Source organism: Solanum pennellii, chromosome 12, assembly GCF_001406875.1.
Source record: "Solanum pennellii chromosome 12, SPENNV200".
Lineage (NCBI taxonomy): Eukaryota > Viridiplantae > Streptophyta > Magnoliopsida > Solanales > Solanaceae > Solanum > Solanum pennellii.
The window spans coordinates 13,801,303-13,859,347 of NC_028648.1; the positions used below are offsets into that span (position 1 = coordinate 13,801,303).

The 58,045-nt window shown below is 34.0% G+C and overlaps 4 protein-coding genes, 1 long non-coding RNA gene and 1 pseudogene across 12 annotated transcripts; 2 read left to right on the top strand and 4 right to left on the bottom strand.

Moving 5' to 3' along the window:
* Positions 1 to 7,961: 7,961 nt before the first annotated feature.
* LOC107006681 (probable leucine-rich repeat receptor-like protein kinase At5g49770) lies at positions 7,962 to 9,557 on the bottom strand. The gene is made up of 7 exons (XM_027913736.1): positions 9,512 to 9,557; positions 9,332 to 9,403; positions 9,171 to 9,239; positions 8,956 to 9,030; positions 8,713 to 8,784; positions 8,442 to 8,547; positions 7,962 to 8,276 (listed from the first exon to the last, which is right to left on the bottom strand). Exons 2-6 carry the CDS (start codon positions 9,340 to 9,342, stop codon positions 8,469 to 8,471), a joined length of 306 nt encoding a protein of 101 aa, XP_027769537.1. The 5' UTR covers positions 9,343 to 9,403; positions 9,512 to 9,557; the 3' UTR covers positions 7,962 to 8,276; positions 8,442 to 8,468.
* Positions 9,558 to 10,074: 517 nt separating this feature from the next.
* On the bottom strand, positions 10,075 to 13,917 carry LOC114075166 (annotated as a pseudogene).
* Positions 13,918 to 18,707: 4,790 nt separating this feature from the next.
* On the bottom strand, positions 18,708 to 19,100 carry LOC107006115 (uncharacterized mitochondrial protein AtMg00820-like). The gene has a single exon (XM_015204751.1). The coding sequence runs from the start codon at positions 19,098 to 19,100 to the stop codon at positions 18,708 to 18,710; it is 393 nt and encodes a 130-aa protein (XP_015060237.1).
* A 687-nt stretch (positions 19,101 to 19,787) lies between these two features.
* Positions 19,788 to 20,276, top strand: LOC107006116 (uncharacterized mitochondrial protein AtMg00810-like). The gene has a single exon (XM_015204752.1). The coding sequence runs from the start codon at positions 19,788 to 19,790 to the stop codon at positions 20,274 to 20,276; it is 489 nt and encodes a 162-aa protein (XP_015060238.1).
* Positions 20,277 to 24,328: 4,052 nt separating this feature from the next.
* Positions 24,329 to 31,361, top strand: LOC107007465. Of its 7 annotated transcripts, none has more exons than XR_001455098.2 (5): positions 24,329 to 27,961; positions 28,068 to 28,169; positions 28,409 to 28,984; positions 29,665 to 29,805; positions 30,645 to 31,361. It is a non-coding gene; the product is annotated as an uncharacterized LOC107007465 (long non-coding RNA). The 7 variants fall into 7 exon arrangements; XR_001455096.2 differs by lacking the exon at positions 28,068 to 28,169 and adding an exon at positions 29,489 to 29,606 and having other exon boundaries at positions 29,736 to 29,805; XR_001455100.2 differs by lacking the exon at positions 28,068 to 28,169 and adding an exon at positions 29,498 to 29,606 and having other exon boundaries at positions 29,736 to 29,805.
* Positions 31,362 to 32,808: 1,447 nt separating this feature from the next.
* Positions 32,809 to 43,070, bottom strand: LOC107007350 (arginine/serine-rich coiled-coil protein 2). Of its 2 annotated transcripts, none has more exons than XM_015205939.2 (7): positions 42,912 to 43,070; positions 42,567 to 42,709; positions 39,803 to 40,609; positions 39,581 to 39,709; positions 33,821 to 33,915; positions 33,334 to 33,402; positions 32,809 to 33,212 (listed from the first exon to the last, which is right to left on the bottom strand). In XM_015205939.2, the coding sequence occupies exons 2-7, from the start codon at positions 42,697 to 42,699 to the stop codon at positions 32,826 to 32,828; spliced, it is 1,620 nt and encodes a 539-aa protein (XP_015061425.1). In that variant the 5' UTR covers positions 42,700 to 42,709; positions 42,912 to 43,070; the 3' UTR covers positions 32,809 to 32,825. The 2 variants fall into 2 exon arrangements, with proteins under 2 accessions (XP_015061425.1, XP_015061426.1); XM_015205940.2 differs by having other exon boundaries at positions 32,863 to 33,175; positions 39,581 to 39,718.
* Positions 43,071 to 58,045: the final 14,975 nt, after the last annotated feature.

Here is a 58,045-nt window from a genome sequence, read left to right on the forward strand (position 1 = left end):
AAAAGACACATATATGAAGACATATTCTCATTTCATTCAACCAGTCCCAAACATGGAAATGTGGCCTGAAAGTAGAACCCAATGGTTGAACCACCTGAGGAAAGACAAATGCCTGGTAGGCCACCAAAGAACAGAAGAAGAGAAATTGGTGAAGTGAGAAAAGCTGGAAAGTTGCCAAGAATGGGGACAGTAATGACATGTTCACTTTGCAAAGGACCAAATCATAACAAGAGAAATTGTCCAAAAAATCCTAAACCTAAGTTTACAACAACACCCACTCAAGAGGTACATTCATATTAATTTGCTTTTATAAATTATTTTAGATTACTTATTAAATTTAATGTCTTGTTGTGTTCTTTTTCCAATCATATTAGTCCACCACTGGAAAAAAGAGGGGTAGAGGTCATTATGAAAGAACAAGCACCAGTAAGATTGGTACAAGAAGAGGTGCGGGAAGTGGTTACAAGAAGAGGCCTAAAGTTATTGGACAAGGTGTATTTGTTGCTGATACTGGATATACGTGTATTAATGTAAGTGTCTTATAAACTGTCAAAATTATATTTGTCTTCTAAATGTGAATCCCAAAATAACTATGTAGTTGATATTGCAGCAAGGATTGTCTAGCAGAAGGAGGATTAATACTGGTGTGGTGAGTTCTGCCCATGTGACAGGTGATATTGGTTTTAAACCTACCAAGGGACTGAAGTGGAAAGGCAAACAAGCCATGACTCAAAGAGAACTTCAAGTCGAAAGTGTTATGCGTCGTATTCAAACCAGATCAAAAGCCGATGGCATTCAAACAAGGTCACAAGCCAAAGGAAAATCACTCTCAAATAAAACTTCTAGTTTTGTGGTTGTGTGGGTGTCCAACCAAACTTGAAATAGTGTTCTATGTGTTGATGAATCTATGGTTGTTCAAACAAACTTAAAGTAGTTACTGTTTAGTGTTTTGGTGCTTGTGTGGTTATTCAACTAATCTTAAAGTAATGATTGTTTTAAGTTTTGTTAGTTAACTTAAGTTATTGCGGTTGTTGGTTGAAACAATGAAACACTATGATGCTTCTTTTTTATGATCAAGAAAGCACTAGTTATGTTATGTTTGTTGCCTTCATGTTATTATTTCATGGTATCATAGTACCCATTACATGTAATTGTATTGATCAGCAAAAACATACATTAATAGAACACCAAACCAAACTAATCCACAAAATGAGTACCCTAGAACCAAATGATTTTGCCTTAATAACAATTGCATTAAAAAAAAAATTCAACGACACACTAAATAAAAGAACAATATCACATTGCATATCAAATTAATACCCAAAATCAGTTTCAATATCCATTTGCACTTGAGATGTTCTTCTTGTTTGTTGGTTTTCTTCAACAAATCCAAAATTACAATATTCGCTTGGGTCGGAAATTCAGGATCATACCAATCGAAAAACTTACAAGAATTACGAAATGAGGAATGCATTCATAAAATCAAAGTTAAAAAAATGAAATTGCATAATACGAACTTGCAAAATAAAAAGCAAAAAAGGAGCAACAATACATACCCCATAGTGTCTACAACCGAAAAATCTACGTCCAGGATTGTCATTTGTCCATGAAAGTTTCAGAATTGGAGGAGCCCCACATAAACAAACAAGTCTCCTGTTATTGTTCATGAATTTAGCAATAACAATTAAAACAAAAAAAGTGAGAAACATCTGAAATTTGAAAAGGGAGAAGGGATAAAGAAGAATAAATAGGTAGAGAATAGAGAGAGAAAAATTCTTAAAATAACCCAAATATTAAAGAAAAATAGATTTTTACGTATATTACCGTTGTAACTTTATGATGTGGCAAAAAATTATTGTCTCACGCGCCTTGTAGAGTTTGATTTCAGTTTCTATGCCAGGTGGACGAAAAAGGTGTACGTGTAGGATGAATAAGCAAGTTCAGGGGGGTAATTGAAACAAAATAAAGTTTAGGTGTACATTGAATAAAAAGCTTCAAGTTCAGGGGGGTAATGAATACTTTTGCCCAATGTTAAACTTAAGAGTATAAAATATGACTTATATATTCCTAAATATTTTTTTTATGCCAGATTATGATTTTTAAGTTTTTCTTTTTCATTTTGGAGTTAAGGTATGATTGTCCAGAAAGGATTTGGTATGCAAACCATATTTTTATGTAATTATGTGTTATTTTGCATTGTTATGAATTTTTTTGTTTTTGTGTTATTAAACTTTTAAGTGCTATTTAATTGACAAAACTTCTATTAATACATGATGAGTTTGATAATACTTGAATAGTTTATACAAAATATGTTTTTGTTTAAGAATAAGTGATTTAAATAAATACATAATAGTGATGTTAGGGGAAATAATAATGATTTTGATATATATATATATATATATATATATATATATGTATATATATTCGTGGAATTCACGAGCAAAGTGTGTGTCGAGAACTAGTATACTAAAATGTAACTTAATCATGTGCTTTTAAACATTCAATATGCAAATTTAGAATTAAAGGGTTAGCAAAAAAATTGTTCTTTTTTTCTTTTTTAAAACAGACCAATAAAATAAATACGACAAACAAATTGAAATTAGACAATAAAAAATAATTTTTCTAATGAAATCCTATAGTAATTTTATTTATTTTTTTAAAAAATGACACGTCTAATTTCGGGACCTAAGATAGATAACTCATTTTCTAACCCCTAGAGTTAGCCCTATAAATAGGTCATGGAGGCGCCGCAGTCCATCTATGTTCTAATTGACAAAGTTGATACTCAATTTCTTCATAGAGATCTAACATTTTCATGTTATTGAAAGGCGTCGTACGTGGAGTAGCCAAAGATCACTTGTGTTCTCATTGACAAAACTTGAATCTCAATTTCTCATAAAGACATGATATTTTCGTATTATCAGAAAGTATTTTTTGAATGTGCAAAGTCCATTTGTGTTCTCACTAACAAAAGTGAAATTTCAATTTCCTCATAGAGACCTAACGTTTCCGTGTTATAGAAGGTAAGACCACGTCTTATGAACAATGTAGATCTGTTTTACTAATAAACTTGATTTTTTAGGTGTATTGGTACAAAAAGGGCTATTTACACAACATACATATATTTTCGTGGAACTCACGTGCAAAGCACGTGTCGAGAACTAGTATACTAAAATGTCACATAATCATGTGGTTTCAAACATTCAATATGCAAAGTTAAAATCAAACAGTTAGCCAAAAAATCTGTTCTTTTTACTTTTTTAAAATAGACAAAAAAAATAAATACAACAAACAAATTGTAATGAGACAATACAAAATACTTTTTCTAAAGAAAATCTATAGTAATTCTATTTATTACTTTAGAACTTGACACGCCTATTTTCAAGACCTATAGATACTTCATTTTCTAGCCCTATAGTTGAACCTGTAAATAGGTCATCGAGGTGCCGCAATCCAACTATGTTCTAACTGACAAATGTTGTTACTCAATTTCTTCATAGAGATCTGACATTTTCGTGTTATCGGAAGGCGTTGTTCGTGGAGTACCCTAAGACCACTTCTGTTTTCATTGACAAACCTTAAATCTCAATTTCCTAATAGAGACACGATATTTTCATGTTATCATAAAGTGGTGAACGTAAATGTGCAAAGTCCATCTGTGTTCTCCCTGACAAAAGTTGAATTTTTATTTCTTCATCGAGATCTGACAATTCTGTGTCATTGAAAGTAAGATCCTTCTTATTAACAATGTAGATCTATTTTAGTAATAAACTTGATTTATTTTAGGTGTATTGGTACAAAAATGGTTATTTATACAACATACATATATTATCGGGGAACACACATGCAAAGAATGTATCGAGAACTAGTATAGTGAAATGTCACTTAATTATGTGGTTTTAAACATTGAATATGCAAAGTTAAATTTAAAGAGTTAGCCAAAAAAAAATATTTTTTCTTTTTTTAAAACAGACTAAAAATAAATACGATAAACAAATTGAAATGAGACAATACAAAATAATTTCTCTAAAGAAAACCTAGAGTAATTCTATTTGCTTTAAAATGCAATACGTCTAATTTTGGGACCTAAGATAGATACCTCATTTTCTAACCCTAGATTTGGCCCTGTAAATAGGTCATGGAAGCGCCACAATCTATCTATGTTCTAATTGACAAGTTGATACTCAATTTCGACATAGAGAACTGACATTTTCATGTTATCGGAAGGTGTTGTACATGGAGTCCCCAAAAACTACTTGTGTTCTCATTGAAAAAAGTTGAATCTCAATTTCCTTATAGAGACATGATAATTTCGTGTTATTAGAAAGTGTCATACGTGAATTTACAAAGTCCATTTGTATTCTCAGAAACAAAATTTTAGTTTCAATTTCCTTATAGAGACCTGACGTTTCCATGTTATAGAAGGTAAGACCACTTCTTATTAACAATGTAGATCTATTTTAGTAATAAACTTGATTTATTTTAGGTGTATTGGTACAAAAAGGGCTATTTACACAACATATATATATTATCGTGGAACTCACATGCAAAGCACGTGTCGAGAACTAGTATACTAAAATGTCAATTAATTATGTGGTTTTAAACATTCAATATGCAAAGTTAAAATTAAAGAATTAGCCAAAAAAACTATTCTTTTCTTTTTAAAAAAAACACTAAAAAAATAAATAAGACAAACAAATTGAAATGAAACAATCCAAAATACTTTTTCTGAAGAAAACCTATAGTAATTATATTTATTGCTTTTAAATGCGACACACCTAATTTCGGGAACTAAGATAGATACCTAATTTCTAACCCTAGAGTTGGACCTGTAAATAGGTCATGGAGGCGCCGCAATCCATCTAATTTCTCATTGACAAAAGTTGATACTCAATTTCTTCATAAAGATCTGACTTTTTCGTGTTATGGGAAGGCATTGTCCGTAGAGTTCCCAAAGACCATTTGTGTTCTCATTGACATAAGTTGAATCTCAATTTCCTTATAGAGACATGATATTTTCGTGTTATCAGAAAGTGTCATCGTGAATGTGCAAAGTCCATCTGTGTTCTTACTGGTAAAATTGAATTTCAATTTCCTCATAGAGCCCTAACGTTTTCGTGGTATAGAAGGTAAGACCACTTCTTATTAGCAATATTGATCTATTTTAGTAATAAACTTGATTTAGTTAGGTGTATTGGCACAAAAAGGGCTATTTACGCAACATGCATATATTATCGTGAAACTCACATGCAAAGCACGTGTCAAGAACTAGTATACTAAATTGTCACTTAGTTATGTGGTTTTAAACATTTAATATGCAACTTTAAATTAAAGAGTTAGCAAAAAAATTGTTCTTTTTTTATTTTAAATAGACTAAAAAAATAAGTACGACAAGCAAATTGAAATGAAACAATACAAAACAATTTCTCTAGAGTAAACCTATAGTAATTATATTTATTACTTTAAAATGCGATACGTCTAATTTCGGGACCTAAGATAGATACCTCTTTTCTAAGACTATAGTTGCCCCTGTAAATAGGCCATGGAGGCGCCGCAATCCATCTATGTTTTAATTGACGAAAGTATATACTCAATTTCTTCATAGAAATCTGACATTTCGTGTTATCCAAAGGTATTGTACGTGGAGTCGCCAAAGACCACTGGTGTTCTCATTGACAAAAGTTGAATCTCAAATCCTTATACGGACATGATATTTTCGTGTTATTAGAAAGTATAGTATGTCAATGTGCAAAGTCCATCTGTGTTCTCACTCACAAAAGATGAATTTAAATTTCCTCATAGAGGCCTGACGTTTCTATTTTATAGAAGGTAAGACCACTTTTTATTAACAATGTAGACCATATTTAGTAATAAACTTGATTTATTTTAGGTGTATTGGTACAAAAAGGGCTATTCATGCAACATACAAGTTATTCTTGTATCACTATTTATTAAAAAATTTATTTTATTGTTTATGTACATATAAATAAATGTATCTTGTTCAATAAATTGTTATGCATTCATATAGATTTATGTAATTATCTTTAGATTGATGTTCCATGTTAGAGGCATCCATATTAATTAATAATTGTAACTTGGCATCTGAATCATAAAGTTATGGTTTTGCACTTGATTTTACAATATATTTAGTACTATATCTTCTTCTTATTTTTACCCTCCCTAGTGGCTTCCTTTCATTTTTTTCTCCCTCGGTGACTCAAACTCACAACTTTCAAGCTGGAAGTGAGAGATGTTTGTCATTCGAGCAACTCCCTCCCGTCATATATTACTATATCTATTTAACTTTATCATAATTTTCAGTTTTATAATCCATATTTCTGTGTTCTAATTTAACATGCTGCAAACTGTTCTGTAGTTTCATTAGCTCTTCTGTGTGTTAAGAGACCTTAAACCAACCTAACATTGTTTTCATTTGTGCATGGACTTTATTTCTTTTAGTGCATAATAACTAAAAAACTATTCTATTAACAGTCCGCAATCATGCATCAACGTTGTTTTGCACTTCATCTCACCATAAATTGTTTCTGAATGTACAATCTACTTCCTGAGCACCACAACGCCAAGGGAAAAATGCAGGAGGTAAGTTTCACAATGCCTCTTCTTTTAGTTGCTAGAATTAGGTTCACACTACTATATTTTAGAAATAAAAGCATCTCATTATTTGATGAAAGTGTAGAATTATGCTTGTCTAGACTTCTGTTATCATTCATATTTGGTAGCAGAAAAACATGTCTATTTTTTAGATGTCATGTCCATTTGGTGTTGCCACTTGTTTTCGTGAAGGGGAGAAATAACGAATTCATAGTACCATATAGACTGCTTTTGGTACTATTCGTTTGTGTTGTGCTAGTCCATAAACTCCCACTTCTCTATAGGAGTAATAATAATACACATTTGTCTTTCTTTCGACAAAATGGACTAGCAATGGAATTCATTTCATGGCCATTACTCCATTTTCATCACCTATCAATTTATAGTTCCATTTTTACTCTTTTATGTATCTATATAATAGATAATGGTACTTGCATTTTATACCGTAAATTTTTTTTAACAAAAGGCACAAAAAGAACATATGCAATAATTGCACAAACACAAATGTATATCGTTTCCAACCTAAATTCCGCCACGAGAACATCAAGTGTGATGTTCCTGAAGTATCTAAGGCCTTATTAGATGGGCTATGGTAAGTCAACCCAGAGTTTCTTCCCAAAAGAGTGTACAGAGAGTGTTGATATAATATTAATTGATTGAAAAGAAAAAAAATGGGAAACAAAAGAAGTCAACTAATGTTGGGGGAAGAAAAGGGTTTATTTGTGAACTTAGTTTGTAGATTGATTTATATATTCTACGGATGTCGAATTAGAGTTGAGAGTTCAAGAAATAAGGGTTAAAGAAATAAAGGAATTCATAAATTCTTATGAACTGAGTGATGACATTAAATGATTGAGTTGTAAACTTTGGTATTCGATTTGATCTTCATTTTAGGTTACCAATTCTTTAATTTAAGAGAGAGTCTATTACATAAGTTTGAAAAGTAAAAGTACCCCCAAAAAGTTCATGTCCACTTACGTGGGTCGTGACCCAAGTCCAAGCCCATCCCTTTTTCTCAATAATATACATTGCTTGATGAGCTGAGTAAGAGAGGCTTCGAATGACAGCCCTAAAAGTTAAGGTATTAAAGTCAAATAATTAATGGGAAAAAGGTTAAAAATACCCTCAACGTATTTCAAATGGTTTAAAAATGCCCTCATTCTACCTTTTGGTTTAAAAACGCCCTCAACGTTTTTTTAAGGTTTAAAATTTTCCCTTTTTTAACAGCCTGCTGACATGGAAAAAGTGACATGGATTTTCTTTAAACATTTCAAAATTTATGACCAGTTCCTGTACGGTTGAAATGATCTTGGCCAAATGGAAAAACTTGCAGGTGTAACACAAGGTAGTACTCTGAATTCTTTTTTGGATTACTCAAGGAAACTGAATCTACAGGCACCTGATTTTGGCTAAAAGAAGATAGCATAGACTTCTGAAGTGACTCATAAATGCTTGTGTTTGTCAAGTCAGAAAAGGAAGGTGCTCTGAAGAATAAGTCGCCTGTGTACGGATAAGCACATTTTCAGGTAGGTCTAAGAATTTGATCAAAGCTGCATTGTGTTTTAAGGCAATTATCTTGTGGAGTTGAATATCCAAAGTTCGTTTGGGAATTGCCACAGTAGTCTTCTGATCCTTCTTCATAACAAACTGGATTATGCATAAGTCTGCCAAGTGAACAAGTAGAAAACTGAGATTGTTAAACGACTAAATTGTATTCAGAAGAATCAAATGTCCTAACATGAATGATCCAGCATTTCTTTCTCATTTCTAAAGTGGAGAAAAAGTGTCTCGAGGACTTACATTATTTGAAAATAAAATCCAGGTCTTACTGTATATGAATCGATGGAATTGTTCTGCTAATCAATCAGTTTTAGTTGACCGCTATAGTTGGATGCAATATTCAGGGTTCCATTGATCTTGTTTCCCCTCAAGTTGTTGTCATAATACCACCTCATTGTCGTAAAATTGAAATACAAAACATAGAATCATATACTAGGTCACTTTGTACTACCTCAAACTTCGTTACAAGTCTAGCACGCAGAAAAAAATGAGAATAGTTGCATGACATGCACTGTGGCCTAAAAGTAAAAGAACAGTCACACAGTCTGCAACTGAAAAAGACTGAAGAGGGTTGGCGGAATTTCTCCTTGAAGTTGAGTGTTCTCCATTACCCTATGAGCAGAACAAATATAAATGAGGTGCATAACAAACTCTATGAAACACTTCATTAGATAACATGTACGCTCAGATGCATGTGAGTTCTGCTGAGTCACTTGAACTCAGGGACAGATACACACATGCATGTGTTAAGAGATAAAGCGAAAGCAAGAGAGAGATGGATACAAAGTCGTCAATGACTGCAAAGATGAAAACCACTGTGGAAAATCAGTTGAGCTGAATGTATTATTGCTCATATCTCTGCAAAACATGAGCATTGGACACAAAATCAAATTAAAGTAATCTAAAGACATAATCTGTGATATCACAACATCAAGATTGATGCATTTTCTTAGCAGAATAGAGTTCCAATCAGAACATCAGTATGTTAAGGAACTTACAAGTAGTTGAGGGCATTCATGCCAGCGAGGTTAGGCAAGGGGCCAGTGAATTTATTGTTTGATAAGAAGCTGCAAGTGATATATAAAATTTATAGATGGTCTGATAAACTCATAAAAAGAAAGAGATCATATCAAGGTAATATTAATGCTTGTCTACTCACAGTTCACTCATAAGTGTGAGACTTTTGAGGGTTGATGGAATTGTTCCGTCTAATGAATTCCTGTCAAGACGACTACAGTATATATGGGTATCTAGTTAGTAAAAACAGGTAATCAAAAGCAAGAAAAATGGCACATTTATTAAATTCCTTAAGAACATGATGGATTTTGGAAATACTTACACCACCTCCAGAGTCTGCACAAGTCCTAATGAAGAGGGTATTTTTCCAGTATACTACTTATTTTGCGAAATACATCCCTTGTTCTTGGATCATACTATTACCAATATTAGAGCCTCAAATTCTTGATCAAAATTATATCGCTTACTTGATGTATCATCAGTTGCATTCTCCTTCAAAATCGGAAAGAAAGAGTTGTACAACTCGCTCAAAGGGTGAGTCCAGTCTGCTATCTGGGCAAGATTTTATTTTTCATGTGTATTGTATGTTGTTGTGTATCAAAACTTCTTATATGATATTATATGCAAATTCATATTTGTTCATAGCTTCTTTTAATTAATCTGCTTCTGTTTTCCATTATAGAAATCTAACTCGATAAAATTGCTGCACATTTCTTATCAAGTTATTCATGTCTTTCTCATTAGTTTGGAGTGGTATTCTGTTTCTTTCTTCTGCAACTTCCAACCATAAAACATAATAATACTAAAATAAACTTTTGAGAAGTAAAACAAATCAACAATACACATAGCTAAACCATATTGATATTAGAAAGGTAACACTTTGGAGTCGATTGTTGTCTAACAACCATTAATAATACAAAAATCAGCAAAAACACAAGTTGCTTGGAGTCATACTGTAGTTGTCTAACAACCATTAAGAGTACAAAAATCAGCAAAAACACTAGTTGTTTGGAGTCATTGTTTCATTCTCTCCTTACATAACACTTAATGACACTAAATACAAAACAAATTCTACATCCCCTTGCCCCCTATAGGCTTAAGTTTGCCAATTTTTTCTCTCCCTTGTAGCTTGTAACTGGTTTGAAGTCATTGCTTCTTTCCCTTTCCAAGTTACTTCTTTTGGTGAATAAGGAAGGTTGGTCGGCATTGATATACCATTGTGATCTCCCTGGAAAGTTATCTTTCTCGTCCCAATATTTATTTTCTTCAGTCTCTCATGAAGTCTAAAATTACTTTCAGACACCACTTTAGGATATATAGTAGGATCTGAATCATGCTCTGCTACAATAGAGCTCTGGCTAGAGATCTGACTTAAACCAGGAACAGGAATGAAGAAACATGCACTTTCTTGAGTGTTATCTGATTCTGTCAAGGGCACATTATGAGATTCTTGAGAGCTTTCTTCATCTTGGAAGACGTCCTCGTACTTATCATTGAGCTGCATGAAGAAAAAATAAATTAGATGATGATCGTTAGATACAAAATGGGAACACCATTTATGAAGTTAAATATTGTTACCAATGGACATTTTCTTCTGTTTTGATTTGGTTCACCACAATAACCACAAGTCATTAACATTCCTTTTCTAGAAGCTGACCAAGCCCCCTGCCTATTCTTAGCCTCATCCTTCTCTCTTGTTCTCTTCATCTTTGGTCTACCAGCCATCTTAGCTAAAGTAGGAGGCTCCATGGCATGGTGCGGCTCAATCTTCCAAAAGTTTTCACCTCTAACTGGTTCGATCTTGTGCTTATATACCTTCAAATACGCTTCCTTAGAGTACCACCAGTGTATTTCAGCAATAGGGTCAACTTTTTTATGGATAAATGCTTTGATGGATGAGGACATGGTATTCCAGATAAGTCCCATACTCTGCATGAGCATCTTTTAAGTTCTATATTGATTGTATGCCTATCCACACCCTCGGTCACTTCATATCCACAACCTCCATTAAACTCAACCTTACATCGTTGGGCAATGACCTTGTAGTCATTAAAGAGATGCATTGCATGTGGTGAAAACTCATTATTCCAACTTTTAACTTCAGCCTCATGCTTCCTTAACATGTTCATTACCTATACAAAAATAATCAAAAACAAAAAAAATGAACCAGCTAATGTTGCACGAACTGAAAAAAACATAAATTTAAAACACCTTAAAACAAAGACCTAAAATTCTGATCATTAAGCGCGATCAAATGGAATAATATTTCATCATAAAACACTATTGGAATCAAAATGATAACACTTATAAGTTTTAACACTTGTTATTACTCAAGTTGAAAACTTTTCAGTAGCTTAAAACATTTTTTCCAACTTATTCCAGTAGCTTAGCACACAATCTAAACAATTAGCACTTGTTCATATCAGCTATATTGAATTTAAAAAAGCAAGATTTTCTAACCTTCACCCTTATTTCTTCCAGCATCTTTATGATTGGCTTTTGTCTGGCCTCTACAATCCATGAGTTGAAGGACTCCGTGAAGTTGTTGTCAATCATGAAATTTTTGCATTTGGTGTCAAAATATGCTCTACACCATTTTTCTGGTGGATAGCTCACCAAGGCCTTAGCAGCCTTCTTATTCAACTCACCCATTTTTGTAAGTTGATCTTTGAACTCCTCCTCATATGTACTCCAAGCACACCACCAAAGAAGCTTTTTCAACTCTCCGCTTCTGTAATTTTTTCTCCAATTAGCTTCAATATGCCGAACACACCATCTGTGATTTGCTTTTGGGCATACATTAGTAACAACATTCAATAAGCCCTTCAAAAACATAAAGTCATATTAGTTGCAGAATAATGTAGATGAAAAATTAGATGAAAATAACTAAGAAAAGATGAAATAAACTTAAAGTAAAGATACCTTTTGCATATCTGATATAAAAGTGACATTTTCACCCGACTTTAAGTCCAAAGAATGTTTCAGCAGCTCCAGAAACCAGTTCCAAGTACTTTTAGTTTCTTTATCTACAACGGCCCAAGCAAGTGGATAAAAATGGTTACTCGAATCTTGTCCCACTGCGACCAACATTATTCCCTTACTTTTTCCTTTTAAAAAGGTGCCATCTAGCCCTATAAAAGGTCGCAAACCTCCTTTCCAGCCTTCCTTTAATGCCTGAAAGCATATATATAACCGTAAAAATCTTCTTTTCCCTTCTTCCATAGCATCTCTTGACAAATTGATCACTACATCAGTTCCTGGATTACTCATCCTCAATTCATATGCGTATGCCTCTAACTTATTATAATCATCAGCGTAACTACCATCTAATTTGTCCAAGACAAGCCTCTTAACTCTCTTCAATTTTGACTCATTCACATCAAGATCCAAAACAGATTCCAAGTGCTCCTTCATGTCTTTAATCTTAAACGTAGGGTTATTCTGAACTTTCTTCTTAAAATATTGAGATAAAATCCCAGCTTTAGCTCTCCTGTTCTCAGAAGTCTCATAACATGTGTGTTCCTGATTCAAGGTCTTGATCTTAAAACCTTGATCTCTCCCATCCTTGTAAATCGAGCATCGAAAGGGACAATCAAGAACACAACAATAAGTAACTCTACCTTTGTCGCTTTTCTTTACTCTAATATCCCTCTTATTTGCTACAGCATAGAAGTCAATAACTTGTTTAGCTTCTTTGAGATTGATAAAGGTCATACCATACTCCAAATCCTTGTACTTGTCTAACGTTTCATTGATATCAAGTTGTTTTTGCTTTTTATAAATCTCCAGCTCTTCACTATCATATTCGCTAGACATAGTTTCACCATTTTCCTCTTCCTCACTACTATCACAATCTATTCCAACTTCTATAACATTGTCACTTTTATGGTAACGACTAATGTTTGGAACTAACCCAAGCTCCTCTTCAGAGTTATCTACTGCAAAAAAGTTCACTACCTTGAAATTGTCAGATAGTATATTTTGAAGAATTCTAATGCATTCATCCCCCTCGATCACATAAAAACCACCAGATGGGGCTGTAAATAGAAGCTGTCGTACTTCACTAAAAGCTAATTTTTCTTTAAATTCTCGACATACATCAATGTAAGACAGCAAGTCAACTTCGTAAGCTCTCCAAACGTGAAACAATTTTTTATGGTATACCAATTGTGGTTTCCGAAACCATTGTCCCCCATAATTAAAAATCAGATCAATATTTTCAATCATTCTTGAATCGAATCAATATGCAACACAACAAAAAAGGAGAGATCACATCAGATAATACCAAATGTGATAAAATATAATATGTATAATAAAGCATATAATCAAAAAAAGACATGGACCCCCACTAGCAGTAAAAAACTCTACATTAATGAAGACAAAGACAAATAAAAGAAAAGGGACATGGACCACTACAACTAACACAATACAAAGAAAGCATAAAAAGATTCAAAATACATGATTTTTTAATAGATACTCAAATACTCTGTAATCTAAAAAAAATAAAACATTACCTTAGTTGCAGGGTAATGAAATCAACTGAGTGAAAACTTGAAGTAACAAAACAACATAACTAGAAGGTGTTGTGATTTTCAACCTTAAACCTCCATCCTCGGCGACTGCTACAAAAAGAAAGGCTGAGAATCGTGTGCTAAAATGGAGTTCAAGGATATGTTAGGTTAAAACGTAAACGGGTTAGTGGGTGGGTTTGAGTTTTTACATAGATGGGTCGGGTCGTTGGGCTGGATTATGAAAATTTAGGTGGACCAATAAGATGAAGTCATTTGTCTAATTTAATGATTCATCATTTTCCATGTCAGCAGGCTGTTAAAAAGGGGCAATTTTAAACCTTAAAAAAACGTTAAGGGCATTTTTAAACTAATAGATGGAAGGAGGGCATTTTTGAACCATTTGGAATACGTTGAGGGCATTTTTAACCCTTCTCCAATAATTAATAGTTATAGTGTGCTTTTCATAAATAGATGGTGAATTATGATAGTTAAGTAGGAAAGTAGCATGCCAACTAGATCACCTAGTAGATCATGTATGAAACTTAAACAATCGATTATTCCACGAATGACTTCAGAGAAAATAGAGCTTGAATCTCCTGATAGGAATGACAATCAATGCATCGATGCTCAGATGAAACAACCCCTACGAAGCAGAATATTCCTGACAATACTCCTGATGAAATAGAGCTTGAACCTCTCTCTAAAGACGAGAAGGAAGTCAATCAGATTCACCAATGCTTAGATGAGACAACCCATACAAAGAGAAATATTCCTGGAGTGATTCACAAAGAAGTAGAGCATGAACCTCTAGATGAAGATGAGTGAGATGGCAATAAGATGCATTGCAGATGAGACAACTCCTACAAAGAAAAACATTCTTGGAGTGATTCTGGATGAAGTAGACTTGACCCTATGGCTGAAGATGAGAGGAATGGAAATACGATGCATCAATGCTTAGAGACAGTCCCCCCTACAAAGAAAAATATTCTTGGAGTGATTCCCGAAGAAGTAGATCTTGAATGTCTGTCTAAGGACGAGAAGGATGTCAATCAGATACACCAATGCTTAAATGAGATAACTCCTACAAAAAGAAATTCTTGGGGTGATTAAAAGTAACATGAACATCTGGATGAAAATGAGGATGAGAAGCTTTCTTTAGTCAATGGAGATTTCAGTTATGGAGGGCCTCAGAAGAAAAAGGTTGAAAAGAAAACATGCATCTACTTTCAGACACCAACATTGTTGGTGTACATGTTTTATTTTCAGCCCTTCTATTCTGAGGTTTTTCATCAATTAAATCTCCATTGTCCGAAGAAAGCTTCTCATCCTCATTTTGAACCAGAGTTGTTCAAGTTCTATTTTTTTGGGAATCACCCAAGAATATTTTTCTTTGTATAGGTTGTCTCATCTAAGCATAGGTGTATCTGATTGACATCCTTCTCGTCCTGAGCTAGACATTCAAGCTCTACTTCTTCAGGAAGCACTCCAAAAATATTTTGCTTTGTAGGGGGGATTGTCTCATTTTCCCATTGATGCATCTTATTTCCTTTCCTCTCATCTTCAGCCATAGGGTTAAGCTCTACTTCTTCCGGAATCACTCCAAGAATGTTTTTGTTTGTAGAAGTTGTCTCATGTGCACATTGATGCATCTTATTGAAATCTCACTCATGTTCACCCTAAGGTTTAAGCTCTACTTCTTTGGGAATCACTCCAGGTATATTTTTTGTTGTAGGGGTTGTCTCATCTAAGCATTGGTGAATCTGATTAACTTCCTTCTCGTCCTTAGAGAGAGGTTCAAGCTCTATTTTCTTTGGAGTAACTCCAGGAATAATCTGTTTCGTAGGGGTTGTTTCATTTGAGCATCGATGCATCTGATTGTCATTCCTATCAAGATATTAAAACTCTATTGTCTGTGGAGTCACTCGAGGAATATTTGAAAAGTAAAACTCAAAGGATACTTTAGATGTGGTTTTCTCCCTTCACTCTCCATTATACTTAATTCATGCTTCAGTCCTTTTCGCATGTAGAAAGATATATGTTTCCACCCAATTTTGAATCAAACTTTGGTATAAAAAACATAAAATAATTTTTCTTTTATTAAAATAGTAGTGCATTAATGTTTGGGTTGGAGATGCACTTAATACAGTCCTATTTCTTTTACTTAGTGCCTTAATTGTCCATATTATTAGATAACTAGATTAGCATAGCCCGTGTTGTGCACGGGCCCAACATGTCAGGCTTAATCTAAAATGTTCTTTAAAATCTGCATAAATTAGAGAAATCTCATACGGTGCTTATTACATCCTATTTTGAAAGTCTTCATAATTATAATAATTTTGAAATTTTCATTGCTTTCAAATACATTTATTGGTTGTGCGATACATTGCAAATGAAACATTACTTAAGATTCAATTGCGATATATTCATCTATAGTCGAGTATGTTGGTCTTACTCTGTTGTTGTGTCAGATACATTCCTCTATTATCGGATACATTCATCTCTACTGATTCTGTTGTGTCAAATACATTTCTCTAAATTGTTGGATATATTGGTTTCTACTCTTATTTTTCGTTGGATACATTCCTCTATTGTCGATACGTAACTATAAGCATGATTCATAATAGGAGTGATGTATCCAAGAGGGAAGTTTTTAATGAAATGTTGTAAAGCATGTCATGTATGAAGGAATATAACTACAAAATGAGGATAGAAAAGTGACTGCAGTTTTCGTGACCTCAAAGTTATGAGACTTGCAAGCTATCAGATTGCTCTGCCACACGCCAAAGATAAGAAATGAAAACTAATAGGTAAAAAGAATTAAATGTTCCCCTCCACCCAATCTGTACAAGCTCATTTATACAGAATAATAAAAGGGCTACTAAAGTGTTCATTCTTACCTACTCAATCTTGTTGTTCCTGGCAACAAATATGACTGAACCATTTTACAAAGTATACACAATAAACTAAAGACGATGAGGTGATTTGTTCAATGTAGTGGTAGAGGAACACACTTTTCTATCATATGCTATTATTGAAAGAATAATAAACCATTCAAACAGTTAGGAAGTATAAGTAAACGGTTCCAAATTCTAACAAAGAATTTCTTACTTAACACCCATCTTTATAGTTTTCTTCATGTGGTAGCTGCAATTGAAAAATGATAATATACATAATACAAATAAAACATAGAAATAATATTGATTAGAAAACCGTTCGAAAACAAATATATAGTAGGATAACATTCATTAGAAAACTGTTTAATGTTTCTAGTTATCTTCAATTCAAATTCATACCAGCAAATTTTAGAAGCAAGAAAAAGGTTTAAGAAATATATTTACTTGTTTCTTCTGCATTTTTATTTCATAAAAGGCGTTTGAACAAACAAACAAATTTCTATACGTAATTAACCAAGGAACATGAAGAAAGACATAACAATTATACACCATCCATCAAAAAAATACTAAAAGAAAGACTTTATGTTATTGGGAAAAAAAATACTCAAACCCATATAGATAAAGATGTCTAAATCAGTGATCTCTAAGAAAAATAAGAATAAAGATACTATTTTCAGATAAATTCAGAAACTAACTTCCACCTTCAAATGGAATCGGTCAATATTAAAATGATTTAGGATGGGACTCGAAGACCATTACGTCATTTGCAATATTTGATTGATTTTCTCTGGGGAGAGAAGTGTGGCCGATTTTAGTAGTACCTTGGACGGAAACTCCGAGAAACCGAATTCTGCCGCTTTCCATTTACGCAGAATTGTAAGCAAAGGGCAGAGCTATTTTTGGGACATGAGACTTTTTTATATTCTCGGGGTACTATTTCCCAACCTTCTGTGAACTTTTCTTCTCTTATGATTTTTGGTAGAGTGTAGAAATATAATTACTTCCTTTGTCCCAAGTTATGTGACTTGCTTTCATTTTTAGTAAGTTTGTTCCAAAACGAGTGACATTTCTATATTAAGTAACAATTAAACTATAAAATGTCTATTTTATCCTTAATGAAATGATTTATAGCTACACAAATTTCTATCATTCATTTAATTGGACCACAAGTTTTAAAAGTTTTTCTTTCTTTTTAAATTTGGTGTCAAGTCAAACTACCTCACATAAAATGGGATGGAGGAAGTATATATCAACTTTGTATATTATTAATAGGAGTTCCCTAAATGGTCACTCAAGTATTGAAAATTGCGTTCAAATATCACTTTTGTTTCATTTAGGACCCAAATATCACTATTTTCTTCAAAATATACTTAATACTTCAAAAGTATCCTTCTCTCCGAGCATTAGATTTAATTATATGAATTATCATTGATCATTAAGAAAGTAAAGAATATATTTTAAATCTTGTAGTCTTAAATAAAAGATATGTGTTTTTAAACATTCAATATGCAAAGTAAAAATTAAAGAGTTAGCCAAAAAAATGTTCTTTTTCTTTTCTTTTTAAAACAAACTAAAAATAATATTAAGACAAACAAATTAAAATCAGACAATACAAAATATTTTTTCTAAAGAAAACCTATAATAATTCGATTTATTGCTTTAAAATACGGCACGTCAAACTTCGGGACCTAAGATAGATACCTCATTTTCTAACCCTTGAGTCGGCCCTGTAAATAGGTCATTGAGCGCCGTAGTCCATCTATGTTCTAATTGACAAAAGTTGATACTCAATTTCTTCATAGAGATCTAACATGTTCGTGTTATTGAAAGGCGTTGTACGTGGAGTCTCCAAAGACCACTTGTGTTCTCATTGACAAAAGTTGAATCTCAATTTCCTCATAGAGACATGATATTTTCGTGTTATCAGAAAGTATCGTACATGAATGTGCAAAGTCCATCTGTGTTCTCAGTGACAAAAGTTAAATTTCAATTTCCTCATAGAGACCTGACGTTTCCGTGTTATAGAAGGTAAGACCACTTCTTATTAACAATGTAGATCTATTTTAGTAATAAACTTAATTTAGTTTAGGTGTATTGGTACAAAAAGGGCTATTTATACAACTAAGGCTAAAATAGCGATCATTTTTACCACAGGTAAAAAGGTTTCTTTGTAATCTATACTTTCCTTTTGGCTATATCCTTTTTCCACCAGTGTTGCTTTAAACCTTTCTACTTCTCCATTAGACTTATATTTAATCTTATAAATCCACCTGCATCCAATAGCAGACTTCCCTTTTGGCAAATCAACCTGCTTCCAAGTCTTGTTATCTTGTAAAGCCTGTATTTTAGCGTGCAGTGCTTCAATCCACTTAGGATCTTTGTTGGTTTCAGCAAATGATACAGGTTCAGTTAGAACTGAAGTTGCAGCAACAAACTCCTGATAAGGTTTAGATAAATGATTGTATGCAACATTGTCAGCTATAGGATACCTAACTTGCTTCCCCATATTTAATGACACAAAATCTTTCATCCAAACTGGTGGATGTACCACTCTAGTAGACCTTCTATTCACCACTGTTTGAGATTAAGTAAAACCAGACTCATTCTCTTGATCTGTTTCTTCCACTGTCTCTTCCTCAATGTTGCCATCCATGGTTCTGTTCAAATCCTGACTGCATCTTTTTTCTTTTATGCATGTTTTCTCACTATTCTGCTTATTCATCATGTTGTCACCTAATGACTTCCATTCTTCAGTTATCATATTATCATTCATATTGCTCATAAATGAACCCTCTTCCTTTTTATCTAAGACAGACTTGAAAGGGAACACTGTCTCTTTGAATATCACATCTCTACTCACAAAGAAACTACTACTTGTCAAATCTAACAGAATATAACCTTTCTGAATTTCTGAATATCCCATAAGCACTGCAGTCTTTTTCCTTGATGCTAACTTATCACTCTCAGTTAGAACCTTGGCTCAAGCAAGCACCAAGGCAATGGAATCATAAATTTGCAGCAGCTCTACAGAAGCTGGATTTCATTCAAGAGTCTGCATGATCACTCCTTATTTACAAGAAGGACAACTGAAGGTACTACAATAATCTTAGTGTATGTTGATGATGTCTTGGTAACTGGGAGTAATTTAAAGCTAGTAGAGGAAACAAAAAGGTCCTTACAACTAAGCTTTAAAATGAAAGATCTAGGAGAGTTGAAATACTTTCTTGGAATAGAGTTTGTAAGGTCAAACAGTGGAGTAGCTATGCATCAAAGGAAATATGCACTTCAACTCATTTCAGAGATTGGTTTATCAGGAGCAAAGACTGCTGGAACACATATTGATAATATGAAATTGACATCAAGGCATTATGATGAACAAACTGGACAAAATCAGGAGGAACCTCTAACAGATCAAGTCACTTATCAAAAGTTGATCAGGAAATTGCTATATCTCAACATGACAAGGCCTGACATTTCTTTTAGTGTACAAACACTAAATCAGTTCCTACATCAACCTAAAAAGTCCCATATGGATGCAGCATTGGGAGTTGTTAAATACATCAAAAGGCAACCAGGTCAAGGTATATCACTGTCCAGTAATTGTAGTAGTGAAATTACAGCTTTCTGTGATGCAGATTGGGATGCATGTCCTCTTATCAGGAAGTACTGGATATTTGATTAAGTTTGGAGAGTCCTTGATATCTTGGAAAACTAGGAAGCAAATCATTGTGTCAAGAAGCTGAGTATAGAAGCTTAGCTTCAACTGTAACAGAGTTAGTTTGGTTGGTAAGTAGGTATGCTGAAAGAGTTGAAGGCTGAGGTACACTTACTAGTTCAAATATATCGTGACAACAAGTCTTCTATTCAATTAATCTAATGCAGTGTATCATGAGCGTACTGAACACATTGAGGTGGACTGTCATTTCATCAGAGAAAAACTTCAAGATGGACTGATTAATATTGTCTATGTTTCAACACAACATCAGCCTGCAGATTTGCTAACTAAAGGTCTCAACAAGCCACAACATGATCATCTATTGTCCAAGCTAGGTGTCTTGAGTATATTTGCACCACCGCATAGCTTGAGGGGGAGTATTGTGGAAGTTAAAAGTTAGTTAGGCACTTTTCCTAAAGTTAGTTAGAGAGTTAGTAAGGAAGTTAGATAAGGTTGTTACAAAGGATGTATATATATACATAGGCTTACTCATTGTAAAACACACTTCAAGAATTATAACAATCTTCATCTCATTCTACAACTCTACTCGGAATCTTGTTTGAGTTTTTATCACTTCAGAGGAGTTCGAGAAGGTGGTGATTCAAATCTTATATTTTATAGTGATAAAAACTCTTTGTTAGTGAATTTTATCATTTGATCGCAACCATTCATAATTTTATGCGATGACACAGCCGCACTTGTTAACTTTGAAAGAAAATCATGTGTATAAAAGTATATCTATCTTGAGAAACTGATATAAATTAGGATATCATTAAATGTGCACCTATGAAGAGTATAAGTTTCATTGTGCTGTTTGTATAAGCTAGAGGAACCATCCATGAGATCTGGATTTGAATCTAGCCTACAACATTATTGTATTATTTTTATTTTTTAAGTTTATCTTAGAACTCATATTTGAGCTAAGATAATATTGTTACACTCAAAGTCTTCAAATTTTGGATTCGACTCTGGACACAGGTAGGTAAATACATGAGGTGATTGGAGTTGACGTGAAGAAGAAAGGAGAAAGAAAAAATCAAAAGAGAAAAATAAGAGAAAAGGACTTATGTTTTTTCTCAAAATAAACGTATCTAGAGAATTAAATTGTGAAAGTTTAATGATTCATTCTTGAACTCCTAAATACGTGTTTAATATTTTAAAGTCATGAGTTTATTTATGACTTTATTTAAAGTTAGCTTAATATTTTCAACTATTTTTTAGCATATAAATTGAGGTTCGTTCATTTGGCAAACATACCGACATATTGAACAATTTTATGATTTGATCAACGGGTAAAATTATTCATACATAGAAAATAAGTGAACAATATTAGAATGCCAACTTATTGTGGCTTAGTTGAAACAAATATAGTGTTATTGTTGATTTTTTATTTGCTCATGAAAAATATTTCAAACTATATTCCAAGGCATGATATATAAATATGCCTTATAACTTGGCTTCAAATTACGTTTATGCCTTTCAGCTTTGGATGTGTCCAAGTAGACACTTAAACTTATATAAAGTTGAACAAATAGACGCACATGTCCTCCATGTCATTTTTGCCCTATGTGTGTGTTGTGTCACGTAGGACTCATGTGTCTACTTGTTCAAGTTTATACAAGTTTAAGTGTCTACTTGTGCATACCCAAAATTGAAGGGCATAAATGTAAAATGAGGTCAAGTAAAGAGGCGATTTAATCAACTCTATAAGTGAAGAATAGTTTGTCTGGTTTTCTATTATTATCATTATCCATGTCCTAACAGTTCAAACAAAAAAATGTTCTCAACTTTATCAAATTCTAATTTTGAATTATTTCATGAAAAAAACTTTTCTATATGGTGTAAAAAGTTTTATTTTATTTTTAAAAATTAAACTTTAGACCTATGGGCCTATTTATATATTATAAGATTGATATAATGATTAAGGTTCACTGAAAATGGTAGACAATAGACCAAAAATTCGACTTTTTTTTAATAAAAAAAAAAGAAATTAAAAGAAAAGATTGTATCTATTATTTGTTCCCTAGATGTCCTCGCTAAGTTATGAAATTTAAGTTGTAGGGTATGTACTTCTTCCCTTTGTTGTGCATTTGTTCCTTTCTTTATGTCTATTGTATTTTCCTATAATTGATTTCATTTTATGAAGAATTTTTTATTTACCACTTTGTCATGTTTTTCATGTATGACCTTTATGAATGTCTTTCCCAATTTAGTTCTTGGGTTTTCAAGTGTGTTACTTGTGTATTAACACTAGTTTGAATTTGTGTGCTTATATATTTTTCCTTCTTCGTATAACTATTTTATGTTTTTAGATCTTTGTATTTCTTTTTTATTTGAGCTGCTTTGAGCCTAATCTTTGATATATTTATACAACTTCATTTATGTGATGCTATTCATTTGAATTTTTTTCTTTAATTCTAAGATAAAATATTTATGATTTATCACTGTTTAGGGTTCTCTTTTTCTCTTGTTTCAAAGTCCCTGAAATTTTGATAACTTATCATTTCTTTATTTAATGTTTGGTTTGCTTGTTGATTTCCTTCTCTAGAAAGGTGTCTATAATAAATTTTCATGCATTGATGGCTTAAGCTAATTAGTCGTTTAAGTTTAAAAATAAATCAAGAGGCCTAACTTCTTTTTATAATTATTTTTTAATTTTTGAGATCCAAAATTATTTCTTTTTTTAATGGAAAAACTTTATTTGCTATCGTCTTAAACTAAAGATATATATACTTATAATATACCAAAGTAAATTTTAATCTTGTAATTTTAAACTTGTCGCATGAAAGTTAGATTTAAAAAATTGACAAAACGAAAAATACATTCTTTAATATTTAGAAACAAACTAAAAGATAGACACAATATGATTTTTTTTTAATGTTAAAAACTTTTTTTATATAACTAGAATATGGTGCCTCATTTTAAAGGCATTGCGTCGCTCTTGCTTGAATTTTGTGTTCCAATGCATGTATTTCCTCCATTCAACCTTCTGGTAGGAATTTTTAGATAAGTTTTGAGTATGTCTCTATTATCCAATCACTATTTGTCATATGGTCCATATTACCTTGGTGATTTTCAGGTAGCTCTATCTTTGAAGGAGGAATTTCCTACTAGTACTATAAGACCATATATAGTAGGGACTAGGGACCTAAATGCTAACTTCTAGTACTAGTATGTGATGTGTCTTGCAATTAGAAAAAATTATATCTTTTTTTTTCTTGAAGTTTTATATGTTCTTATGTTTATTTTATGTGTTGTCAAAATATTATTTTGTATTTTAGAGTTAGAAAAGGAGAAAAAAGTTAGAAAAATTGTCAAAAAAAAATGTGTTCTACAATGGGGAATCAATTCATGAACCACAAATCATGTACTAAAAATATTAATAGTGGGCATCAAAAGGAACCCCTAGAGCTATTTATACGAGGATATATAGATATTGTGATGGATAAGACGGAAGAAATGAGGTAGAGATGTTTTTGTCTTTTGGAGAATGAGAGTTCTGAGAGGTTTACTATAGTGGGTATCAGGAGAGGTAGAATCGTAGAAGTAGGCTAAAGAAGTATTGGTTGAGATCATTAGAAAAGATAAAACACTATTAGACGATATGGAGATAGAGGATTAGGGTAGAAGGTTAGTAGGTAGGCAAATATTGTCTTGAGCTTTGTATTAATTATTATTGTATTACTCATATGTTATTTTATTCTTCTATTTTTATTATTATCTATTGTGTCATTTGCTTCAATTAACGTATTTTTTTTCTCATTTATTCAAGACATGACGTCTCCACTATGACAATTTTTTTCAAACCTTTTTTTTGAAATGCTTTATTTGAGACAAGGATCTATTAAAAATAATTTATCTACCTTCATAAGATAAAGGTAAATACATGTTACCCTCCGCCAATCCCACTCGTAGGATACATTGGGTATGTTGTGGATTGTTTTTTTTGTTAAATGGATAGTTATATATATATATATATATACACAAGTTAGGTCGAGTTTATGACCCCCCTTTGACAGTGGGTGCACATCGATAGAGTTTTGGGCCACGTCCAGGCCCTAGATGATAGTATTAACAAAATAAACTTCCCTAGCATAGATAGTTTCTATTTTGCTGTGAAGATAGAGGGAACGCCAAAAACTTGTTGTTTCATTCCTTCCTTCACCAGCTTGTCAGCAAGGCGTATTCTGCTCCCTGAAGATGTGCACCAGCCTTGGTGTACCCAATTTTTTCTGCATCAATTGTCTGCACTCAACTGCAAGTTAGTGTATTGCAAATGGTCATTTTCAATCATGTGGATGACATCAAAATAATCAATGTTGATTACTAAGGGATTAGGTTATGATCCACTCCTAGTTGCAACTCTCTATTTCAAGTTTGGAGCTTTGCCATCGTAGGGTTTGTATTAGGAGTGCATTCAATGAAGTCTAGCACCCAATGAACCGTGTTGTCCCGGGAAACCCCCACCAAGTCCTCCTAATCACGGGGTGTTCTTTACCGCCCAATCAATGTTGAACTTGAAGAATCTCTATCGGGGGGCTCCCACCTGACCTGAATGATAGTTTGATGTCGTTTAAGCATCTCTTTTTGGACCAACATTAGATGGTATTCCATGGTTTGGCTGATGGTATTACCACATTTAATGTGGTATTTCTTCTTGTTGAAGAGATTGTTGTTCCTTGTAAGCTAGATACTCCTCGATCAGAAAGGAATTAGAGTGCCCCGGTTAAATTCTACTATTGAAAGGCTTATTCCAAATGTAATTCCGAAGAGGAATCTAGTTGTTGGTGCTCACATTCAAGGCCTGGATATTGTTGGTGTTATTTAAAATATTCTCCTAAAATTGAATTGAATTAGGGCACTCAAAGAAAATACGATTGTTATCTTCTTTCGGAGAGTTGCAGAAGTGGCTACTATGGATAACGTTAAGACCTTTCTGATGGAGGGAGTGGCTAGTGGGGAGTCCACCATGGTGGAAAAGTCAGAGAAAGTTTTGGCTTTATTGTGAGCCTTGGTAGAGCAAATCTAGTCAAATTGCTTCCATTGATTTTGATTATTACCTAGTCTATGAAATGAGATGTGATTGTAGGCACTACCAGTTGAGAAGAGATGATCGCTGGCAAGTTCCAGATCAGAGTGTCATGTTGTGAGGTGTTCTAAGGAATGTGGTAGCATTTGATGGTGGCTTTGAGATATCATCAAGTTAAAAGAAAGGATGTCAAAGTTCTCGATCCCATTTACATAGATGCTGCTAATTTTGAGCTTTTCATCCTCGACCATAGACGATTTGACTAAGGACTTGGAGATGTGGAATCTAAGTATAATAAACCAACCTTCTCACTCTTATGAACAACCAATGGTGCTTTTTTTGCATTCGCAGCATCCTTTTTGTGTGTTTTTCCAAGTTCTAGAGACTACTCTAATGTTATTAGTTAGTTTGACATGCTTGTGGTTTTCGCTAGCCAAAACTCTGCTCTAAAGGTTGTTAGGGCTTTTTAAAGTCCTCTACGCTAGAGCAACATGCAGGGCTTTATTTGTTTCTTCACACTTCTGAATGCCAAGCCCGCAAGCCCCGTTGTTCCTAGTGATTGTGTCCCAGCCAAAAAGGTGAATCTTTCTTTTTTGGGTACTGGTTCCCCATCTGAAATCCCTTTGGATTTTGTTGATGGAGTAAGTGGTTCTAAAGGGGGTACTAATGTACTGCATAACATGAGAGAGGATGTTGTTGAGGGTTGCTTTGGCTTGGACGGTTCTGCACATTAAGTTGAGGAACTTGATTTTTATCATGCTGAATTGTTGTTCATGTTATCAGTAATAATTAGGAAATCCCCATTGGTAGACCTTTTGTGAAAGATTGAGAAACCAAGGATTTCCCAAAAAATCGTTAGGGCCAACGTTAAGGAGGCTAGAGCACATTGCAAAGTTTTCAATGGAGCAATTCTTTATAAAGATCACCTAAGATTTTTCAAGATTAATTTTTTGGCCAGAGAAGATGTTGAAGCTATTCAATGTATCAATGATGGTAATGCAGTTCCTCATGACAGCTTAGAAAAATAAAGTAAAATCATCTACGAAAAACAGATGTGAGATCTTGGGCCCTGTAGTGGTGGTTTGATGGGAGTCTATTTCATGACATAGACCATTTGGTCGATATCTCTAGAAAACCTCTCCATCAGAGTATAAAGACATAGGGGAACATGGGATCGCCGTGTCGGATGCCGCTGGAAGGGTTGAAGTATTCAGTTTCCCCCATTGACAAGGATGGAAATGGAGCTGGAGGTCACACAGCACATAATGAAGGAGGAAATATTAGTGGGAAAAATAATGAAATGGAGAGTATCTCTAATAAAAGACCGCTTTAACCTATCAAAGGCTTTTTCCAAACCAACTTTAAAATCATTTTGGGGTTCTTCCCTTTCATCTTTTTGAAGTGAGGGATATACTCCTAGACAATGATAGCATGATCGAAAGCTCTTCTAGTGGAAAGGAAGTTGGCTTGACTGGGGCCAACGATGTTTTGAACTTTGAAGGTGGGGTTTCGTGTGATTCATAATGATTTTTTTCACTAATTTATAACTCATATTACAATGACCAATGGGCCTGAAATTTTTAAGCATGGATGCATTTTGGCACTTGGTGATGAGTCAAAAAAGGGTGTTGTTCATGTCAGGAGAAATGAACGGTTATCTAATACCTTTTTACAGGAATATAATTAGTAGTTTTCTCCCCCGCTAGATCTCAATATTTCAGAGGCTTAAAAGATTTTGAGCAATGAGAATTTCCAGGTCTCTGATGAGAGAGTCCAGAAGGTCCTTGGCTTCGTAGTGCACGAGTCTGGTCCTCTAGGGGGCAATTTTCAGATTGGGAATGGGCAGTGGTATAGATCTTGGTGAAGTAGTTGATGATGTTGACTTTAATGTCCTTGTTATATAAGTACTTATTTCCCACATCATCTTGATACAGAATTTGTCCCTACGTCTTCAGTTGAGGGTGGAGGTATATAGAATCTAGTGTTTGCATCTTCGTCACTTAACTAGTTGATCCTAGGTTTGATTTTCCAGAATTCTTCCTCAGCTCTAGGAGGTTGTCATAGTCAAGGAGGAGTTCATTCTCGAGGTCTTGAAGGAGGGTAGTGCTATGGTAGTTAGCAGAATTTTGGATGCCTTCAAGCTTGCTAGAATTTTTTTCACACTATTGAAGATGTTGCCAAAAGTTGATTTATTCCAACTGGTAGTTTCCTTCCAGAAAATATCAATATATTGCCTAGGGTGTTGCTTATGTCAAAACATTGCTTAACAATACCTTGAAAGGATGGGCGCCCACTGCCCACACCACATGGTTCTATTCTAAAATGCTTGTTGGTAGCATTAACAACCTGATTTTGGAGGCTCACAAGCAACAGACAGTGTGGTCTGATAGCGGCAATTACACATTAGTCGTAAAAAATTCCTTTTAATTAAAAGTATTTTTGCTGTTTTACTTAATTGTTAAAAAACAAATTGACTTTCTCCTGGGTTGTGACTTGTGAGAATCACGTATCATCCGCTTCCCCTTTTTCTTCCACCACCATCCGAGCCACCGTGGCCACCGCCAGAGGAGCCACCATAGACACCGCCAACGAAGCCACTGTAGATATCGCCATTGGAGCCACCGTAATTTCTCAAACCCTTTCTCGTGTCTAACTCCTTTTCCATTCTCGAATTTCTCCAATTTCTGGTTTTTAATGGTGATCTAAGATATAAAAGTTCCTGATTGTAGATCTAAGAGGTAGAGAAGTGTTGATTTCTAGTTTTGATAGATCTGTGGCATGATAATGGTGAAAGTTTTTCAAGTTTCCGCATACAAATCTACTGATCTAAGGTCTTATTCTTTGATTTTGTTCTTCAAATAGTAATTTGGAATTTCTTTCATATTGCATGTGAGTTTTGAATTTATGATCTCTGCTTATTTATGTTTTAAATTTATATAGATGATAGATGATTGGTTGGCTAGCTTCAGATTGAGGTGTAATTGATTGATTGATTGTAGTATGTGAACACTCACTTTAGTAATTTGCTTGTTGACTAAGTACTCTACTGTTTGTTTCGTTGAATTTTCAGGTGATGCATCGAGATTCCCTTTCAGATAACTTGGTTTTTGAGAGTAAAACAAAGAAAGGAAGCAATGCACTTCTTGCTCGAGCATAGTCTCCTGGTTGGAGCAATGCTGATAAGGCACTCACTAGTCACTACTTTCTATAATGAACCATTGATTGGGTTTCTGTTACCGTGTTTACATTTTGGTGAAGTCAGTATTTGCGAGGTATTCCATAGTATTCATACTAAACAAATTCTCTGGGCTAATGAAGGAAACTATGCTCATGTCGATTGTCCAAGGCAGACTGATTATGTTACATTGTAGGGCTTGAGCAGAAAGATAACACTTTTTTGGTTGTTGCTTTCTAGTTTTTCAATTCTGCTACGCAGTTGCACTATTTCTATTACAGTTTGGGGTGATTAAGCTTCCTATGAACTTTCTCAAGTCTTAAAAGTGATTGCACCTGCGAGACTCTTAGATGTTTTGTGACGTTTCTTTAACTACTTGAACATATTGTTCCACTTTCTTTTCAGACATTTGCAGCTCAAAGAAAGTATCAACAACACATGTTTCGTTGAACCTCTAAACCTGATTCACAGGTACATTGTGTTTATTCTTAACTTGTACCTCATAAGACTAGAAATAGAGATTGGTTGATCTGATTTCTCTGTGTTCGTTGTTAACTTGTTATCTCATAAGACTAGACATAGAGATTGGTTGATCAGATTTCTCTTTGAGTGTTATAGTAGTTTCCTCACAAGTTTGATGAAATTCTTCAAAAATGATTGAACCTGCCACTTCTCTTTATTTGTTTCTGGGGTGAAGGCTGAAAACTTACCTAAACTGTAGGAGAAGTTAGTTTATGTTTCACCATCTGTTCACGTAGGAGAAGTAAACTGTAGGTTTTGATAAATATTTAGTGATAGTGCATAGTTCAGTGATGAAATACAAATACTTAGCACTTAAGCTGTGATTTTTACCATTGAATATTTGTTTCTCATTTTTGTATAATGATTGTTTGGTTATTGCCTGTTAATGAAATAATTTATATGAACTTTCAGAAATTTTTTGTTAATCTTAGTCTTCCAATCTACTTATTTTAGATTCTCCAGGAGTTAATGGATAGATGTGAAATAGAAAAGTTAGAGAATGACTCGGGCAGAGCAAAACACTAACACGTCAAAAAATAATGAATAATCAGTGGCTGCTTTAAAACTTCAGGTATATGCTTGCTTCTATCTGAATCTTCTTCCATCTTAACTGTTTTTATGTTGTCCAGTTACAGGAAATATCTTCCCTTTTGGAGATTTTTGGTTTACTAAGAAGGAACATTTTTTTTGTGTTCTCAAGTGAATGGTACAATCCTGCTCGCGAGTGATGTCGATCAATAGGGACTAGGAAGAATGAAATATTAAAGATGGTATGTTGGTTATTCAAGCTCTTTGAATGCCTTTGACGTTCCTATATTTGCAAGTTAATATGTACTTTTAGCTTTAAATACATGACATTAGTTAACTTTACTAGATAATTTTACAACTATTGGGATTAGACTTCCCCACTAGCATTAACAGTTAAAAATTATGAAACTTTGTGTGGGTCTCTCTGTTATCACTATAGAAAATGACAGAGAACTATGGCTTTCAACTTAAATAGTTTCAATTTTAACAAATTTGTAGTTGACAATCGGGATTGTGTAATTTACACTTGGATAAACCAATGGATATACTCTATTATGTATCTGAATGATTGGTGAAATTGCACAGGCCCATGTTCTCTTCCTGCTTAATGATTGGCTCTTTCTTCAATCTATTATGTATTGTGATGAATTTGCAGTTAAAAAATACTCTATTTTTTATGGTGATATTTATAATGCTGAAAATGCCGAAAAGCCTACATCAATCTATATACAACTATAAGCCAATGTATGCAACATTGGTCTTAACCTATAAGTTCTTGAAAGCCTTTGTTTTTTTGTCATCTTGCAATAATTTTTTTTTTATATTCATTCATCTGTGTTATTGCCTACATACAGGGTATTGGTGAGAGTTGAATATTACTTTGATCAAATATTGTTATGAAATAACTTCATGTTCGAGCTGTTATTTGTTTTGGAGTGTGTAGCTTTTGTTTATGCTGAATTCAAGTACATCTTTTTCAATGTCGTGATTATGATTTCTGAGTATTGGGACTGTTGTTAACTGTTGTCTAAAAGTTTGTCCTTTCGTGCTTGGTCATTTCAATGATTTGTTGTTGATGCAGACACCATTTGGATATAAGAGAAAGGATGTTTTATTGATCGGAGTTGGAATTACACTTCTAGGAGTTGGCTTAAAGAGTGGAATTGAGGTACTTCGGTCTATGTCTTCCTTATGTTCCGGTTCAATATTTGCAGATCATTTCTAGCAGACCAACCGGTGAACGTAAGGTCTCTGATCCAAATATACAAGATTGGGTTTCAATGGGAGGTTATGGAAAGCACGGTAATAGAGAAAACAGTAAGAAAACTCATGTTAAGTGAAGAACGCAAAGATGTGAAGAAAAAAGTAGCTGACATGCAGCATAGTATAGTTGCTGGTGTGCAGATTGATGGTATTTCACATAAGAATATGAAAGATTGTTAGACTTCATTTCTGCCATCCATCATGGATCCCTCCACCAACACATGTTGCTGGGACAATCTTGAGTTTAAACCAATACCAAGCAAGTGTTGGAAGAATTACATATTTTGTTGCCTGCTACCTTGGCAAGACAACAACTCCTCAATCACAAAAGGAAGAATAAAATCCTCCCGATATTACATATGATTGTGATCCAAGTTGTTATACTTTTACTGTCTCAACTTCTTGTTTCTTCATTCTTAAACACATTCTTTTTATTTGTTTTGATAACTTGAACACAATATTATAGGTAATTCATATTTTTACCACTAGAAGACAATAAAGTGGATGTATTAAGTTTTTTATTGTTCTTTTAAAAGAATGATGGTGTTTGAGTTTTGTAATTCTTCGATTACTATTTTTGTATTGATTTCTCTCGTTATACATGAGTTAAAGGTGAATTCATGGTCAATTATAATCTTTATAATAATTTCAACTAAAATAGGTCTCATTTATTGGTAATTATAATTTATAAATGTGGAAGCTTTACTGTCAATAGTTATTGCCGCTAAAAATAATTACTTTTAGCGGCAATATTATAGGTCTTTACCGGCACTCTAAATAAATACCGCTAAAGGCTTTAGCGACATTGGATGCAATGGCAATAAATTAAATGTCGCTAAAAGTTTTTGTGGCAATAAATATTGCCACTAAAAGGAAAATTACATGCCACTAAAAGTCTCTTGTAGTGCAAGAACCTCAGGATATAGATTTATCTAAGGGATATTGGCCATGTGTCTTTCAAGTCTCTCTAAAATGAGGCCTTCTATATCTCTTGTTGGTTCAGGTGTATTCACAACCTTTATAACCTAGGTCCACCATCCCGCACTAATTAAGACAATTTCTAAACTGAGTTGTTCTAACATTATTGACTTGCAAGACTTCGTTGAAGTTACCACCAATGATCCATTTACTCTTGTGATTTTGGGCAATTTGGCACAACTCATCCCAAAGGTCAATTCTAGTATTCAAGTCAGGGCTGGCATAAGTAGCTGGGAAAAGCCAAGGTTTTTAGTTTGGAATTACCTCCACCATAACGCGGACTCCTTGAGGAGTGATTAATAGGCTGTCCAGCTTTACAATGTCCTCCTTCCTCACGATTACAATGCCACCAGAGATGCCATTAGCAGGAGACTGGATATGAGTATTGAATTTCAGCTCCTCAATGAGATGTTTATGATCAGTCATTTTTGTTTAAAGTAGCACAACCATGGTAAGCTTGTGAACTTTGACATAGCATCACATTGTCGCATAAACTTGGCGCTATTGGCTTCCCTCGCAATCCAAATGATGAAACTCATTAGAATGTGCTGAGTTGGTGGTTGATCCTGTAAGCTCTTCCCCTTTCCCACCTGGGCTGGCTCCATCACATCTCCCAATGGGTTGAGAATCATCACTGCTGCTGTTGCATCCTTTTCGTTCTTCAGATTCGAGGTACATTTGGTCATTTGTCTGGGCATTGAACTACTACGGTTAAGCTGGTAGCCAAGCATTGGCAAAATGTACAGTTATTGGACGCATTTTCCAAAAATTTCATACAGCAATATCACACGCTTGTATCCACATATTAAAATATCAGATTTACAAGTAAAAGAAAGCTATGGAATAAGATACTATCAATCACCCAACAAGTCAATCTGCTTTTCTTTCATTTACAGTTTTACTATAACTCGATGTATAACAAAATACATAAGTAGTATACCATTAATTTTTGCATGCAGTATCCAACAGATTAGCAAAGATCTGTTATGGTGTTGCATGCAGTATGCAACACTAAATTATACTAGATAGAACTACTTGAGGTGGAACTGAGCAGTAGATTGAGTCCATAACATAGATTTAAAAAATACAATCTTTGATCACGAGATAACGTAAATTTCAGGATACATAGTTTAAGTCGAAACAATACATGCAGCTCCATAATTGCAAAACAACACAACACCAGGACCAAAAGAGTCATTAAAATACAAAGATGTTCAAGGCAAGTCCTTAGAGACCTAGTCCAACTGTACGACCGTCTCTTCGGCGAAGTCCAGCAGTGTATTGCTTCTCTAAGTCCATTTGAAGCTCCTTTTGCCTCTCTGCATCGTGGATGACTGGTTTGTTCTCCGTCGGCACGTCGCCTTTCACACCCTACAATTGGCCATAGGCACCAAGGCAACCTCAGACTCTAAAAGTGTGTTAGTACATACGAGGAAAACTTTACTGAGATGACAAGTTAATAGGACTCAACACTGATGGCAGCTATTACTTTTGACAATCTTAAGTAAATAAAAGGGAACGGAAATTACCATGAGTTTGTTGAACTTTTCTTGTCGATCGCGATCACCAAATAGTGATGTATCCCATCGATGAGTGGACTACATAATCGACCATCAATTGACCATATAAAGAGCAAGAGAGTGAATAACATTGAACATTTGATAAAGAGATATAACAAGCAAAAAAAAAAAACATTTGTTGATGCAACAGCCAAAATCAAGTTGCTACAGCCTGTCAGCAAAATGGATCAAATAACACTTTTAAGAGATGTATCCCCTTGAAATGGAACTAATTTATCGAGATTATACACAAGCTGTAACTTATTTCATCGAGATTATACACAAGCTGTAACTTATTTCATATTGTTGCCCCCATAAGCTGACAAAGGTGATACGAAGTTTTATGGAGAGGTGAAGAAGGTGCAGCAGGTTGACATGCAGAGTGATAATATGGGAATAAGTTCCCACACCAGCAGGAACACAAAGAGAAGAGGACACATAGGTAGAGCAAAATTACCTCTTCAGAATTAGTGGTGGTTTTCTTGTTTCCCCACAGCAGCTTCTTCTTTTGGTCAGTAGTCATGATACCCGTTCCAATAAGGTTTCTATTAACTGTTATGTTGCAAAGGTTAAATCAATAAGATAATATGAATAGCCTTATAGCCTAATGAATTACTGAGAAATATAATTGCAAACATAAGAACTTTGTAATAGTTCCTGAATAAAGCACATATAGTCAAACAACCATCAGTATAGACCACTAAAGAAACATAAATAAATACTATACATAATATCTTATTGTACAGATGCTGCTTCCTATCTATGCCACATGGTGCCTTGCAAGCCTCCAAGCGCTTAGCGCACTGGACGACCAAGTGGTCATGGCTGTGCCAAGTGAAAACTTGGCTGGTGTCTATGTCGCCCCATTATTAGCTCGTGCCAAGCACTTGTTAGCCTACAATACCCACAGTAGTCAGCAGGCACGGTCCATCCATACCCTCCCGCAATCTGCACACTCACTTTAAAGATAAGCGTGTATTCTCTCCAAGAGCCACGGCCTTGCAATGAAGCCGAACAAATTGCTTGGAGTCATGGTATAAGTAAGCTCATGTAAATATGGATCAATTTGGCTTCCAAGAAGTTACATCATGTTTTTCCAGCTTATTTATGTCATGTCATGTCTTGACTTCTAAGTTAAGATTTATAAAGCATGTATATGGTGATTATAGTTGTCAAAGTTTCAGCCAACATTCAAATCTCTGTACTGGTGCTCTACCCCTGGTGCCATATTTGGTGTTCTTGTAATTATAAAGGAGACTTTCATTGGATCTTTCTTTTGCATATTATGATCTTGATATTAGTTTCCACATACGGCACTAACAAGTCTATTGGGGGGCTTTGCTTGGTGGAAGATAATCACGGAAGTCAACTTTGCCTTAGGTCACCCTTCCATGACATCTCAGAAACTCATCGTGTAATAATACACATGCAAACAGATCTTATAAGCGAAAGAACTGTCTCTTCGTACTTATGCTTTGACTAACAATATAAGGACACTGATACTCCCTCATCAATATTTGTAATGAACAATATATCATCCATGCCTCTAAAGTCTAACAAGTGGACAAAACAAGTAGTATATATGTCTTAATGTGAAAAGTTCATCTAACATCTTAAAATTACTGCCAGAAATTTTCTTGGGACCCCAAGTTAAAATTTATCATTGTCCTTACGTAAATTGATGAAACCAGCAAGAGAATAACCAAGAACTGAAATATCAATTATGCATGAGTGTGGTTTTTTTTAAGTAGAAGATTGACAGTCGAACAAAATATAAGTGTCACGGGCAGTGGTGGAGCCAGAAGTTTCTCAAAGACTGTCTAGATACTGCAAGGAAGTAAAAAAAAGAGTATGAAGGGTGTCCAGAAATTGCAAGGAAGTGAAAAAGAGTTGCTGCAAGTGAAATTCGATCACACGAACACTTTAAAGTTCACACGTCCTGGCTCTTCTAAGGCGCCTGAAGCCACTAGGCTACACCACATTGTTGTGCCAAGGTGTCCAAAATATGTTATTTAACCACTTCTTTTACAGTTTACTGGTATATACAATACAATTTTCCGACGAAGGGTGTCCAATTGGACATCCTAACAAGAGTGTAGCTCTAACCTTGGTCATGAGTTTCACTACCGTAAGATAAAAACAACTAGTGTGTTTGGACAAGTTTACAGAAATCTACTTATTTTAAAAAGCATTTTTTGTCTGAAGTGTTCTTCGAAAAGTATTGTTGGAGATTTGTAGTGTATTTGGCTAATCAATTTAAAACACTTTTTCAATATTAGAGCAGCAATTTGTATTTCACCAAAAGTGCTTAGTAGAAAAACAGCTTCTGAAAATAGAAAATACAAAAGCTTTTTTACCTAAAAACTTGTTCAAACAATTCAGATCCCTATAATAAGCATTTTTTAAAATAACCACTTCCGACATCTCAAAAACTAGGCCAAACAGTCTTTAAAGTGAAGAAATTAGCAGGGATTCCAATCCTAAATGCAGAAAACTCTAGGGGAATGACATGATAGATGATGATGTAACATATAGAACAAAAACAAGATCATTGAGATAGAGAAGAGATACCTACCAAAATTAAAGGCAACTTTTATAGAACAGTTGCACAAACAATAATATTTTGTAGGAGCAAATGCTAGCTTTCGTTCATATCCATAAAATGAGTATCGTAGAAAAGGCGAGGTTAAGTGAATGTGCAATCAGTGTGTAAATAACACACCTAGAAGGGGAAAAATTACACACAGAGGTAAATGTAAATCACATGGAGAGAAATCACCTCCTGCAATCTCTAGAAATCCATCAACATTTAGAGAAGAACAGAACACATGAGACACGGGATTCATACAAGAGATACAAGCTAATTGGAACTAACGTTTACACACTATTGATATACTTCCACTACAACAACATACCCAGTGTAATCTCACAAGTGGGGTCTGGGGAGTGGGGAGGGTGGAGTATACGGAGAGCTAAGCCCTACCTCTTGAACATAGAGAGACGATTTCGGAAAGACCCTTGGCGCAAGTGCGACAAATCAAAGTTGTTATGAAAATTGAAATATCGCAGTGAAGAAAACATGTCAATTATAAGGATGAAGAGCATGCACAAAAAGACCAGTAACAACATTGAAATAATGTGATAACTGAAACACAGTAGACGAGATGGTAACAGATGTCAAAATACTGCGACAGACATGGTGCTACCAGACTCTAAGCCTAACTTATAAATACTCCTACTTTGTCATAAAAGATAAATTACGGAGTAATGAAATTGAATTGGCACTATTGAAGCAAAATCGATTTGCAAGACTAGTATAACTGACCAAACTGGCTTTGGATTCAGGCCTAACTTGTTCATTTATTTACATTCTGGTAGCAGGAGATAGGGTGTCTTTCATGACTAACAATAGGGCGTCACACCCTATTTGTGTAGCATTTGCCACTCATTAATGGTTTAGCTCAACTCTCCCTCATAAGAACTTGTAACTCCTAGGTTAATTATCCATTCCCTTGTGGGTTTATTGGTGTCACTTGACCCAATAAACACTAATGTCTTTTGGGTCCCAAAACTCGAATACGAGCACTTTCTTGTCATCAGCAATTTATGTGAGTCTCACCTCGTGGTAGTTAATTCTCAAACATATCTTTTTTTGAAGCTGAAGATCTAGAATTAATTCTCAAACACATCATGGTTCTTTGAAACCAATCTGGTGCTCCGAGGTAGTTTTTAAGTGGTCTAGGTACAAACAACCAATTCAGATTCAAGCCGGGGCGCGGAAGCCATTCATCTTCTAAGGAGATTTGGAGCAATATAGGGATAAAGTGAAGGGATAGGAAGAGAGACTTACATATGGTGTTGATTGATCTAAAACGACATACAAGAAAGTTCCTAGGGAGGTTTTAGGAGGATGCTTGGAGTCTAAAAGTGTACATATGACATGCAATAGCAATCAAGGACATATACAATGGAAGTAAAACTTGAGTGAGAGCAGCAGGAGAAGACTAGAACAATTTTCAAGACAAGATAGGGGTTGCACCAAGGATCAACTCTTAGCCCGTTTATATTTATTTGCCTTGGTGACGGATAAATTGTCATGACATATTCAACGGGAGGTCAAGGTACCATGTTGTATATTATTTGCAAATGACATAGTATTATTGACGAGACAAACAACAGAGTGAACGATACATGGGAGGTTTGGAGACAGACACTACAGTCTAAAGGTTTCGGGTTGAGTGAGACTAAGACAATACTTAGAAGTCATTTTTTGTGAGGTATAAGGTACAATAATCCAAGGGATAAAATGCAGCACTATTTAATCCTATGTTTGGTTGGAGCTATTAGGCAATCTGGGATTTATCCCACCTTTTATACCTTAGTGATGGAATAAGTTATCTCATATAAATGGTGAAATAACTTATCCAAGGATAATTAATCCCGGGATAACTTGTTCCAAACCAAATGACACCTTAGAGTGCAAGTTTTTGTGACACATTTCATGAGGCGAATGAGGAAATGAGTATTGATCCGCATGTCATCTTGAGACAGCTTCAAGTATCTTAGGTCAATAATCTAAGGTAACAAGAAGATATGTAACATGTTGTATTAGAGCAAAGTGGATGAAACAGAAGCTTGCATCAGATGCACTATGTGATAAAAATGTGCCACCGAGACTAAAAAAGGCAAGTTCTATAGAGTGATTGTTAGACCATCTATGTTGTATAAGGTAGAGTGTTGGCTAGTCAAGAATTCACACATTCAGAAGATGCATATAGTAAAGATGAGGATGCTTAGATGGATGTGTGCGTACACTGGGAGAGATAAGTTAGCAACGAAGATATACGGATTAAGGTGGAAGTAGCCTCTATAGTGGACAAGATGTGGGAAGTAGGCATGTAGAGAGAAGGATCATTGATGTCCTGACATGAAGATGCAAGAGGCTAACAATGATAGGTCTAAGGAGAAGTAGAGGTGATTAGGCATGTCAAAGCACATCTTCAGCTCATGGAAGACATCACCCTAGATAGGAAAGCATGGAGGTCGATGTTGAAGGTAAAGGTTTAGTAGGTAATGAGGCAATTTCTCTCCTTCCACCGGGAGAGCATAGTTCTAGCTTAGAGCACATGGCCTTCTCCCTCTTCTACTTATCAATGCCTTCTTATTTTTCAAATTGTACTACTAATGTTGTTTCTTTTACTCAAGGTTATCTTTACTATTTTAGTTGTCGATACTTCTCTTTTCTACAATATTTTCACCATAACTTTTACTCTTGCATTAGTCAAACTATTTTTGGAACACTTCTTAGCCAAGGGTCTATCAAAAACCACCTCTCTATTTACACACAAGGTAGAGTAATGTCAGCATAGAACCTACCCTCCACAAACCTCATTGTGGGATCACATTTGGTATGTTATTGTTGTCGGTGTGGCAGGAGATAAGCTTAAGAGATTGCCTTTTGGATTAAGAAACATTGCATTTATCACCCCCAAATAAATAATATCAAATTTTTCCATGCAAAAAAGAACTCAAAAGATATAAAAAGTAACATCACAATGTTGTTATTCTTTAGAAACCTTAATATTAAGCTAGAGCCATCAATATAAAAGTAAATGAGTATCTAAAGAGGGGAAAGGGGGGGAGGTGCTTAGGGTGTTGATGCTCCAAGCCATGTTGAAGTATAAAACAATTTAAAGTTCTATGATTTGAGAGATGATGGTATTTTGAACATATAGTAAAGATTGGTGTTTGGAGAAAAAAACAAGCTAATATAGGTCCAGTGTGTTTCAGGTTTCTGTAAAAAGCTTATAACCTAGTTTCAGTTGATGGAGATAAAACAAGAGCAGAAGTCAAATAGGAGGTATTGACTTCCAGAAACAAAATATTCTGATGTCCCATTTAATGCAAGGAACATTTTAAGAACTTATCCAAAACAAAATCAGTGCTGTGGTCAGAGAACAATTTCAAGAACTTATCCAAAACGAAATCAGTGCTGTGGTCAGAGAACAATTTTGACTTCCAGAAACCAGACCAAAGTGTTGCCTGAAAACCAAACAAACTAAAGGTAGGTTTCTAAAAGAACTCACACATGTTTCCAGAAATTTTCATCAAAATATAATCCAAACATAACTTAATCCCAAATTTATTTCCTAGAACTTCTCCTACAAAATATTTTTTTCCGGGAAAAAGAAAAAGAAAATAAAAGAAGATTATTTACCTAATTCAGCAGCCTTCATTGCAGCAATCTTTGCAGCATCTATATCAGAGTCTTTCACGCCCTGCTCCAAAGACAACTCACTGTTTAGATCTTGACCTTGTTTTGAATTCGAAGAGAATTTTCCATCAGCTGCATTTGCTGGATTCAAGGATGAAAAATAAAGACAGTGCAACTAAAAACATAATAATAGTAGTCAAGGAAGAAGAAAAAGGTGGTTAATACCATCTTTTCCCTGTGCAGAACTCTCATCCATGCCTGAAAATTTTGACTTCTTAGATGGAGACGACACACGCCCTTTACTAGAAGCAACATTTCTGTCTGCAAATATCTTCTCTCGGTCCTCATTGTTCTTCCTTTCCTCTTTGGTGTATTTCTTACCATCCAACTCCATAGCATCAACCTGTGGATCTTTTCTTGAATTTGACTCATTTCTGTTGCTTCTAGACTCCTCATAAGCAGGTGAACGATCACTCTTGTGATCGCTCCTACGGTTCCCTTTCTCATCTCGGCTGTCTCTATACTCCTTATACCTGTCACTCTCCCTGGATCTATTATCGTCAATGCTAGAGCTATTATAACGTCTACCTGATCCTACTCTGTCAAATGATAAATCTTTATCTTTGAACGATGAAGCTTCTCTCTCCTGATTCTTGCTTCTATGCCCTGAATCCCCGTACCTATCTCGGTAGTGTTTGTCAGTGTCACGTGGGGAGTGTCTTGATCTATGATCATTATCACGCCTGGAGTTATTGCCATAATTGTCCACTCTTGAATCATGACGAGAATGAGAGCTTAGCTTTGAATATCCTTTATCATCATCATCAGTATGCCTGCCATGTCTGGTATAATCATTTTGCTTATGGTAATTGCGGGAACTCCTAGAAGATTGTCGATCAGACTGCCTTTGAGATTCACCACTTCGATCTTGTCGGTTTCTACTGGAACCCCTATCTATATAATCATCCTTGTGTCGCCAATCATCCTTCCTTGATGGGATAGGACTAGAGCTCCTCTTGCGGGCAGGGCTCCCTACATTCACCGAAGATGGGATAGTTAAGAAGCAAACATCACATGTCAAGCTTTACCGAGATCTTTATCATCAGCACAAAGCTCTATTGAAAACTTTAATAGATGATAATCAAATTCACAAAGGCAGATTCAAAATGATAACTAGATTGTGTCTATGAAGCCCTAAAAGATAGCCTTATTACAGGGATTAAATTTATTAATTTGGAACTGGAGAAGCAAATTACTTCGAGGGTGTTCTGGTATGACATAAAATATTTCCACAAAAGATATTGTCTGAGATGAATGTTTTAACAGACAATATAGTCGGTGTTGTATGGTGGGTTTTTATGAAAGGTGACGCGGATGGTTTGGGGTTTAGATTTAACATATACTTAAAGTGAAAATGTTGGGGATTTGGACCATAAGTCTTAACAGTTTGTATACATAATGGACTATTTCTCCCTGAGTGGTATATATCAATGACCAAATACTTTGACCCTCATACATTAAGGACCATTTGCCCATTTTTTCTGCTGGTTTTGTAACCTAATTTCGGACCCTAGTTGATCTTTTCTTAGCAACGACAAGGAAAAGTTAAGTACATGTATTAAGCTGTAACTTGGAACTTTTTTGGGCATTTAAGTATGTGTGGATTTTACACTGGCACAATAGAACAGATATGAGGTTTTTGGTTTAAAAGGGTTGGGTTTAATATTCTCTATATTTTTGCTTAAAATCCACCTCAATATTTAAAATATAACACCAAATGACAATCGAAGTCACAAGTTTATCCTCAATATATTATGCTAAATTCAAATTATTCTTCCTTCATATGAAGGATTGACCATCGTGAAATGTAGATCGACTGAATATCTATGTAAGATTGCTAACATACATCTCACATTCGTAGAAACTAGTAAATAATAATTAGAAAAGTCTAAATTGGCACAAATCAGAAACCAAAAAATCAAACTAATCCTAGTCATCTTCAGCGAACGCAAACAACCCAAATAATATTTTTTTCTTCTCAGTTACATTATTAGCTCTTAGAATGCCATATCCTGAAAGGTGTCCAGTTTACTTGACTGGGAAAAAACACCTCTTGGCTAGTAAGGACTTACAATATGTTAATTATGAAGCAATTGCAAGGCGAAGATAAAGGCTTTCTAGATTATTATTTAGACAAGTGTATCATTATTTTTGTACCCAAAAATACAGAATTTCCAGAGTTTTGAAAATAGAATTATTATTTTGATGTTGGAGAGAAATGGGTTAGACAAGTATATCATTATTTTTGTACCCAAAAATACAGAATTTCCAGAGTTTTGAAAATAGAATTATTATTTTGATGTTGGAGAGAAATGGGACAAAGAAGGAGCGTAATATGTACTCATCCTGATCCAAGGTGAAAAAGTAAGAAGCTATTAGAGTGCACATTCTGGCTTTTATATAGAAACTGCAATACTCCTAGACAATTCAATCACGAACATTAATTGCTATAGAACGTTTATCCAATAATCAACTACGCCTCAATCCCAATTAGATGAGGTCCGGTAAATTGTCCTCACTATTCATGTCCATTTCATTCCAATACAGTTGGATATATATGTGATATAATATATAAATTTTTATACCATCATGTCATCATTACCTATTGTACTAGGTCACATGTCTTATTTTCACTATTGCAACCTCCTACTCTATTCAAGTTAAAGACCAGCAAACGCAAACAGGCGGAGCTTTTGCTATAACCATTGTAAATTTGTACTTCAAAAAATGTGCGTGCACATGCAAGTATCTCACAAATTCAGGAAAAAGAAGCAACTGGGTGTTAACAAATCTACAAGATTGCCTTAAAATATCAAGTCAAGCCTAGAACTTCCACTTTCAGCTTCCAAAAGTAGGCACACATACACAAAGTAAAATTATTAATGACAAACGCAAAAAGCAGGTATTTTGTGTCAATTAAAGAACTAACCATCAGACGAGGATGATCCACCAACAGGAGTCCGACGCCTGTATTTCCTGTTAACAGCATCATTGGAGAGCTTACGGAAAGCCCCCTTTGAATCAATATTCTCTTGAGACGTATTTTTTCCATCTAAGTCCATAGTATTTAACCTGAACCCAATATAAAATCGAATTCACAATTTCAAACTGCCAACAAACCCATCTACTAGGAAACTCTCGGAACCCAAAAAAAAATCGTTTGAAGAAACAAATCCATAACCAAATCCATAAAAACTAAGAAATGTAAAATTTAAAGAAAAAGGCAAGAAATCTGAAAATTTAGGGTTCGAAGAAATAGATCAGAAGGGCAAACCTTCGATGCGAGCTATTAAGTTGCAGAAACTGATTAGCTATGTTTTTCTTCTTCCTCTCGCTTCGTGCATCTTCTTGTGCTGTATGAGAGCTAGGGCTTTTTATTTTTGCGCCAATAAAGGGAAGAAGAATAGATATCCTGTCTAAGAGAGTTTTTTTTTTCTAAAAACATCCACTCAACTATATCTCAAATTTAAGTTATATCTTTAAAGTATCATTTTTAACATAAAATATCATTTAAATATATATAAATGAACAATTTCATTTTTTTATTGCATATTGTCAAAAAATTAATAAATCCTACAAAAATATGAGCAGTTCACGCGATTATCAACAAAAGTTGTCATGCATAATTTTATTACATGCTATAAAAAGTTTCTGAAATAAATATTAAAAATATTACGCACTACTGTTTACTGAAACAAAAAAAATGTTTGAAAGGTGTGAGGATATATGATCTGCTCTTTTTCTCATTTAGTAACAGAAAGAAGATGAAGCTTAATTAACTTTACATTTTGCATATCCAAATTGTATATACATCAATAAATATTTGGGGTCATCTGATGTTGAAGTGATCAGTATATTGATTATGTCTCGCATTGAGTGCTTCCAACAAATGTTGCTTCCAGCATATTCAATTGAGAAAAAACATATTTTGACGTATAATTTTTTTAATATCAAAATTACATGAAAAATAAATGAAAAAAAACTGTCAATTTAAAAGATTTTGCATAATGATAAATTCAATTATCGAAAAAGTTCATGATAGTATATTTGCTGTAGCTAAGAATAATAATTACGAAGGGATGACTTGATTTTTGTGGGATCTTAGTTTTCTGATAAATACAAGTAGAAGGATAAAAATTGTTCACTTTTAAATACTTGAAGAATGTTTCTGATAAGAATTATACTTTAAGGATGTACTTTAAGTTTTTTGATGTAGTTGAAGGATGATTTTGGCCAAAAACTCTTTAAGATGATAAAGCCCAAATTTTTATTTTCATTTTAAATATGGACTTTGCTATAAAAGAAAAATGAAAATAAAATAGGCTAAACTCGGGCTATGTTAATAGGGGTAGGCAGAAATCAAACCGACCGATAAACTGAATCGAAAAAATATTATTAGTTTATAAAAAAATAATCTAAATACACAACTTATTTACCATAATCCTTGAAATTCCCTATCGTTTGAAAATTTTACAAAAATCTTTACTATCGCCTATTTTTGGATACATCACTTTACGCCACATATCAGTTGGATAAATTAATTTACGTGATGTATCGAGGCGTGCAAGATGTATCAGGACATGTGTAATGTATTCGAAATTTGAGACGTAATATATAGAGATGTTGTGTGATGTATTCAAAATTGAGACGCGATATATCCAAACGTTGTGTGATGAATTGAGACGCAATATATTGGGAAGTTGTGTAATGTATCCGAAATTGAAACGTGATATATCAGGATAGTGTGTGATGTATCAGAAATTGAGACGTGATATATCGGGACGTTTTGGAATGTACCCGAAATCATGACTCAATGTATTGAGATGTTTTGGAATGTATTGGGACGTTTTGGGATGTATCCGGATTCCACCAAAATTTAAGAGATTTTTATAATTTGAAAAAGAGAGGATAAAGATGTAACTAACTCTTAACACTATGAGATTTGCGTAAGATTTATGTCGTTTATTGCTATTGGGTTAAAGGGTTTTTATGATTTTATTTTTTTTTAAAAAATGATTATCGATTCGGTGTTGATTTTTAATATTGGGTTATTGAGTAAAAAGCTGATAACTCGTTAAGACTGCAGTAGTTATTTACTTTACTCCTACAGAAATATTTAATATTAATGTCGATACCTTACTAGTTACTGTATTTTCCTGTTAGTCATCAATTCACACTTCACAGTGACTTTGAGTTTACAACTTCACATATTACAAAACTTCAAAATCTAAATTAAGAACCATATTTTTCTTAACTTCTCTTTATATTGCACTTGTAGAGTTCTTTTCATGTTAGTTATTATTTCTATTTTATGAATGTTCTTTAAAGTTACATTATTGTTTTGTCGTGTCAAATTTTTGAAGAAGTCATATATTTATCTTATAAGCATTTTTTTATTAATTAAATAAAAAATTGAATTGTTAAGGACCAACACTGATAAATGGAAAATCGAAAAAAAAAATATTTTCATATAGTAATACATCCTATGATACATATCCTCAATTAATCATCGTAAATGAATATCTATATAAACAGATAAGGCATAAGTACCCCCTTAGACTATAACTGAAATCTCATAAATATTTGTTTTGTAATTTGTACGTCTTTTGGCTTACATGACACACTTAGTGACTCCTCTTAGTAGAGGCGCGTGGAGATGTTTGGAGACCATGTGAGCTAAAACGGTGTACATAATTACAAATGAAATGTGTTCGAGGGTAATAGGACCTTTGTTTAATTAAGATGTGTCTCTAAAATTTAGGTCACAATCTAAGAGGACACTTACGCTTTATCCCTACATATGTAGACCAAATTAAATTTTAATTCATATCATATTTTCTTGACAATTTAGGAGGAACAATTACCTCAAGAGAAATAGAAAAATAAAAATAAAGTCATAAAGTAAAACACATATGCTAATTGTGCAGTGAATTTATTTGGCGAAATGGTCTGGTGAACCCTTGTACTTATATTACAAAGTCTGGACCTTTGTACTTACCTCTTTGTCATTTGGACCCCTTGAACCTATCCAAACACAATATTTAAACACACTTTTTGATGTAGTATTGTGTGTAGCATAAACACTTACACGTTGGTCAAATAAAAAAATAATTCATGTAAATTATTTTTGTCCACGTAGGTAATGACCAGCATGAACAAAGAAAAGTCAATTTTCATTGTTCATCTAGACACTTATGTAGTTTCCCCTTTCTCCCCTTCTCCCACGATCTTAGTTCCTCCGCCATTTTCTCATCTCCCACAAGCTCAGTTGAAGGGCATTTGATCTTTGATTTTCATTGTAAGTTTCTCAGTTCTTCAAGTTATTTGTTAATTCTTGTTAGTTTGTATTTCTTTTTTTTTTCTCCGTATGCATTTGTTTAATTTTTGGGTTGATTGTTGTTGGATTTTTTGAACTTTTTGGGGGGTTTTACTTTTATTAATCATTATTTATCTCACATTTATTATTTATATTTGTCTTTTTGACCATAAATTGTATGGATTGTTCTAAATTGTGTACTTTATTTGTAAGATTAAATTGATGAAAATTTGAGAAAGTTTGGAGTTAAAATAAATTAATGATGGAAGGTTGAAGAAGGAAATCAAGGAGACAACTTAATGAATTAAATTGAATAAAATAATATATTTATATACATGAGGAAATGGCGGTTGCAAATTGTGGAATTTCAATCTTATGCATGCTTCTTGCTGCTGCCACATGGCATCAAGTGAATTGTGCAGATATATTGAGGCGGCAACACCTTTGTTCACGCGGCGTAAAAAAAGAATCCAATTCCTTTCGGTTTTGGATTCATAATTTGTTTGGACTCAATTATTTTATTTTGGTTATATCAATAAATAGCACATAAAAATAACTATTTGGGAGGAGGCCAAGAACCAAGAAACAAGACACAATATAAATTTTCTTCTAGCTTTAAAACTTTGTAAGAGCCACCATGGAGGTCGGAGAATTGTGGTTCATTCTTCTTCTCCTTTATTATTTATTTATAAATGTGATTAACAAAAGATAGTTTAGCTATTGTTCTTAACTTTTTATCATTAACACAAACATATTTATTTTAATAGATTTTGATTATGTTTTTGAGATAATGAGTAGCTAAATTTAATAACTAGGGTTGTGGGAACTATAAGCGATTAATAAAGTATGAATAATAATTAAACAATTCTTGAATAGTGTTGTTGCATGCATTGATAATTCTTTCGTTTAGAAGTTTTTTTAACGAGCGCACGTGTTAGAACTTGCCTTATTGCTACTTGTTGGACCAAGGAAGTAGTTAATAAGGAAAGAATCATGCACACAGATTTAGTGTAATACTATTTAATAGTCTAATGTCAATTGGTACGAGGTGAAAAGTAAGTCATACATTGATGTGATGTCTAATATGAGGAAAAAGTAAGGTTTAGTAAATTATATACACGTAGCCGGACCAAGGTACGGGGTGAAATTCTCTAGATGTCGGACCAAGGATTTAGAGATACATAACTTATCACTTTGCATGTACTACACTATGAGAGGATTGTTATTACTAGGATTTACGGGGAAAATATTCCTAGTTATTTCTAATAATTCGTATATAAATAAATATTCAGTTCAAAGCTATTTTTATTATTTTATTTTATTTTATTTTGTTTCAAATTAAATCCCCCCATTGTTATACAGCGAATATCGAGTTAAATATTTGCTATTGACAATCTTCATCCATATTCTCTGTAGGATCGATCTCGACTCATAGTTGGATAAATATATAGCATATGATCGTTTATATTGTTTTGAAGAAGTATATTTGAAAGTTATCAAGAATGGTGCCGCTGCTGGGGAATGTGGCTTAGAAATTGTCTTTAGTATTTATTTTAACTTGTAGTTTTTTTTTTTTGTTTCTTAAGATTAGTTTTCAATTAATTTTTTTAGTATTATTGTTATTATCATATTTCTTCTACACTTCTTGAGATGTCATCTAAAAAAGTATGTAGTGATTAGTGTTCTTGCAATTCTTGCCCTTCAACTTTTATGTGTTCTTATAGGTTAATTTTTTTCTCAAATAGATAAGTTGTATGGGGACATGGAAGTTTCGTTAACACTTTGCTATAAATCAATATGTAGGCGCTTAGTGAATATGCCTTTGAATTTGATCTCTATTATTTAGATATTGAGTTGAGTGAAATATTAAATCATATGACACCCAACAATTTGTTAATAATATGTGTGAGGAAGAAAAAATGCTTATAAGTGAACTTGAAGAGCTAAAAGTTGAGGGCCAATTGCTTGATTATACTTTGATTGATGTTGTCCTTGTTGAAAAGAGTGCACTAGACTTATGTAATAAAGTAGATAACATTATTTTTAAAAACTCTAGTATGTGTAAATATGAGATTGTAAATAATAAAATAATTCATGAGTTAGGGCGCATTGGACCTCTTTTCAAACATTTCTCCACATTATGTTTAGATGATGAGAAATTCATGAAGTCATCGGAGCCTATAGAAGAGGGTATGGAGGAGGAAAATTGTATTGATATTCTTGAATTTATTGTTCAAACATCGGAGAATTACATCCTCACTTAGGATCCAAGAAGTGCATAATTCTATATCTATTGCTTAATATCTTTATTTTTATACCACCAGTGTAACACTCCTAAAGTCGATGACTTAGTATAGAGCCTCCCTATATGAACCAAGCCTTAAAACAATTTTTCTAAGCCTAAACAAAAGTAATAAACTCAATTAGGAGGTGTTAGAGTCAAAACGTCAAGAAACACCATGACGTCTGGAGATTTGTGAAAATAGAGCTAGTGTGCCTTGGCATTTTCAAGGGTTTTAAGAGTCGAAGTTAAGTCAAATTTGTTAGAAAGTTGTTAAAAATATAAAAGAGTGTGTTTAGGGTCGATACATCCGGGTACGACTCCACCAAGGACCACCCGAGGACCCTAACATTTGACCCCCAAAATTGTCAAATTGATAGTGGCAATTTACGAACCAAACAATGAGTCGTCGATGGGTCAACGGCCCATCGATGGTGTTCGTGGTTAGGGACTTAGCCATTTTCCCACGACGTCCATAACTTGGACTCTATGAATCAAACCACGGACTGCCAGTATGGCGCCATGGTTTAGTCGATGCCTTGTAGACGGGGGTTCGTCGTTTGAGGGTCGAGTTCACTGATAAATTTTTTGTTAAGTGAGGTTAGTTAGTTAGTTATTTAATTAATTAAGGGTTAAGTGATGGTTAATTAAGTTGGTTGGGGGACTATATAAGATTTAACCCTCATTAAACTAATTCAACATCTATACTCTCTCTACTTTCCCCAAACCCAATTCTCTCCAACTTCTCTCTACTTTCTCTCTCTATTCCAAGACCCCATTAAAGACCAAGCTTCAAGGTTTACTAGGGCTTCAAGACTCAATATTTTCTCCATCATTATTCAAGGAATCCTTAGGTATGATTTTTTTCACTCTTGGGATCCTTTCCCTGAGAGGCTCCTTCAACTATGGTTTTCAAACTTCCCCAAGATTAAGGTTTCAATCTAGACATGGGTCCTCTTTTCAAAACGAAATTGTTATTCAATTATGATGAATTATGGTCCTTTATCATTGTTTAACTAAGTATTGATGGTTAATTGTTGTTAATCACTAGTTATGTTCCCTTGGATCCTTGTTCTTCCATAAACTCATTATATCTTGAAATATTGTGGAAATTGTGGAAGATGATGAGTATGTGAATATGTAGAATGAAAATTGTTATGTATTACTTCTTGAATTTACCTTGTTTATGTATTGAGTATGTATTCTTTGGTAATTGAAGTATGAAGCAATGAAGGGTAAAAAGGTATGAAGATTGATTCTTTTTGAATTCAATTATGAAATATGAGTTACTTAGATAGTAATGCTCCTATGTCTAATGTGTGGTTGTGATGTTGATAACAAGTATTTCTCATCCTTAACCCTAGACAATTGAATTAGCTATGAAGTATATATGCATGTTATAATGTAATTATATGATTGAAAGTAGTTCTCATGATTTTAATAAAGTGTTGAGTGAAAGGTTTACTCGCTTGTATGTGGTTTCTAAAGTGAAAGGGTAGTTCTCACTTATGAATACCTATGAGCTATTATGATGATATGTTTACATAGGGGTCTAGAAGAGACTAATGTGAACTTGTATGATTAGTATGATGATTACTAAAGGGAATAAATGCTTAGCACCGAAAGGGCATGTAAATGAGATGGGGTCTCACGTTTAGTAAGTCCGGATCCCCACATGAGTTTCCTCACGTTTAGCAAGTTCGTATTCACAAGATATGTTTTGTCTCATGAGATGGAAACCTCCACGTTTAGCAAGTCAAGGTTTCTAGTAACAATCTCCTTGACCCTTAACTATCTGCCCACATAGGACTTTAGCTGAATGGATCCACCTAGCTAGCTATGTAAGAAAGATTACACCTTAGGCAAGTGTTAATCCTCTTTTTTCAGTGTGGGAGTAGAACACCGGATTCCTTGTAGCTCACATGGTCTATTGTCGGTTATTGCAATTCTTTCCCTAATGTAAACGTAAATGAACAAGTAAGTATTATTAGGGCTTTTCTTAAGGGTTTCTACATGGTGTGAGGGAAGGTATGAGATTTATGTTACACATTGCACATGTGGGATTCTAAGGAATGGTTGTAGTGGTGTTCTTCTAGGGATAATGCACAAGTACCCCCTTAACCTATGCCTGAAATCTCAGAGACAAACTTATACTATGCTAAGATCCTATTACCCCCCTGAACTTATTTTATTAATAATTTTCTACCCCTTTTCGGCCTACATGGAACTATCTTGTGGGTCCAATGCTGATTGACTTTTTTTTCAAGTTAGTGCCACGTAGTTCGAAAAGGGGTAGAAAATTACTTATAAAATAAGTTCAGGGGGGTAATAGGACCTTAATATAGTATAAGTGTTTCTCTGGAATTTCGGGCATAGGCTGAGGGGGTATTTGTGCATTTTCCAATTCTTTTATGATTAAGTTGATAACATGTTATGTATGTCAAGTTATATATGATCTTATGATTCAAACATGTTATGAGGAAATATGAGTTTATGTTGTATGCATGAAGTAGATGGCTTATTATGATACTTAGCTTTGGATAGGGTCATCGGGTTCTATTCTTGGCATTGCATAAGTATTGTTTGGGTTGCTTATATGTTGAGTTAATATCATGTTGGGTTGACATATGATGTTTCCTTGTATGTGCCTTTGATATTAAGCATGTTTTTGACTAAATCGTCCATTTTCTCATGCATTGATGATTTTATGCATATGAGTCATGCTTAGTACATGTGGCTTGTACTAACCCATATTTCTTCCCTTTTTTCCCCAACATTGTAGTTTCTGGCCATTGAAGAGCTTCTAGACCACTTTGCAAAGAAGACTTGGACCTTTCCCCCAAGTTGTTGGTGAGTCCTCAAGTCCGAGGATGTTGTCATTCTTCTACTCTTGCTATGATGTTGCTTATGTCTAAAGACACTTATTCTTTCTTTATCATTTGAGACTATTGTTGTAAGCCTATATATAACATATTGTACTAGTGTAAGGGCTATGCCATACCTTTGTAATTCACTATTAGATGGTTTATATGTGAGACAATATTATTAGACTATCTTATGGATTGACTATATTGCATAAATGAGAAGCCTATGTATGCTTCATAAGTGATGAGTCTATATAACTCCATATATGATATATGAGAAGTCTAAGTATACTTCACTATGTAAAAGTTTTAAATTTTTCTGTATTTTTTCTATCTATGATATGTGATGATGTATGCTAAGGGTTAGTCTAAGTCCTCTTCGAGGATGAAGACGCCGGTGACGTCTAGAGGGTGTTCCCCGATCGTGACAACCACTCCTTAAGTGTAATAGAAAAATTGATGTGAAATTAGGGGTGAAACTCATATCTTCAAAGTGGAAGGAAAAATAGTAACATTGATAGTGTTGTTCCGCGATGTTAAATTAAGTGCTTATTGGGAGACAACCCAATTAGTAGTGTAACTTCTTTTTTTATTTTCATTTATTTTGTTATGTTATTAGTATCAGTTTTTTTTTCTTTTTTTCTTGTTTTTGTAGATTAGGGGAAGACTGATAACCAAAAAAAAAAAGAATAGAAGCAAAGGATCATGTTTGAGCTTAAGTGTGGGGTGACGACACTTGATATAAATTAAGAGAACATGATACTACCTAGGCCTAAAGGCCCCGGGGAGGTTTCCTAACCCTTGTTTTATATTTATTTAATGATTTGGGGACATAACATCTTTTTAAGTGTGGGGTGGAGGATTAAATTCCTAGTTTTTACTAATTTATTGAGTCTCTATTGAGTTGTTTTTAGGATGGACTCCTTGACTTTTGTTTTTGTTTTTTCCCTAAGGTTCGTCCCTTTGAACCGAGTGTCTTTTATTTATTTACTTTTAGTAATGAATTTTATTTATGAATTTTATTTTTTCTTTTTATTTTTTTGGAGAGAAAAAAAAGACCCTTTTGAGTTCGTTGATACTTACTATTTGGGCCTAATTTTGAGTAATACTTTCTTGTGAATGTTTGATTGCTCTGAAATTACAAACTTTTTGACATCTAGGTTCATGTTTGTGACTTTGTACATAGCTTATTTTATTTTGTAGGTTGCTATGATCTTGTCTCTCTTAGAAGTGGAGTTGATCCATCTTGATTGATACTTGTGCCATGTGTGGTGAAATTTTGTTTATTCCATGTTTTGCATCTTAGCCTAGAACTTGCCCTGCATGTCATTGAGGCGAAATAAAAAGTGTTGCTTTGTTTAGGAGATGATAATAGGCTTTCTTTGATTTTTCTTGTAAATTTTAGTCTTCAGATATTTTATCATTAGTTATCCCTTTTGAGCCGGTAGTGTTTTGTTGGTAGCCATATTTTGCCCTAAACTATTTTTTGAATCCTAGTTTTTGCACCTTGCTTCCTTGAGCATTATAGCATAGACTTATTCTAATTATCAATTTGAGAAAAACGGATGGATGAGTGAAAAAGTAATCAATGATACCTACAAAGTGCTTAAAAGCCCTCTTTGAAAGAATGTGAGATGAAAAAAAAAAACAACGGAATGTGACATGAAAAAAAAAAGAATTTTTTCTTTACCATGATGATGACCCTGGTCCTTCGAAGGACACCGTGCACCTTAACACATGTAAATACGTAATTTGAGGGTGATTATTATGAAGGAAAACAAAAAAAAAAAGAGAAAAAAATAATGACTGAAACATTCTTGAGATGATGAAAATTACTTGTAAAATAACTATCCCCTAGCCTACATTACAATCCGTTAATGTCCTATTTGATTCTATTCAAGCATGCTTAGTTATTGGAGATCTACATAATGGGCAAGCATATGGTTCTTTGTGAATACATATGAATTTTGTTTGTGAGTGTGAGAGTTGTTCTAGAAATGAAGTCCTTAATTTTTATTCAATCTTTTGAATTGAGTATGTGGACTATTTCTTTTTGTAAGGGCACTTATTTCATGATAGATAAATCTGATGAGTTCAAAGTCCTTCCTTGGAGTTAGGAAGTTAGATGCTAGTTGTTTATTTGGATGTCTTACATAATAATAGAGAAGTGTAGTTCATATTTTGAAATTGGTATATGACCTAATTGTTTGTATTAACCAAAGTGATGACATTGCTAGTATGAATTTTTTTAGATGAGCTTTAATGCTTGCTTGACGACGAGCAAAAGTTTTAAGTGTGGGGTGTTGATGTGAAGCTAAAAGTACATATTTCTAATCATTATTTGCCTCACATTTATTATTTATATTTGTCCTTTTTAGCATAAATTGTATGGATTGTGCTAAATTGTGTATTTTATTTATAGGATTAAATTGATGGAAAATTGAGGTAGTTTGGAGCTAAAACGAATTAATGATGGAAGGTTGAAGAAGGAAATCTAGCAGTTAACTTAATGAATTAAATTGAATAAAATAATATATTTATATACATGAGGAAATGGCGACTGCAAATTGTGGAATTTCAATCTTATGCTTGCTTCTTGCTGCCGCCATGTGGCATCAAGGGAATTGTGCAGATAAATTGAGGCGGCAACACCTTTGTTCACGCGGCGTAAAAAAGGAATCCAATTCCTTCCGATTTTAGATTCATAATTGTTTTGGACTTACTTATTTTATTTAGGTTTCCTATATCTATAAATAGGGCATAACAATAACTATTTGGGAGGAGGCCAAGAACCAAGAAACAAGACATAATATAAATTTTTTTCTAGCTTTGGAACTTTGTAAGAGCCGCCGTTGAGGTCGGAGAATTGTGGTTCATTCTTTCTTCTCCTTTATTATACGTGATTAATAAAATATAGTTTAGCTATTATTCTTAACTTTATCATTAACACAAATATATTTATTTTAATAGATTTTGATTATGTTTTTGGGATAATGAGTAGCTAAATTTCATAACTAGGGTTGTGAGAACTATAAGCAATTAATAAAGTATGAATAGTAATTAAACAATTCTTGAATAGTGTTATTGCATGCATTGATAATTCTTTCGTTTAGTAGTCTTTTTAACGAGTGCACACATTAGAACTTGCCTTGTTGCTACTTGTCGGACCAAGGATGTAGTTAATAAGGAAAGAATTATCCACATAGAGTTAGTGTAATACTATCTAATAGTCTAATGTCAATTGGTGCGAGGTGAAAACTAAGTCATATATTGATGTGATGTCTAATATGAGGAAAAGGTAAGGTTGAGTAAATTGTACACACGTAGCCGGACCAAGGTGCGGGATGAAATTCTCTAGATGTCGGACCAAGGATTTAGAGATACATAACTTATCACTTTGCATGTATTACACTAGGAGAGGATTGTTATTACTAGGATTACCACGTTATGAGCTTATGGGGAACAAATTTCTAGTTATTTCTAATAATCCATATATAAATAAATACTTAGTTCAAAGCTATTTTGATTGTTTTATTTTATGTTATTTCAAATTAATACCCATTCTTATTGAACGACTATCGAGTTAAATATTTGTTATTGACAATCTTCTTTCATATTCTCTGTGTGATCGATCCGGACTCATAGTTGAGTAAATATATTGCATGTGACTCTTATATTTCTTTTCAACAAGTATATTTGAACGTTATTATGTGCTTCTACCCACAAAAAATAGGGCTGACGTGTCTTCATATGAACCATTTGATGAAAATGAAAATAGGAATTTAAACCAAGATCAGCCCCTAGAGATAAAGATCAGTCCATTGGAGTAAATGTAGAGTGACTCTGATTCACTCTATAATGTTAATAAAAACAAATCTTTGCATGAGGAATTGCTTCAAGCTATACAATCTAAAATTCAAGAACAAGTTAAATAGAAGACTGATAGAATAAATCAAAATTTGATACCATCTGGTCCTGTAGGTATATATGTTGGTTATGAAGACATTTATAAGGACAAGAGGGGAAGATTTGAAGGCAATTTGGGTGGTGATGACCTCTATTTTGATAGCTAAGATCCTAGTAATGACATTAGTAAAGATGAATGAGATCCTGTTGAAAATGATGAAGTGGTAAATCCACCATTTAGGAATACAAGTACTAAAATTTATTTTGACCCAACTACTAAATCAGTTTTATTCCAACTGTTCATGGTTTTATTACTAAGACCTTGGGTATGTTTGATACTATATGAGTTATTATGGACATATTGACTAGGTATGTACATGTTATACTAGTACAAATGACCTATAATATAGAGAAGTTGTCCATGATTTATCTTTGAGAGATTGTTTAGTTGCATGGAGTCTTGGTTTACATTATTTTTGATAGAGGTACATAATTAGAATTTAACTTTTGGAGGAAATTGCAGGTTGGGTTGGAAACTGGACTTCATTTAGGCATAAGTTTTCATCCTCAGACTAATGGACAATCTGGGAGGACTATAAAAGTGTTGGAGTACATGATACACTGTATGTATGATAGTAACGACCTGAAACATCGTTATTTAAAGAAATAAATTTTGAGAAAAATTTGAGCCTTTGTCCCGCCAGAGTGGGTTAGTTGTCGCTAGGATAGCGGTATCAGGGAGGGGTAAGCTGGCACCAGGACGACATAGGCGAGGCAAAACTTAAATTACAAGAAATCCTATTCTCTCCACCTTTCTAAAATACCTATATAAGTCTTAAATCACCTCAAAAAGGCTGCTACAAGCCTAGGAAAGAAGGAGAAAGAGATTTCTAGCGTGAGGATGGTAGATCTTGCAGATTCTTGGCCAAATTCACCTTACGAAGCCCGAAAAAATCAAAAATAAAGTAAAAAGAACTCTGTCCAATTGCTTGGCGCCCAAGTAGGCTACTTTTGTAAATTGAGTAGTTTTAATCTGTGCTCACTGCGTAATATATGTAAATCGATGGTACGATTATGAGTAGGCCTTCATGCACCAAATGATCGAAGATTCAAACCCTAGAAAGAACCCCTAAGAGATGATTAGGGATGAGCATGATTGAATTAGGGTTTGCATGATGTGCGGGACGAGGAACCCATTGTAGGTGATGATTGTGATTCTATGACTCTGGGATGTGTGTGTGTTCTTGCTCTATTATGATACTTGTGTGTATCTGAATGTGCAATATTGATCAAATTTGTTGTAATTGGGATAGGTAAATGACTATATGTTATGAATCACTTTTGAATGTATGACTTGAGAGTATACTTGTGTTTGTAATTGTGGTGTGTTGATGGATTGGATTGCCACTTTCCGAAATAACTAACTAGGATCGGATTTCCACGTTTCACATAACTAACTGGATTAGATTTCCATGTTACGGCATAAAAGATGGGATTGGATTGCCACATTCCGGCATAACTATGAGATCGGGTACCACGTTCTGGTATGCTAATAGTTTAGGTTTGAGTTCCATGAGAGGACCAACTACTTGACATAATTGTGATATTTGAGAATTGTGAAATATGTTAGTTGACGTAATTGTGATATTCGGGAATTGTGAAATACATTGTTGATCATAATGTTGATGTTATTTTATATGTATAACATCTGTACGTGATGATATGGTTGTGTTGAATTATATATGTTTCACTTATTGGTTATATGTTGTGAGGGTTTATATTCGATTGTCCTTGTGTTGAGAAAATTCGTGGGGTATAGTAGAAGGGAAAATGATTCAAGGGACGAATAATGGATTACGAGGGTTGTTCATGTGTTGTAATTGTGAAAGAGAAGTAGAGGTTGCGTATGTGATAAAATATGCTTAGGTGGGTTTCACCTAAGGAAAATAGATTGGGTTTAGTGGTAAGGAAGTCTGTCGTAGTGTACTATGTGGCCATGATTGAGTGAAGTGACGAGGAAGTAAGAGTACGTAGTGAGCGGTTAGTTTGAGTGCTCGTGTGTGGAATTAGGGGGGGGGGTTCGTTAATGTGTTAGCATGTTTAGTCTATGACTCAAGAACTTGGTTAGTAAGTTGTTTGAGAAGGCGGAGAAGCGGGTGACATATTTCGTGATCTTACTAGTCTGTTTCTTATGTTATGTGGTGGGCAACGGGTTGACCGATAATGCCTACCAATACTTGTTTTTGTACTGATACTACTCTTGCTATGTCTTCTGACATAGTTTGGATACATGATTATTGACGTTTCATTAGGTGAAGACGAAGAAATTCTCCAACACTTTCTATTCTTCCTTCCGCATAGTGGGAGCGTCTTTTATTTATCTTGTCCAATTGTACTCTTAGTAGCTCTTGTACGTATTTAGACTAGATCCATGAGAGTTAATAAATTTATTTTCAAGTTTTAACTAAAGGCGTGTCTAAAAAATATGATTTTAAAATCATATTATTGCAATTATCTTAGTTTTCTTTAAAATTTCGCAAGATTTAAATGGTTGAGATATGAAGGTTCTCCTACTTAGGTGGAAGTATGTAGGTGCCCATACAACCTGGTGGGTTGAGTCGTGACAAATTGATATCAAAGTATCTTAGTAGCTCTTGAACCTGTTTAGACTAGACCTATGAGAGCTGTTAAATTTCTTTACAAGTTTTAACTAAAGGTGTGTCTAAAAGATATTATGTATAAAATCATATTATTGCAATTATCTTAGTTTTCTTTAAAATTCCGCATGATTTAAATAGTTGGGATATGAGAATTCTCCCACTTAGGTGGTAGTATGTAGGTGCACACACGACCCATCGTGACAATGATATACATTGGTGGTCATTGGGACTAGTTCTTGTCATTGGCCGACTTTGCATAGAATAATATTTTTCACTGTAGTACTGACACGACCCATTTAAGGCATTGATTAGGAGGAGGTGTAGATCTTCCATTGATTAGTTTGATGCATTTGATGCGAGATGGTGGGTGGGTGGGTGGGT

What these genes read in the sequence shown, in the direction of transcription:
- LOC107006681 (XM_027913736.1), bottom strand. An exon ending in ATGAATGCCCTCAACTACTT is followed by an intron (nt 9,031 to 9,170) that starts GTAAGTTCCTTA and finishes CATGTTTTGCAG; the next exon opens with AGATATGAGCAATAATACAT. An exon ending in TTGCAGTCATTGACGACTTT is followed by an intron (nt 8,785 to 8,955) that starts GTATCCATCTCT and finishes TTCTGCTCATAG; the next exon opens with GGTAATGGAGAACACTCAAC.
- LOC107006115 (XM_015204751.1), bottom strand. Translation starts at nt 19,100, where the DNA reads ATGGGGAAGCAAGTTAGGTATCCTATAGCTGACAATGTTGCATACAAT.
- LOC107006116 (XM_015204752.1), top strand. Translation starts at nt 19,788, where the DNA reads ATGAAAGATCTAGGAGAGTTGAAATACTTTCTTGGAATAGAGTTTGTA.
- LOC107007350 (XM_015205939.2), bottom strand. Translation starts at nt 42,699, where the DNA reads ATGGACTTAGATGGAAAAAATACGTCTCAAGAGAATATTGATTCAAAG. An exon ending in TTCTGCACAGGGAAAAGATG is followed by an intron (nt 39,710 to 39,802) that starts GTATTAACCACC and finishes CAGCAAATGCAG; the next exon opens with CTGATGGAAAATTCTCTTCG. An exon ending in AAAAGTTCAACAAACTCATG is followed by an intron (nt 33,213 to 33,333) that starts GTAATTTCCGTT and finishes ACACACTTTTAG; the next exon opens with AGTCTGAGGTTGCCTTGGTG.